This window comes from Rhinichthys klamathensis, unplaced genomic scaffold (assembly GCF_029890125.1).
Source record: "Rhinichthys klamathensis goyatoka isolate OS25496 unplaced genomic scaffold, OSU_Roscu_1.1 h1tg000476l_1, whole genome shotgun sequence".
NCBI classification, from domain to species: domain Eukaryota; kingdom Metazoa; phylum Chordata; class Actinopteri; order Cypriniformes; family Leuciscidae; genus Rhinichthys; species Rhinichthys klamathensis.
In genome coordinates, this window is record NW_026606964.1 from 1,092,088 (window position 1) to 1,164,176 (window position 72,089).

The window sequence follows — 72,089 nt, forward strand, 5'->3', positions numbered from 1 at the left end:
AGCTACAAACTCTATATGCTGCGCATCAGTTACAGGCTTTGTATTGTAACTATGTTTGACTGTATGGTCCCTGTTAAATAAATAACTAAATAAACTTGAACTTGACGCACAACGTAATGATGAACGCGGTTGCCCAGCCCTGTGTGTTTGAACCGCGAGAGGCGTCAAAGCTTACGATACTCCTGTTACTCTTTTGGCGTAAGTCAACTAGCGTACGGCCGTCTGCCGGAAGGTAGTTATTTAAGTCGATAAAGTTTTAAATATGAATATTTTTCTTAAACGAACGCATCGCCCCCAGAGCCGTTTCGAGCACTTTAATCAGGGATGGATGCACTTTGATGGACATCCAAAAAACAAAACCCATTCACTCCCATTATAAAGCTTGGAAGAGCCATTGTATTCGTCTGAAAGAAGAATGTCATATTCACCTAGTATGGCTTCAGGGCGAGTTAATCATGGGCTAATTTTCATTTTTGGGTGAACTATCTCTTTAAGGGCTATTTGCATGGTGTAGTTACAGCATCTACCAGAAGGGGTTAACTACTGAAGCCAACCAGCCAATCCTTGTTGTGGATGCTACAGTACCTGTGTCCGAATATGCCTAATCCCCTACTTTACAGTAAACATTACATGAGAAGCATGTAATTCACAGTAAAACATTTGGGTGCTACTTCCACAGGGATTCTGAAGTGCACATCCATTGGACACTTTACTATCCCGTGAGGTTGTGAATGGCAGTGAAGGAACACAACTGATGCCGTAGGTCACATAACAAATCCAACATGGCAAACGTGGTCCGTCTGGATTTACTGCACACATTCAGACTATATTTAATGGTTGTGAAGATCGTACCTCATTAAATGTAGTACCAACTCAGCATGACAGTATGCGATTTTGGATGTACTTCTTTCTAGACAAAAACAAAAGCTTAACAAGCCCAGTAAAATTCTGGACTGAAGAACACAACATTATGCATTAAATGGGCAACAACGTTGCCTGATCGTTTTTGGCGAGGTAAAAAAAAAAATCCTGCCACACCTTTTCATTAATATATCTTTATTGCTTGAATAGTTTTGATACAGAACAGCTTACATTTCTGATTCTGAAGCACTCATTCAAAGAACAAGAGTAGTGTACCAAAAATGTTCTGGTGATTCTGGTTCCATTCAAGTCCAGTAGAATTATTTTTGGGGATGTAGCAGCGACACGAAACTCCCTTTTACATCGGTCAACACGTCAAACAGCGACAGGTCTCCATTCTTCCAAAGAGACAGGGAGGATTAAAACAAGAAAAGAAAGAAAAACAGGGGAAAACGTGAACATATCTTGTAGAAAACCGAAGAGTGGAATGTGGATTTGATAACTCCACCCTGTTGATTTGAATTCACAGTCAAGTGCTAAAAAAGTAGTGATTGACAATTTAATATATTCAGAAATCATAGGTGAAGAACAATTTAGCAAGGAAAATGACGATTTGAGAAAGCCTTTTGTACGAACCCTGAGAGTGAGACAGGGTGGGGCGAAAAAAAAACATTTATAACTCAACAACATAAAAGGTTATCATGCAAACCTACCCTACAGATTCACCCATAGCAGAACAACAGTAAATTTCACAGTTTTACACTTAAAAGCATATATCAATGAAAACAACTTGTATCTCTCTGTCAAACTGAAATAATCATCATCATAATAATATAATAAAGATAACAGAAACAGACCACACATTCTAAAAAATAAAAATGCATACAAAGGTCTACATAAAGCTTTCAGATCAAAAGTGATTTTTATCATCAAGAACCCAGATCAAAGCTGGGATGCTAAGTATTGAATTTGAATCATTTTTTTATGCAGCATAATTGTGTTAATACATGGCTTCTCCACATTTACTTCTTCACCTGCACTGGGTCATAATAAATACATTAAAAACAGTCTGTGAGCATTCTTACCAGAAAACCAACCACTTCCACGCACAACCAACACAAAACACACTCTCATGAACCCAGGAAAAGGCATCGGGAGAAGCAGAAGTCCTGGAATACACAGATTGAGAAAGCGATTGCAATTGCATTCAAGTTCATCCAATACTACAAGTCTCCTGCCTGAGCAGAGATGTTAGATCTTCACCACTAGGGGGCGCACACAACCTGGTTTCCAATCAGGGGCAAATTCTCTCTCCATTGCCACAATTGGTTCATTTGCCTTCTTATATCATCCCGCAGGTCAACAGTCATTCGTTTGCTAGACGGTGGCTCCAGGAAATCAGAAGACCTATATTTGAAGATGCTCACCAGTCCATGCGATTTCAAACAGTCTTCATGCCCTTTGAGGTTTGCTTTGTTTGTGTCTGAGGTTTTTTTTTACAACATGAGTTCATAAAACTGAGAGGTCAAAGAGATCCAACACTACAAAAGAACGTGTGATTGACATGGGGTCCTCCTAGTTGAGGCACGTCCCGACAGGAGGCAGCAGGGCGACAGGGTTCAAGTACACCATGAATTTTAGTTCATGAGCCCGGCAGAAAGTGAGACACCTGCCTAGAGCTCAGAAGAAAGAGTAAGGCTTAAAAAGTGATGTTTTTGGAAGACGGGTCACCCTGGGAACAGGTACACATTTCATCATTTTTGTCAAGTACATCAGATTTATAACTCATGGGCTTCCTGTAATTCCTTATTGTTTTTTTGCTGTTGTTTTTGTGTGTTCTTAAGTAGCTGAGATAGGGCTTGAGGGACAGTAATTCATGAGCCCTCAAGTTAAAAACATGCCTTCCCTCATTAAAAACCACCTCTTTGTGCCAAAAAAACAAAACGCTAATGCTAAGGACATCTGACACAATCAGCACAGCTGGACATTCATCACCTATTTTTGGGCAAACATTGCCCATATACTTTACGTCATAGCTGTTAAACACCTTTCCAAGTATGACCCTCAGATCTTTGCTGGGCTGTTTCCCCCCAAAAAAAAATCTCTACGTGACATAGCACCCAGAACAACAGAGCTCATTATTGTAATAAAACAATTACTCTGGAAGCCATTGTCATTAAAGGATTTACACAAAATGGGAAACTACTGGCAAATAAAGGGAGGACAAACAGCCACGAAGAAGCCCTGTGGTGAACAAGTCGTCTGCGTATTCCAGTTATGCACTTGGGTGCGAGCCTCTCAGTAGAAATATCTTCTCTTGTTAGTCTCAGCCTTCGCTGAATAGGCTATAAACCTGCTTTTCATAAGACAGTTTTCACTGTCGCTGAACTGTACAAAACGATATGCAAATTTGTTCATATATTGCTTATTGTAGTTCTCTCAGGATTCCACAAAAAAAAAAAAAATCACAACGATCATTGTAAAATACTATAAAAATCAACTTTAGATCATGATAAATGCTGATAAAGATATAGCAAAAAAAGTAGAAAGGCACTTGGAAACAGTCATCGCTTTTTTCACTGCAATGTACTTTTGTTATATATGGCACTGCTTCTTGTTGCAGCACAATGTTTCACAACGTAAAGATAAACCAAGAAAGAGTCGCTCTTCACTTCACCCCAAGCCGTGGCGGTTCGGAGGTGGGCAAAATGTGCTCAGTAGTGGGATTGGTGTGGATCTCCAGTAAACCTTGGATGAATCCCTCCGACGGCTCTACGTCAGATGTGTTGGATGAATCTGATGCTTGTTCCTCTGCTGAAGGTTCTTTGGGTGTTTCTGGTCCCGTCTCGGAAGTTAGTTTAAACTCTTCAGTTTCCACAGCGGGTACACAGTCCTCTTTATCCATTGAGGTTGGTTCCCCCTTAACAGTGTCTGTTATTTCACTTTCATTCTCAGAGGGTGGATTGGTGCTGGTGGGTGTGCACTCGCCTTCGCTAGCCGAACGCCCACTGAAGCCCTCCTCGTCGGGTCCACCTGCGGCCCCACAAGTCGAACCATCACTATCCACTCCACGTAGTTTCTGGTGGATACGCTGATGTCGGACTAAACTGTGCTTGAGGGTGAAGGTGCGCTCACATGTCTGACACTTGTAAGGCCTCTCACCTGGTAGAAACGAGACATTGTAAAATAAAGTGTTACCAATGTTTCTTATTAAAAGGTCAATTTTTTAGTGCCCTTGTTACATATGTTCATGTACTTACCATTGTAATAACAGTCAATTATGCATAATTACATGCAACTAACTCTCAACCAAATCCTACCCTAACCCTATAGTAAGTACCCAGTAACACTAACAATGACACCTTAAAATAAAGTGTAACCGAAACATTTAGTTATCAAACAAGAGCTGTCAGTTCTTATGAATGATTTACCAATCTAAGCATGTTTTCAGTTTTGTCTTTACCTGTGTGAGAGCGCATGTGTCTGGTGAGATCCTGAAGGCTCCAGAAACGTTTGTTGCATATATTGCACACCTTTTTCCTCTTGTCTGGCTTGCTGCCAAGTTCTCTACTTTCTCGCTCGGCACTCTTTGGTTCAGTTGCAGCTTCCTCTTCATCACTCCTCTCCTCCTTATCTTCCTCCGATCCACTCTCCACCACACTGCCCGTTCCCTCGTTCTCAGATGTGCCCTTCTTTAAGCTCTCCACCTCTTCGTCTGTAACCTCTTTCTTATTTTCACAAGGCACAATTGGATCAGCCGATTTTGTAAGGTTTTGTGCAGGTCCATTAGTCGAGTCTGATGCTTCATCCTGCTGGTGAACTTTCTCATGTCTGGTCAGGGTGGCAGCGTAGCGGAAACTCTTCTTGCAACTTTTGCAGGTGAATTTGGACTCATCTTGAGGTGTTTTATCAGACATGTCACCATCTGCTGCAGGGGAGGACTGTGGCTGGTCTTTCTCAGTGATCTTGAAGTCCTTTGGCTTAGAGACAAACGTCAAGTCAAGGGTCTTATTGCTATGGGAATCACCATCCTCATTTTCTGAGTCACTGTGCTTCAATGACTCGAGAGCTGTTGGGTCCTCCTCCTCTTTGTGAGGAATAGGCTCTACAACAGCTGCTTCTGTCGGCTTAGCTGGTGAGGGTTTTTCAGCATCCATTGCTTCAGGCTTCTCAGGGTCTGATCTTGTGAGATCCATTGCCTCACTCACAGGAAGGTCTGTTTCAGATGTGCTCTCTAAAATATAAATTGACACTTTACACATCAGGTAATAAAGTGCAGTTTTAACCTCAATGGTTAATCAACAGTTAAAAATATATCACCGTTTATAAGCAATTTAAAGTTTGTATATTATTTTTGATACCTGCACTCTCTTGTGAACCTTCCTCTGCGTCTTTAGACTTGGGTATTCCACCATTGCGCCTAAGCACTCGGTTGGAAACGCCATGCTTGCGTAAAAGATGTCGCTCACAGTTGGACTTGGTCGAGAAGAAGGCATCACATTGGGGACAAGGATATGGCTTCTGACCTGTTTAAGAAATTCAAAATAAAAGCAAGAAAATAAATTACACATACTATGAGGGGTAACATAGAAGGTTTACATTAACTCTGTACACCCTTGTAGTGCTGTAGTCTGTAAAAATGTACATAAGAGTCACCTGTGTGTGTTAACATGTGGCGCTGAAGCGAACTGGCCCAAGGGAAAACTCTGGGGCAAAAAGGACAAGTCATCTTTTGCACAGAATTTGAGTATGCATTCTTCTTCCCTTTGGACTGATGGGGTTGAATAGTCTGCCGGACTGGCAAGTGTTTCTCATCTTTCACCTCTTTCTCGTCACTAGCACCTGGCTGCTGCCCGTCTTTTCTTGCCAACTCAATTGTGTTGGTCTGAAGATAGGCACTGAACTTGTTGGCATCAGTGTTCGCCAACATTCTCTCAACACTTGCAAACTCCCCACTAGACTCCAAATCAATACTTGGGTCTGTGGCATTTATAACAGTTTTCTCTTTCGCTATGCTTCTGGAAGCCCTTTTCCTGGACCTCTTCTTGGAGCTCTCTACAGAGAGCTCCTCTATCAAGGTATCTGTTGACTCTTGCTTGCCATGTGTATCAGAATCAGCCTGAAGGCTATTAGTGTTGTCCCGTTTTAGAAGGTCAGGGGCACCAGAAACAGAGGAAATGATCTGAGCAATGGATGCCAGTGGTGGAAGCTCCTTCTCAGCAGCAGAAGAAGGTTTAGGAAGCAGGGGCTTTAGACGCAAGGGTCTTCCTGCAGAATTAGTGCTACCAGTAAGAGAGGTCAAGGCTACGGGGACCTGGTAGCATCCAAGCGGTTGGGGCTTCTCATCAATGGACTTATCAGTCTGAAGAGCCTGAGCAAGGATGCTAATGGTTGAATGTTCTTTCTTAATCTCTCTTGGCAATACAGCCTCAATGTCTTGTTTAAGCTTTTTCAGAGGATTCTTAGGAATTGAGAGGTCAATGGGTTCCATGGAAGAGTCATAGGAGACAGGCTCAATTTTGATCCCGGGTGATCCACTCACACTTCCAACACTGCTTCCCCCACGACTTTTGTTAGAGAAGTCCAGAGGTTGATCCATATCCACGCCGTAGAAGTTGAGGTCTTCAACCTTGATAGGCTGCATCACAGTGCTAGGAGAAACCCCATTGAGAGGAGATGGGTTTGGGCTATTTTGGGTTGAGGCAGCTAGAAGAGTGATTATGTGCTCTTCAATATCCTGCTCTTGGACCTCTGGATGTTGTTTGAGAAGGTGATGGATACAGTTACGCTTGGCAAGGAAGGCTGCTCCACAACGCTTGCACTCAAATGGCTTTCGCTGGCAGCCGTTGTGTGTTCGCAAGTGAATCTGCAGGGCCCGGAAGGTCTTTAGGTCCTCCCCACAGAAGCGGCATGTGGTTTCACTAGTCCCAGCCTGCTCCAGCACATCTGCTGTGGACGTGGACGAGGTAACATACTTGATGTTTTTCTCAATCTCCCTGCGATTGTTTTTCATGTGCTTTTTGCGAAGATGGCGCTCACAGTTAGCCTTGACAGTAAATGGGTAATGACAGAGCCGGCAGACATAGGGCCGCTCACCACTGTGCGTTCTCAAATGACGGATCAATGTAGCCTTGTCTGGAGCAACATAGTCGCAGATATTGCATTGGTGGGGTAGGATGCCCAAATGATATCGCATGTGTGCCTGCAGCACACCAGAGAACGCAAAGACCTGGTCACAAAATCGGCAGGGGTATGAGCCTTTTTGAGTTCCTCCCTTCTTTACAGTGGTCTCATCTAACTTGCCATTCTCCTGCTTGATATGTCTTTCATCCATGTCCATTGGGGTATGGGCATCTCCCATGCAGTCTGCCTCCATTTGTATCCTCTCTGCAGAAGCCTGGTTGTTGGCAGAAGAGGGAGAGGAAGATGAGGAGAGATCCCTTGCTGTCTTGAGAGGATGGCTGGCAGGGGGTGGGAGGCTAGGGCTGATGCAGCCCAGTGAAGCTTGCTGGGTGTTTAATAGAGGTGGTGGAGTTGAAGCTACCATACTGGTTCTGGGAGCCACCAATGGCTTTGGCTTGAGAGGAGGCATCTGCTTGTAGCCCGACTGCACAGCACTACAGGGTGCCTTGGATAAGGGTGGGAGCGAGATTTGGTTAGGAGCAGCTGAAGCTACTTTGAGTATTTGCTGTATATCAGCGAGCTCCATGCCGGATTCACCACAAACAGGCTTCAACACCATACCACCATCTGGCTGCACCAGAAAACCTGTCTGGAAAGGCTGAAGGGACAGCAGTTTGAGAGCTTCTTGATGGGACAGTCCGTGAAGAGACGCTGGGTCTACAAGAGACAGGTTAACCCCACCAACAAGGCCAGCCTCTTGAGGTACGGTGGACTGATTCGGATCTACATGGATAACCCGGATGCTATCTAGCTTGGCCTGCTGGATATCCTCTTCTGAGGGGGCAGGCTTGATCTGAGAGATGTGCTGCAAGCCCAGGGAGTCCATGAAGCTATTTTTCTCAGGAGTGGGAAGCTCATCTTTCATAATTAAGGGTGAAGTGGTCTCTTGGGTGCCACTTGAAGTCTCATGTGAGGCTTTGTGCAAGTCCAGAGCTGAGCTAAGAGGGAATGCCTTATCACATGTGTCACATACAAAACGATGGAATTTGCCAGTACATCGGCGGAGGTTTGTTTCACACCAAATCTGTGGGTCAAAATAAAACTGAAACTTAACAAAACTCGCATATTACAGTCGAGACAAAGAACTTTTACAAGCTGTGCAGATTAACCACAGAAAAGTTGACAATGGGTTTTACCTGGGCAATACGAGGGAACTTCTGGCATGTAAAGTCAATGAAAGCCAGATCATTAAAGCCAAGAGGGATGGATGGGTTATTCTGTATAAAGGGTCGTCCATTGGGGTCTGTGGGTATCTGCTTATGGGTAGCTGCATTGTGGCGGAGCAAACTTCGGTGTGTCCGGAATGAAATGCAGCATGAATCACATCTAGGAATAAGAATGCTTATGTAAGGTGTTGATTTCAAAGATACACCACACACATTGTTTAAATCTATTTGTAGTTAACCAGCATGTTGTATATGCATAAATTCATGCTCAATAAAACACTGACATAATTATTATTTATCATTGCCCAAATTCTTCAAGAAATACAGTGCCCAATCTACAGTGTGCTGTGGAAATGCATCCTAGACATCCAAAATATATCTGGGATTTCCTAGGTGAGTTTGAAAGTCAATAGTAATCACACCCTAGCCTACAATTGCTCTCATTCAGTGTTTATTGGGTGCTGCAAAAGACAGCTGGTTAATGTCTGTGCACTGGTCTTGTCACATGTCCTGCCCCTGATCATGGTGATGACGTGTCCATAGGGACTATAAGCAGCTTTTATCTGAGCAGACATACACAATGCAATGCAAGGCAGAGCATAGCAGCGCATCCACCTGAGATGCATAATGAGCTAAAGTGCTAACCGGTTAAAGATTACTGCTTGTGAATGCTTTAATACATTTGGTCAGAGTTGCATGATAAAATAATGTAAATCAAAATGGAGAAGCAAAATCTAGCTGTTCAGCTGTTCTGTTACAAAGAGTTCAAGCACTGTTACATATAATTACACTAAACCATTCCCTGTCCAGGATGCTGTTGTTTCTATTGGCTATTTTGCAATGGCTTCAAACGTGGCTCATCCAATCAGATTTTAGAGTTGGTTCTATTCATTTTATTATTGCATGCATGTATGGGAGTGTCTGCCTTCCTTGGAAGGGCTGTTTGGGTGAGACAGATAACATGTCTGTATCTTGAAAAGCATTCTTGTGTCTGTTTGTACGTGTAAGTGTGGTTATTTAGCTGCTTTTAGAACTCTTCAGAGTGGAACCCAATTCACAGCAGTCTAGATCCTCTTAACTAGCACTCTTAGCTCTTGTGATTACACAGGATTAGTGCTAAATTTGCAGCACTTCCATACAACAATAACTCTGCTCTGAAACTCAGACAGGCCCTGCCAACTTCCTTTACCCAGAGCAATCCCATACAGCTATCCATTAACTAGAGGAGCTAGCCATCGGTTGGGTGATTTTAGAGGTATAGTCTACAGACTGATGTCTCCAAGGATACAGATACCACCTCACACACATGCATGCATGCACACACACACTACTACAGAGATGTCCTGTAGAATGCATCTTGCTGAAGTCTCCTCCTGTGTCTCATTAAATCCCCCCCCCCCCCCCGCCACATAACCTCTGTGGTCCCTCCCCCTCCATTTTCCCTTCTTTCCTCTACATGCCACTCCCTTGCCTCAAGCCTGGGGGCCAAATGCGGGGGGTGGGTTGGGGGGAGATTGGACCTCTTAGGCCTCTCAAGAGTGGGAGGGGGACACGTCGACAGGATTACACTCATGTAGGTATGATCATTCTCGGCCAATTACATTTCAATAAGCAAAACAAATATAGCTTAAAATCCAAACTCTGACACTCAGAAGGCCAAACCTGTAAAACAAGATTTCTATCTGAACCAAACTAATGTTTTTTACACATGTAGCACAATATAAAAGGCAAATCCCACTGAAAAAACAATCCCTTGCTTATATAATTAATAACCAAGAGGAGTTGCGCCCTCTGTATTCGGATGTGTTAAATTATGACTGTACCAGCACAAAGCATGCCACCATATCTCCCAGCAACTGCAGGGATCCAGCCTAAAGCCTCAGCTACTGGCGTCTCCCTGCAATACAACTCTCACCTCGAACAAAAGGGACAACATTCCTGTCTGAGCTTAATGGACAGCTATAATATACTGAACAGAAAACCGAGTGTAGGAAGGGCCAGAACTGTTCCATTGTCAAACTCTAAACATTCCTTTGTTATCAAGCCTGAAATAAACTCATGCCTCTTCACAACAATACATTTACTATACTGATGCATGTGTTTGTACCTCAGTGTAGTGTCGGGATGGGTCTCCATGTGGGTGTCAAAGTCGTTTCTGCATGTGAGGTTCTTGAAGCAGATAGGACAGGCCAAGACTTCCTCCTGTCCTTTGTTCAAACTCTGCTCATCTGCCCCACTATCCTCCAGGACCTGCAGCACACAGGTCACTGTCAGCTATTTGTAGCTTAATTTGGGAGCACCGTCCTGGGGTGCAGGTAGCACTGGGTAAGATGGTGGATCCACACTTACCTTTTTGCTGGATGGCTCCTCTGTCTTCTCTCGGTCTTCATCTGGGTTTAGTTTGCGTTTGGCTGCAGAGGGACGTCGCCGCTTAGGTGGAGACAGAGTCGGACTGTTGGGGATGGAGCTGGCAGAGTCCTTCTCGTGGATCTTCATGTGTCTGAAAACAGATGAAAGAGTCCTTTAAAACTGCATGTTGTGTGTTAACAAACCAGCTGTCAGATTTATCGATCATCACAAATGATTATGATCTCTGAAAAATGCTTGGGCATTTGTGGAACAAATGCTTGGGAAGTAGTTGCATCTTGAGGACATTTCCAGCTGCCTCCCACTAGTTTGATGGATGAGTAATTAATGAATAATAATCTAGAAATTTAGGGTAGAGGAACCCCTGTTCATCCCATTGGGAGCCAACAGAAATGACTGTAATGGGAGGATGCTAATGGGCTGGAAACTCCTGCAATTATCCCGCAGACTCTATATGTGCATATGTAGAGTCCAAGATGGCGGGTTGAGATCAGCGGAAGAGAGCGGTAATGTTGCATGGAGAGGGCAGGAGTTGATCCTCTATTTTCCAGAGAGATTCTGAGGAAACCAGTGAGGATACAAAGGAAGAGGAGGCCCAAAGAAATCAGGATGCCTGACTTAAGTAATAGCTTCAAGTCCACTGTTGGCTAAAATATCACAAATTCATTTAGTTTTTCACTGAACTCACACAGAGACAAAAAGATTTATACTTATAGTACAATCAAAGATTACATTTCAATGAAACATGTCTGCTGGATGTCTGCTCCACCCAAAGTTTATATCAGTGTACCTATAAAAGTTTATCTTATGAAAGTACTTTGGAAGTGTACATGCATGTGCAAGTGTAAAAAAGGTCAGACATCCCATGGTCTTGAGGTCTCAGTTTTCACTCTGCAGTCAGTGGTTTATTAATAGCAAGCAGCATGTTGGACACTCGTGTGAGGATCTGACAGGCTGTTATATCTCTCTGCTCTGGACTCTGACCTTGCCTTTGACCAATCACAGAAAACCAACACTGCCAAGTCAGCAAACTGTGATTGGATGGAAATCACCACCACTGTAACCTCATACACAGGATGACAACTTATCCACTGAAAAATACTAATTAGTTGAATATTGCTAGTTTATAGTAATATGACTGAATCTGAGTCATGCAGAACAGTTTCAATTAAATTGTAATGAGTAATGTGGCGGTAATGTTTTTTCAAATTGCACTAGACTAAAGTTTCCTGTCCTTGAATGAAGGATATCAATATGGACATTTCATGAGCAGGCTGGCTAATCTGTAAAGGATCATAAAACTTGTTGATGCATAAACAGGTTCATTCCATCCAATCCAATCCAATCATTCCATGGTGTTCCCGCAGAGCACAGACAGAGGGCACTGTGGTGTCAGAAAGTTACTTATTTTCCATGCAATGTCAAAGCAAGGGCACCCCTTTAAACCTATGGCTGTTCAGTGGAGTAGCTAAGACTGAAGGAGTTAAAGCAAATAAAAGCAGCCAATCAGAACGCACTTTGACTCTCTTCTGTGAAGTTGTGACCTTTCTCCATGGCAACAGTGACTCCCTCCTTCTCCTCCCAGCCCTCCCCCCTCCCCAACCATGTGATGCTTTGGCACAAGATGGCTGATTCCTTGCCAACTACATGGACAACTTCCTTGGTCATACATGAGACCTCATAACTATCAGTTAACTTATTTTAGCACTGAAAAAAACACTCACACACTGCTCAACAAATATTTTTAAAGGTGTTCATGAATACAATGAGGAGCAAAAAAAAAAATGTGGGGAAAACTACGAAAGAAGTGAATGTAGCCGAATATTCTAACATACATTATGTAATTCATAACAAATCACAATTAAACTTTGGCATGTACCTTGTCCAGCACTGTTTGTGCTAAAGACGTAAGTGATGGGAAGTTTTGCTTGTAAGATTACACAAAAAATATTACAATTAGTAAGTAACCACCCAGAACACCCTAGCAACTACCCAACTACACACTAGCAGTGTGTACATTTTCTTTATAGTCATCAAAATTAAAACAGATTACGAAGAACACAAGACGATGAGAAAGATGAGGAAATGTTATTAGGACAGTAACAGCTGATGTAGTAAATCCAGATTCCCTTCACATCCGTCACAACACATTCCTTGCATATCAAAGGTGGTGTAGTACATCCAATTCCACCCTACAATTTCACTTTACTTCTGCTTACTACCAGATAACAAGCCATCCTACCCTGCAGGCCTTGAACAACATACTAAGAGCTGTCCACACAAATACACACACAGATTCCCCATATGCTCTTCACCATCAACCTCCACAACCTTGGGAGGAAGTTCATGTTTACCTCCTCCATCAGCAAGGCCTGCTGGGAGAAGATACCATGACCAAAAGTGGGGAAGCGACGGGTGGGGGAGGTGTTTTAAAGTCACCCTTCGCTTCCTGCAACTCTCTCTCTCTCTCCTTAAACAAGAGCTACATAGCTGACAAACCCCAGTGGTAACACAAGTATATGACCACCAACATACACAAACAAACCAACGCCTTTTCATTTATCTTTGTGGCACACTCATCCTCTGGGCAACTCTTCAACGCAGGGCCAGGCAAAGGCAGGGTGAGGCCTAAAGGATGCAATCAACCAACAAGCTTTCACTTCTCTAAAAACAAAACAAAAAAAACCAGCATATATATACTTGAGAAATTCAACTTCTCAAATTATTAGGGCTGTCAAAAATAATTTAGATTAATATTTTCTATTTAACGTGTACAAACATTTAATGCAATTAACACAGCATGCCTAGCGTTACAGTATACGATCACATTAGAGCTGCACGATTCTAGATAAACTGAGAATCAAGATATTTTTGTTTCAAACACATCATGATCCTCCCACAATCCTGAACAGGCAACTTCAAAAAAAAAAAGAAGTAATTTACTAGAGGTTCTGACAAGTGTTAATTGCTGCAGTCTATTTAAAAATTTTAATGAGTTAAAATGAATTAATTATTTTTTTTAAATGGTTTGAAATAGAGCTGCACGATTAAACATGAAATCACGATTAAACCGATTTGGCTTATTGCGATAATGAAATCGCAAATGTTGCGATTATTTTTTATGCGCAGCTTGTTAGTGAAGCACGGCTCTGTAATCAGTAGCAAATGATTAATGCTCCGTCTGAAAGCACTGCGAATTTGAGTCACTTATAGCGTGCAATTGAAAAAGCAACACGCGTCAAATATCTTTCCAAACATGAGAAGCATTTATGAACCTCTTGTCCAACAAAAGACAACATTTAATAACATGTTTTTACTCCAAACTCACTTCATAACGACAGTTGAGCATCCTTCTGTGTGATGATGTGGCTTCTTACACAGAATAAGGCACACAACATATTATTTCATAGTATGCTATACAGTGATAAAGGCCATGTCGATTAGCATTGAAGTATAAATATACTTTATTATCATGAAAAAGGCTTAAAGCTGCAGTCGGCAAGTCTGGCAGATTGAGTGGACTTAGGCAAAATTTTGAATGTTTACAACTCTCATGGCCCTCCCCCACTATCAACGGAGACCCTCCCACTGAGTTCGTGCTCGTCAGTGTGTGTGCACCAGGTTATCTGTGAACGCGCCCGTCTCATCAGCATCCATCAACACCATGGAGTATTTGGAGGTACGCTAAGGCTAATCTACCGATAGATTGCAATTGCTAACGTCTTTTATACTCTAAATGAGCTTACTTGATTTGTTAGTGTTTTGAAAGCGAGATACATCCGCCATCACTCTTCGTTACTGCGCCAACTTCCGGCGTGTGCATGTGATTGTAACGTGCGCGAGAGGTGGCGTGTGCCCGATCTGTGATTGACAGTCAGATCTCACACCCCCCTGCGCTGATTGGACCCGATGATCCGGGAGCGGTGGATTTTTGCAAAACAAATAACACACTCCAGGTGGAGTTAGAAGCTCGGGTTTTTTTCTAAAACCACTTTATTTATGTTGTTCTGTCGGATTATAGTGTCGATTACACTGAATATAATAAAAAAAATTTTTGCCGACGGCAGCTTTTAAGAACTTAAAAACGTTTCAAACTTCTGTTTATTCAGCTACAGAGATAGTAGGGGTGTAACGGTACACAAAAATCACGGTTCGGTACGTACCTCGGTTTTAAAGTCACGGTTCGGTACGTTTTCGATACAGCAAAAAGTAAGAAATGCCAGAGAAATTTCCTATTTGTTAAAAGAAAATATTTTTTTTTAAATAAGTGTGAGTTTTCCTACATCTTGAAACTTTCAGGTTTATAAATGGGTGTCATCTTTGAAGGATGAACAATAATGTTTTGGTCATCACATTAAAAATAACATTTAAATATATGAAGAGTTCAGATGCAAAAGCCATTTGAAATTTTCTTCTAGAATGATCATTTTTATCAAGCTTGTATATTTAAGTTCAGTAATTTCACTTAAATGGCAATGTAGATTACCTATTAATTGTCATTTGAGTGAAATTACTGAACTTAAATGTACAAGCTTCATAAAAATGATCATTCTAGAAGAAAATTTCAAATGGCACTTAGAGGCTTTTGCATCTGAACTCTTCATATATTTATTATATAATATTTTAGTTTTGAAGTGCTGGAAAAAGATGTGTGAAGTACTTGAAAGCATTTCACTATTCCAGCCAAACTGGTTACAGTTAGTGTTATTGTATTAAATCCATGGTGAATGTTGCTGGTCTGTGGATGTAAAGCATTACTAGTTCATTCACGGCACAATGTTTCTCCTGGTTCCCACGTCAGCGCTGTTTGATCTAATAGAGAGCTACGGTTAATAACGGAGAAATGTGAATGCTTCTCACTAGATCTCGCAGCGATGTTATTACTTCAGTGGCGAACTCAAATGTTTTCTTCACTGGATCTCTTAGCGCTGTGTTGTAACAGTGTCGCTTGATCGAGATCGGCGCGCGCTGCACAGATGTTGCTGGTCCGAACTAACGATCCTTGAAGCACAATATAATGAGTAGCGCAGTTTCGTTCCGCTTTCATTACGCTTGCCATTTGATGTTGCGCAACGTTGTGGTGATCGCGCCATCCGAATTTTGTCGGCAGGAAAAATCGTCCAAGGAATCGTTCGGTTTGTATGCGTACCGAAGCGGAAGACTCGTACCGAAACGGTTCAATACGAATACATGTACCGTTACACCCCTAAGAGATAGTATGATGCACAGAGGGATTTCCTGGAATGACGTGATTTATCGTAATTCTGCAGGGCTTCTGCTCAAGAGCGCCTTCTGGCTTTCAGATGGAGCAGAATTTACTACTGATCACAGAGCTGTGCTTCACTGACAAGCTGTGCATTTAAAAAAAACAAAAAAAAACACCGCAGCCTTTGCCAAATCCAGTGCCGTTTCATTTAGATTAATGCATCCCTAGTTTAAATTAATGATTTAATGACTTGCTCATAAATACTGGACTTGTTTCATTACTGGATGAATCAGCATTTTTTGATAAATACATTTTGGTGGCGTAACGATGCAATCGATAAAATCGTTATTTGAAGCGCTATGCTGCTTTCAAAAGGTGATTTCGCTTCCGTAGACATCAGTGTTTATATCCGAACTATAAACTTTTATCCAAGTTCTTCTGTGATAACATGAATATTTGTAACATGGAAATAATGATACTGTGTGGTTGAAAAGACTGTTTATGAAGCTGTTTCGTACCTGATCGCCAACACAGATCTGAATGTTCTGTTCTGGAGCAACACCCTGGTAACAACCCAGAACACCCTATCTCATGGTGGTGTGTTTTGCACAACTCACATTTCTTCATGTAAATATGTAGTTACCACTTGGGTCTCCTTGTTTTAAATTTGGATCAGCATGAAAGCAATTAAGGAATAAAATAACTGCATATGACTTATTTTGCTTGCTCACAAACATATTAAATCCACTAAGACACAAAGTTAATGCTAAGCTTGGGATTACAGCTCATTGTTGAGTATTTAAGCAGAAGGTATGACGACACATTAGGGCGGATGGCACATCTCCCTTCTCTTAAATCACACACATATACAGTGACACATCTTACTCATAGCTATGTACAACTGCATTTAAGACACGCTGAAATTGAACAATCAACCATTCTCAAAGGTGTGTGACTGTGTGTATGAAATTATAAACTAAAACCTGTCAAAATAATAAATGGATAATTACACTATTAGCTGAAAGTCAGCATGAAATCAAAATTAACTTTCTAAATAAATGCACAATTCATCAGTATGAAAAAAAAGTTTAGTGTAAAAAATAAATAAAAATCAACTCTCAAAAGAATTTACTGACATAACCATAAGACGAAGAAAAACTAAATTAAGTATTAGAGCCATAAAATCTTCACACCCTATCGAAATCTAATTACATCCCAATGTAAAAATCCTATGTTATTTCCCCCTGAATCTTCAATATTCCTCAGAAATTCATTACATTATGGAGGTTAAATGTGTGCAGTGTCATGTCATCTTTGAGCAATGCAATCTCCTGTTAAAACAAGATCAATTCTGGCGTGCCATTTAAAATCTTCAACCTTAGGGACAGCCTTATCTTGGCTCCAGATAGCAAAATGCAAATAATTTAGTTTGAAAACCAAGACTCACCTGTGCATGTTGCCATTGGTAGTGAAAGTCTGATGGCACACACTACATTTGTAGGGTCTCTCTCCACTGTGCACTAGCATGTGACGATCCAGAGAGCTAGCCGAGCTCAGAGACTTCCCGCAGATACTGCAAGAGTGGTCCGCATTCCCACTATCGGTGTTGTGCTGGAAAAAGGAAATTTGGGTCAGCTAGCAAACACTAAAGGCCAAGTTCTTCAATATATTGTCTTGTCTAACTCTCCCAGATTGTCCGACGAAGCATATTCTGAAAATACTTGGGACAAATGGTACATGACTTTATTCCATCTTTGCTGACTTGCATACAGACTTTAAGAAATCAACAGGTATGCAACAGTATATTGAACAAATGAATCAGGTGTGCATGTTACCTGGCGGATGTGCATGGTGAGCTGGTGTTGGGTCTGAAAGCCTTTATCACACAGCGGACAGACAAGTACCCCGCTGTCATCTTTGGCTTCCTGAAACAAATGTATACAAGGCAAAATGTCTGAGTTATAGATCTCCATAGTATACATTGTGTTATATTATGTGACAAACGGTGTTTTAAGGCAATTTCACAGCAGAGATTTGGTGCGGACGCAAATCTGATGTCTGGTTGGCACGAAAGCTGTTTTCAGGACTCGGATGCACACCAGAGTCTGTTTAAAAACAAATATTTCAAGAGTATATCTGCTAAAGGTTTGTCAACGTTTTCGGAGTACACTATTACATACAGTAACACTAAAAAATGTGGGGATGGTGAGATTTTTTTGATGTTTTTGAAATAACTTATGCTCACCAAGGCTGTATTTATTTGATCAAAAACAGTAAAAAACGTAATATTGTGAAACATTACAATTTAAATCATATAAAATATTTTAAAACTTAATATATTCCTGTGATGGCATCATTACTCCAGTCTTCAGTGTCACATGATCCCTCAGAAATCTTTCTAATATGATGATTTGATGCTCAAGAAATATTACTGATTATTATCAATGTTGAAAACAGTTGTGCTGCTTCATATTTTTGTGGAAACCGATACATTTTGCAGTATTCGGTTCAAAAGAACAGGCTTTTTTATGTATTTACTGTCCCTTTTGATTACTTAAATGTGGCTTTGCTTAATAAAACAATATTAATTTCTTTATAAAAAAAACTTTTGAACTGTACACTCAGGGTGTTTTCACAGTGATGCCATTAAAAACCAACAAGTGTTCAGTTCTTAAAATAACAAAAAAAAAAAATCTTACTGAGAAGAACATTTTAATTTAATTTAAGAACTTTTTTCACTATATAGAAACTTTTGTGCAATGGAAAGATTCCACGGATGCTAAAGTTTCTTCATTGAACCGTCAAAGCCAATAAAAAAAACTTTATTTTAAGAGTTTAGAGTAGAAAGCCACAAAACATATATTAGCAAAATGAATAAATCTAATCCTTCAATGATAAACAATAAAAGCCCGTCTTTTCGTATAAACCCCAAATGCCATCGTTAAAAGAGCGTGGGTAAAAGCCCATATGCAGGAGGCAGGGAGTGAGGCCTTGTCTTCTGACCTTGAATGTCTTGTTAGAACATGTTGTATGTGTGAGATACTGAGCTAAATTCACTCTGTTAAATAAACACTTGCTCAGCCCCGGGAGCTGCATCAGTCACTGCTGCACAGACACCGTACTATCACAAATATACCACCAGAATATAGTCACACTTTTAAGTGCTCAAGCCTTTTGAATATGGACCACAACCGTGAATCAGAAGATCATCTGCATTTTTGATGTGGGAGTTTGTGTATTTCGTGAAAAGCATCTTGAAGGAGTGAGAACTGCTTCTTCTTTCACCTTGAGTGGAAATCTGTAAACTGACACCACATGCTCCCTTTCGACCGTACGACAGTTCATCAACTGATCATAACGGCACTGTCCCATTCAGGGAGACCAGTTCCTGTACTAACAGATCTGATGCCGTCACATGACAGAATGCCCTATATACTTATGATATGATGTCATAAGATATCTCATAATATATATAAAAACAGGGAAGGCGCACGAGTCACTAATCCAGCTCTAAATAGACGCCCACATGATCTACAAACACACAAAGCGGTTCAACTAGACTGGAATCTTCAAAAACATCTCTAGGAAGAAACGAGCACTTCCTTTTCCTCTGATGGCACGTTTGCGTAGCGCTTGCTTTCCTTCCATGACTCGCTTGGCTTCAGTTCAGGACCAGCGAGAGACGATTGCTAAAGCTGACCGTGTTTACCATTCAGCATGTTATGAGGAGAAGGAGTAATAGTTTCGTCTTACAAGGAAGTCTCATTCATGTAATCGCTACAATTCATGCATACTGTCCTGTTTAAAGTTCATAGGTCATAAAATGTGCTATTGCACTATTATTACACTTATTACACTGCGGAGAAAAAGTTAAGAATTTCAGCAAGGACATTAAATTGATCAACAAGTGACATATAGGTTATAAGATTTCTATTTCAAAATACTGTTCTTTTGAACTTCCTATTCAAAACATGCATTGCGTTTTTTTTTTTTTTTACAAAAATATAAAGCAGCACAACTGTTTTCAACATTGATAATCATGTTTCTTGAGCATCAAATCATCATATTAGAGTGATTTCTGAAGGATCATGTGACACTGAAGACTGGAGTAATGATGCTGAAAACTCAGCTTTGATCACAGGAATAAATTACACTTTACTATATATTAAAATTTATCTCACAATATTACAGTTTTTACTATGTTTTTGATCAAATTAACGCAGGCTTGGTAAGCAGAAGAGACGGTAGAGTTAAAAAAAATATGACTTCCAAAGATTATCACAGTTTGATTCAAAAAGTGGATGTAATTAATTTCCTTTGATTACAATTCATAAGGTGCACCTGAGCTAACACCTGTTGGCAACTTTGTTACCGGTTTTGTCTGAGCCTGTTTGTGCTGTACTTTGGCGCGTCTCTTTATGCTCCGTTAATCCAGTAAATTACACAACTCACTGTAAGCTTCTTTACTTTTCCTCAAAAGAAGTGAAAGAGGCCTGAGAACTAGGCTAAAGCCTCTCCAGGTGAAAGACTAAAAGATCCCACCCTCAAATTTATATTTCTGATCTCTAGATATAAGACTAACAGCCTTTATAGCAAATCTACGAGCTATTGCCCTAAAACTTGACTATGTAAATATGCCAGAAGAACAACACTCTGATTGGTGAGTTTTTCAAACGGGGAAGGAACTCTCTAAAGGGGGAAGGGTGGTTTGGACCCAGAACATCAGAGACTAAACTTCCCCCAGATTTCCACAGGGGTGTTAAGGGGTTAAAAGTGACACCTGTTGCCCCACACAGGAGTGTTAAGGGATGGATTGCATGCTGTAATGGGAGCCATGTGATGCAGCCGTGTGGACAAAAGGTGGATTGAGATGCCAGAAGACCATTTGTCACTTTTCATGTAAAAACAGGATGCTGCATCCATAAAGTTCTTCCCACCTGCACCACTTTACAACCACAAAAACACACATATATATACACAGTCAAACCAAATATTATTCAGACACCAGATATCATTTTTGATTTTTTTTTTTTACTAGTGGGTGCAGGACACTATAGTTAATTTATGTAAGTGAGGATAGCAAAATAAAGTAAACTGTGACATATTATATTTAAAGGTGCATTGCGCAACTTTTCATGTTAAAAATACCTGTTTTTCTATCCTATACATGCTTAAAGAACTGCCTGATGGGCTGAATGAGCCCTTCTCTGCGCACTGAGATTGCCTCTATAATCCTGTACAGTAAAATATATAAGAGGGATTCGGGCTGGAATTTGAGACTGGGCGTGACGTCATGCGCGTTCACGCTCACCAGGCTATGTCTCGCAGGTTTGTGTATTCGCCGGCGCCGCCATTCTCCGCATCAGCGAAGACAACTCGTGCGTCAAAGGTAGAAGATGGATTCAAAGAGACCGGCTTGTAGTCCATTCCAAACCCCAACGCAAACTCCACGTAAAGTAAAGAAAAGAAACATTTTGTCTAATGCCACCAAAAGGGCCAAATTGGAGTCAGACAGGCGTCGGAGTAAGACAAGAGTCAACCTCGGGAAGGCATTCAACAAATGGAGAGATCTCCGGTCTGCTCTTGGTCTCAAACGGGATCCTCAGTTGGCTTTTTTCTTGAAAAACGGTAAGATATAGCCCAGTCTCTAATGTTTGAAACGGCCAATCTATGTATGACAACAAATGACGATGCGTAAAATGTGTAATGCTTTAGCGTAAGCTAGATACATGTACAATCAGAATTGGTTTTACTACCATTGTTAGTGAACAGTTTCATAAACTAGGAATTGTTTTTGGAAGAATAGTACAACATGAAACATATAACATATCCAATAAAAGATGCGTGTGGTCCATGAGTGTGCACAACTCTGGTTGCAGTTTCGCTTGTCGCCAGAGGGGGCGTAGTTCTGCAAAAACTCAGAGACTTGCGTTTTGCACCTTTAAGAATTGTTCATACAGTAAAAAAAAAAAAAAAAAAATTTAGACCAAAAATGATTCAGACACTTTGACCTGACCATGTTTTGCTTGTGTTTTTTCTTGAACAAACTGACTGAACAAAATTAAGCATGTAATTGATTGAGCTAAATTGGTATTATCTAATTGTGTACTTAAATTTAACAGCTGACCGATATTCAACCTAATTCATTTGAAAGACAGTCTAACAGAAGGATGGACAAAACCAGAGAAATATCAACTGATCTGATAACTCTGAGTTTGTCTTATTTTATTACCATTTTCTAAACTATAGCGAATAAACTGTGATGATGTGAGAAATGTTGAAGGTGTCTGATTAAATCTTGGTGTGACTGTATATGCACCAGCTATTCATTATTTAGTGCTGTATTATTAGGATTAGTGTGTTCCATTATCCATTATAGTAACTTAAAAATAGTATGTCAAATGTGCAAGAATGACAGTGGAGTGTTTGAATGTAATATTAACCTAAAATTAACAATGAATTTTAAGGTAATGGATATAGCTAGATTTTAAAACTTGTATGCAAACACAAACAATGACGTGGTAGTAAGCCTCAGTGGCATACTGTCTCATTACAAACTCAAAACTACCAACTTTCTCATCAGCAGCAAAGTACAAACTTTTGTATAGTAGAAGTATGCTAATTGGAAGGCTCGTCTGATTGGCTCATTAGGGGACCGAGTCAGCATGAGTTTGTTTGTTTTTTTGAGATTATGAATCAGTGTTAGAAATTCAGGGTTGAGTTTGGATCATAAATATATCTTGTGTTTTAGAACCCCAAACAGTTCTTGTTTCCGACAATAAAAGGACATCAACACTGCATCTGTTGCACAAAATACTAAGAAACATTTATAAAAATATAGAAACGTAATTCATTGCTTTCCTTCTATTTTACTGTTATATATATAAATTGCATGTATGCATGTAAATCCACATATACATAACACTTCCTATTTTCTGATTCTATTTGATTTAGCACATATGTATGCGACCTTCGCCCTTAACTCTTCATAACCTCTTACCTGGATCTTTCTTCCACTGCGGTTGGTGCTGGGGCTTTTGACTGGCACCTTATTGGGCGTGGTGTGGGCGGAGTCTACTACGTCGTTAAGTTGAGCTGCTTTCATCACAGTGCTCATCATGGAGTTAATGGAAGACAAGTCCACTCCATCGGCTACATGCATCTCTCCATCTGCTCTATTCTGTCCATTCTCCCATTCATTTCCTTCCTCCTCTACACTGGCAGAACCCTCTGTGGATGTTTTAATTTCTTTGCATTAATGGCAGACATACAGAAGGATGGAACGATAGACAGCATGATAGACAGAACAATAGATAGGTAGGGAGGTAGAACGATAGATAGAAAGAACGATAGATAAACAGATTTGTACCTGTGTGTGTTTCTGTGGGGGCGGGGCTCTGGACATCATCGCTTTGCTCCACCTTTTCTGCAGTTTGGGTGCAAATAGCGGATTCTGTTCTCGTCTCCTCCTTTGAATTTTCCATAACTATGGAGAAAAAACGGATGCAGATAAGCCAAGGCTGCTCTGAGTGCACTGGAAGTCACACTTCTATTCAAACAGTCTTGCAATAAGTTTCATAAAATCATAAATGATCAAAAATATTCTAACTTTATGAGCAGAAAATAGCTAGTTAGAGAACAGCTTCCTTGTCTAAAGCATCTAAATCAAGAGAGAAACTAGTTTGAGAATGGAAACTGTTCAGCTGTACACTACACAGGGCACTTTCCCAGTCAGCAGAACATGATGTGTGTTCTCTAGATGAGGCACAGTACACACATTCTCCTGGTGCTTTATGGCTCCAGCACCTGCCTGGAGAGCGCAAGTGAAGGGCAGTGTGTCTGCCCGGCTCATGACCACACGAGCGTGGCGACGAACGCGAATTTAATTATTTGCGCGAGTAGATTACATACAAAGTCAATGCAAAGACGCGAATAGATGCATTATTCGCGCCGGGCGTTGCGAATGACGCGAATTGGGGGACGCGTTTGCCGCGGATGTCTTCCGCGCAAGTTGAAAAATTTGAACTCAAGTGAATGTTCAAGCGTCTAACTAGACGCGATAGACGCGTATTTGACGCTCTTTTCGCGTTCGGTGTGAACACACCATAAGAGTCGTCATACACAAAGTTTGATGTCATAAACTGCAGTTTGAAGTGTTTTTGCATTCCACTTTGGTACTTTTTCATTGTTTTTCTATGTGAACATGTACTCGTTGAACAACCATTGCTCTTGCATTTCACATCTTTAGCAGAGACTCTCACATGACAGCGTTCTAAAAACAGGTTACATTTTAACCTAATAGATTAGGTAAGAAATAAGAGATGCTTGGGCATCTCTAGATCTTGCATTTTTCTATTCCACGGCTCTCGCTTCACTTTTGTTTATTTCTGTGAATGGGCCCTTATTTACACTGAATTTCCCATCCTTGACATACAAAATCTTTGTGAAATATGCACAACTTATTACTCTCCTAGCCAAGTTTAAGAAAAAACAGAGATCTGATTGGGTTAAGCAACTTGCAACATCATAGGCAAACTGAATAGGGTGTGGCCTATGAAACTATGACTGGTTTCACACAATTTTCGGACAACTCCACACGACCACACAGGCACATCTCTGCTTTGGTGGGTGTTGGCCTGGCAGATGGCTGTAGATGCTAATCTGGATGAGCAGGGGGGGGGGGGGGGGGGGGGGGGGGTTGTGTCTAAGCGGTACTTTTAAGATGGGGAGGTCATGAGGGGTTCATTCCTGTGGGGATGATGAGAGATGCTAAAGGTACTTTGGCCTAAAACATGCTGGTTATGATTCAACAAGTGTGCTAATGACTAAAAAGGTTGCTAAAGTGGTAATATTTAAGGAGGGAGAGCTGTGGAAGAAGGAAGAATGGGAAAAACAGAGTTGGGAGGGGAAAATAGATGGAGAAAGAACAAGCAAGCGAAAGACTCTCTCTTTGCTAATTGCCGTTTCCCCATCCACAACCACACAGGAAGCTCCTCTGCAGTCTGGGCAACTTCCTCTTTTGGAGAGAGGATAAGGGAATGCGAGTGTGTGTGTGTGTGTGACGAAGCAGTTGGACAACAGGATCTGCTGTTGGCTGGACCAGAACAGCATGGTAGATATGATCAGGGATGGCCAACTCTGCACCAATAAGTGAAACTTCACATATGCCTTGTAGCCAAATGGAGGTAAACCAAATTCCTCCAAAAACAGCCTGCTAGTCTAAATGCGGAGAGAGTCCTTACTCCTCAAAATAACCAAAGTGGGGGTTGACAAGTGTGTTCATCAACCAAACATCACTGTAGTGACAACAAATAAAAAACAAAATAAGAAATTATGTCATAGAGAAGACTCTCATGAATGTCCTTGCAGTTTTTTTTTTTTTAAATTCATGAAGTTTGTTACTCATCCAATGTAGTACCTAAAAATTTCGGACGCACCATGTGTGTCAAATTTAGTAAGTCGGCCTTTTTTTATGACAAGGCAAGTTAGTTCAGATTGTAGAATTTCATGTGGCATGACTCCCCAAAAATGCAAATGTTAATAATGGATTAAAAATTCATGATATTTGTATAAAAAAATACTTTTAACTTGAAAGATGCTTTTGAAAAACGTTTTGAAAATAATGTGCAAGGAAAATGTTAATACTTTTTACTAGTTTAATCTAAAAGAAAGGGTCAGAAAAAAACTTTCACAAGAATAAAAAGCATCATCTGATAACTTGGAGTGCATTGAAGGGAAGTTGTATACAAGCCACCAATCACACTAAAGCATGTCTGTAAGTCTGTTTTCCCTCATTAGACAAGATGAGCCACTCCTCTGATAGAACGTTTGCATGATGGGCGGGACGTTTTTGCTGGAAAAGGAAAAGCGGTTGATATTTGGGGTGGGGGACATTAGTATTATGTACTGAAGAGAAAAACAGAAAGACACTGAAAACAAGAAGATCACAGTGGGAAAAGGGAAAGGAGGGAAAACCTGTATTCGTAGAGATGGGTGTGGAAAGTCAAGCGAGATACTGTTGGGTTCTGTTGATGATTAGAGGTAGAAAGACAAGAGATTACACAACAGCAGGGCAGGTTTCGAGTTGTGCAAGGATTTGAGGTGGGGGTTTGGGGCGAGAGTGAGTGAGACAGAGTTGTACTTGTCATAAGATTCTCGCTCCTTTGCCGGGAGATAGTGGGGGTGGAGGGAGTTGGGGGGCTGCTGTTACTACATCTGTTCCCACCCATCACTCTCACTACACACACACACACACACACACACACACACACACACACACACACACACACACACACACACACACACACACACACACACACACACACACACACACACACACACACACACACACACACACACACACACACACACACACACACACACACACGACAGAAAGAGGTTCTTGCACATCCTTGTTAAAACAAGTCAAACTCTGGGAAAGCAGAGATGATTCAGTGAGACTGAGCAGAGAATATGAGGATATCTGATGTGTTTGCGTGTGCTTGAGTTTATGTGAGCTTCTTGAGTGTTTTTGTGTTAGTCAGAAGCACACAAGGGTGGAAAAGTTCTCACACAATGCCAAACCGAGCAAGCAAGAATGCCTCTGCTGTTCCCTTTCTCTGTCTCTCTCCATCTTGTTTCGTCTTCCATCTGTCCTTCACTGCTTTTCCTCTTTCATCCTAGTTAAAAACACATTTTTTCCTCTAAAATATTCTAAAATGAGTTGAGGTTGACAAGATTGACAGCATTTCTTTACAACCCAATTTTTTTTCACAACAGGGAGTCAGTTGGAATTAGCCACTAGCTATAACCATAGTTTTCTTCTAGAAAATCTTAAATGAGGCATTAAAAAAGTAGCTGAAATATTTACTAAACTAACATGCCAAGCATTCAAATTCTTGCAATTCTGTAAGTGAGCGTTTGTGCAGGTCTTGCAACACATAAATGCTGGCAAAAATGTCATGGATCTCAACCCGGGGGTCAGCGCCAACTAGGAGGCCTCAACATGATTTAAAATGAGACAAAAGCTTAAAAATAAGCTAAAACTTTCATTCACCCCCAAAATTGTTATTCTACGAATGATTCTTCACATTTTAGAAAGTGTTGGGGGTTGTTTCTGGGAATCAAAAAGGTTGAGAACTGCTGTTCTTACATGTACGGCCAACACATTTGTGATGCTGCACAACTGGCGAAAAGTTGGTTTCAGTTTGACAATTGAAATTTAGTCAACAGCTTGTCCTACTTTACCACGGGACACACATATGACACTGCCAAATAGTACAAATAGCACCTGACTATTTATTGGAGAAGCATTCCTAATCTAAATTTACCTTAAAACTTGGGCCTGAAGCCAAAGCATCCCCCTTTAGCCACAAACTCAAATCACCAATGCATGATTTAGTCAAAAACCTTGGCATTACAAGAGCTTTCCTTCCTTATATGATGCCTCCAGCCTACATTCAGTAGGAGCTCTAATTAAAGTAATTGGCCTAGCTTCTGGGATGCAAATGATAGAGCCGAGGTGGGTTGGACTTTAAGGATGGCTGTCAGACAATAGCTCCAAGCCAAACTGACAAAAGTGACACATGCACTTTAAAAACAAACAGATATTGCATGAAACGACCGTTCGGTTCACTGTTCTTAGTCTTGAATGGCTTTTAGAAAGGGAAAGGATGAAGATATAAAAGTTCTTCCTGAGCGGGAGAAAGCTAAAATGGGTTTTGTTTGCTCAACAACAACAAAAACGCTTTGTGGTTAAATTGAGAAATAGTAGAGAGGGCTGCAATGAGGCGAGGGGGTTGAGGTTGCAAAAAAATCCAGTGACCATATGTTGGCTGTTTATTATAGCTTTCAGTGTCTTCCTTAACATCACAGCCCTCAAAAGGAAACAGGAGAAATGCTGACTCTGTTGTGTGAAATAAGTAGTAGCTAACACAGAGAGACGAGGCAGTAGAGGAAGGAAGCTACACTCCCGGAAACTAAACATCCCAAGACCGTGGTGTAAAAGAAGAGTTTCACAGTTGCCATTCTCTCCCACCTCGCATCTATCCTCCCTACCAATCATTATCATGATCACATGAGTGACTCAAACTAGGGCCTATTGAGCCAGAATCTTGCCCTGACTTGCCAGACCGAGCTTCACAAATCCTCTCACACAAACTGACTCCCGATGACAAAGGCGGCGCATTCGGTCACCAACATTTTGAGCACACCTCTCGTTTTAGTTTATGGAGTGGTGTGCAGCCTGCCAGCTTGAACTTTTCACGTTCAGTCTCTCTTACTGTCTAAGGGCAAAGATCAGGGTATCAGTAGAGCACTATGTTTACAGAGAGCAAGAGAAAGGGGGCTGGTTTGGGGCCAAACTAGGACAGAGTGGAAGGAATATTACTAGTACTCCCTCTCTTATTCCCATTAATCACACTCTTTCGCCCGCTGATTCGAATGTCATTCGCCCTAGAGTTGACTGTTTTACACAAGCTCTTTCCGGTCACATTCACACAGCAGCAGAGTACGGTTGTCAGTCCTGTACTGGAGTTTTTAATATGGTTACGTTCAGACACAATTCAGTTATTTACAACCGCTTCTAGAACCAAACTCACACCCGTAAAGTTTCAAGACTCACAACTTTTTTTCTGTTGTTCATCCCACGGCATAAATCCTCATCATTTGGTAGCGCTGCCCCCACTCTCTTCTATTCCCCAACACATCCGTGACCTTCCATCATTACATGATTTAAAAACCCACCTTACAACATATCTTTTTGCTTCTTGTTTCTCTGATCCCTGACTTTATGATCTGATTCTAGTCATGTTTATTATTTCAGTTTAATTGTTACCTATTCAGTTTATCCGTATTGTTTCTTCGTCTACTTTCTTGTTTATTTGTATCATATTGTATAGCGACCTTGAGTTTACAGATAGGCGTTTTATCAAATAAACGTACATCTTCATTCTTGGAAAACCTGTGCTGTGTGAAGGGAACTGGACAACCAGTTTTAGTGTGGTTTCGGTAACTTACAGTGATGGAGATATGAGCTGTGTGTCTGTGGCGAGCAGGACGAGGCTGAGGGCCGTGGGAGAACAACGCGAGGCCGGTGGCGTGATTAATAATGAACGACACCTGTCTCGTATCTCTCACGGAGGAGCGGAAGCATAAAGGGGGAGCGACGAAGGTGAAGGACGAGAGAGGAACAGGCCTGAATTTATTTTTTGTTAAATGTGACATCAGTCATCCGTGAGGGGCTGCTGTCTTTTACTTTCAATGGGTCTCATTCATGAAACACGAGCAGAACGAATTTGTGTAAATCGTGTGTAAAGTGGTTCTGGCGTAAATTTTCGGATTCATTAAAATGTTCGTATTTTCCAAATGTTAGTTGGTACACAAGAAATCTAAACCTGCTCCCACCCACGCGTAAATAGTGCGCTTAACACTCGAACGTTTTGCTCATTAATAAGACTGCATTTTAATTCACCTTAATCGGGTACATATTTGCACAGCATTTTGAAAAAATATTATACATAGTAATTACATACGGTTTTTCTTATTATGAGAGCCAGTAACAGCATCTGCGATGGTGGTCCTTCTCCAGTTTGAATACTATTTTTCCGAAGTGAACTAATTAGTTTTTTGCTCTCAAGCTTAATGTCGAACCATTTTCTTCTCACTTCTGGGAATGTTCGATTAACAGATGAAACTCCATTAACTGCATCTGTAATATGCTGCCAAGCTTCCTTTTTTTTTAGGACCCGATACGCCACTATGTACGCTTGAAAATAAAATGTGGCGTTTTGAATGAACTTCTGATAATAAAACTTCAATTTCTGCATCTGAGAAATTTTTTTTTTCATTCGCATTCATGTCATAATATGATGCCCATATATAGTTGTCAGTCGGATTTAATGGGCGGGATTTATGGTAATAGAGAATGAACGTGCACGCGCATCCCATTTACGACTGATTGGAATTCATTAACACACACACACACACACATTTCACTATCACATCTGACATTTACGAAGCATTTGTGAATCAGGAGAAGAGTTTTCGGGAAGGTCTCTTTATGCGCAAATCACTCGCATATTTACTCGTATATTTACGAATGTTTCATGAATGAGACCCATTGTGTATTTGTTTAATTTATTGTATTAAAGTCTGTTGAATGTTCGCCGGTTCATGCTCCTTCTTCCCATAACAACTGAACTGCGTTACAGTGTTCATCTCAGGTTTTAGATCCAGTCACTGTTTTCCACAGGAGCCACTTCTGTCAGTTTTGTGTTCTACGCACGACTCAAATGCTTGGCTCTTACAACACTAATATAAAAGCTGCTGTCAGTTAATGAAGATTTGACAGATGAACTTGCACGCTTTGGACCCTTCTCGTGTCAAAAAAGATAAGACTTTAGTTTTATGGATGCCACCATCTTTGATATTACTTTGGTCAGTGTGGTTCCTGGCAAGCGAATACAGGCTTGACTCCCGTTGAACGTTCATACAGACTGAATACAAAACGCTACTGTAAGATGCTGTTTGAACGGGAAATTGAGACTTGCACACCTGTAAGTAAAAGCAATTGTCAATCCCAAAAACTGACAGTATAAAGGTAGCCTCCCTCTCTGAGAGGGAATAAACGGGAATAAGCCTCTTATCTTAACGTAATGGCCTACTGAACTAGCTTTGCGCTCGAGGCAAAACACAATGGGACTTTATAAACTCTGTCCAAAGTAAAAAGAAATGTCCTGAAGCAAAAATTTCTCCTTATCAGGGTGTATTGTCTAGCCATCCACTATGAAAATTACAGCAATCAGGCAAATCCTGTAACCTGATCCACACGAATGGTGAGTTTCCAAGACAATTAAAAGCTGTAATTAAGCAACAAATTTGAGATGTGTCCTGTTAAATTCGGCATGGAGACTGCAACCGTCTTTTCTTCCCTATTGTGATGTATATCCGAGTGAAACAGCTTCACAAACAAGCAAAGAAATGTAGAGCTGGACCTAATGTTGTCCATCAGGAATTGATTGGATTGTAGAAAGTCTTGTCATTTTCTAAGTGCAGTTATCATTTAATGGTGACTTTAAGCTTTTTGTTGGGGTTGAAATATTGAGATCCAACATTGCAAGTCAGATACAATAAAACAGCAATGTTTACAATAGATGCACTTTTAAGGACAAGCACAACAAAAATGCAGAATGTAGGGGTCTCTAGATATGTTTTAGTACCCACAATTGTCACTAGGTTTCCAATTCAGATTATTAAAATTAAAAATCAGTAAACTACAGATAATGTATGGTTAATGCGACCTCAAGTCTTGTGGGCTTCATGCCAGTAGGTTGTGATAAGTCTCCATCTTGAAAGTGAGCAGTTTGGAAGATAATAAGAGAAGGATTTAGGGTGTTACAGAGAGTAAACTGAACTTGACTAACCAAAAAAAATGACCAGACAATATATTTAAACTAGTGCTGTCAAACGATTAAAATATTTAATCTCGATTAATGTCATAGTTAACTCGCGATTAGCGCAGAGCCGCGTCCTGTTGCAAAAGCATGTGAAAAAAACTACAAAAGTTGCTAGGCCAAAAAGACCGTTAATCGCGCGATAAAATTAACGCCGTTAAAATTGGTTTGCGTTAACAACGCGTTTAACTGACAGCCCTAATTTAAACCACCATGACTCCACAATTAATCACATGAGGCCAAAACAGTCTAAATCTAGTAGTGTGAGAAAAACAGACCTCTTATTAAATACTTCCTCAATAAAATCAGTTCAATGCCCCAAGAGCAGAACAGAAACAGATATGCTAAGCAAAAAAAAAAAAAGAAAAAAAAAAGGGTGGCCTAGCACAAACACACACTAACACACTGTAACGATCTTCCAACAAACAACAGCATCAAAATAGCTTATGCTCTCATCTGCCATTTTTTCAAATCTATCCGGTCTGGTAACTGGCTTTTTTTTTTTTAAACTCAAAATGATTCTCCATCACTGTCAATCTCAGTTGTTTTCATGAAATTTACCACAAGCTAAACTGTGACTGTTTATGGTGAGTTCTTGGTAATCACCTTTTTCTCTGAACCTGCAGCCACTCAAACAGGTTTGCCTCGCCTATCAAACACGCCTCAGGCACTACCACGTTTCACCGCCAGCTCAATATCCCACCAAAAACCCATGAAACAACCATATTACACACCATAATAGAAAAGTTCAATTGAGTAAAAAATTCGTATTTTTTGTTAATTTGATAGCATTCACTTTTATCTTGGCGACATCTAATGAATTTTGTTATCATTGTTACATGCCCTGTCGGTGTGTGATGGATGGTTCGGTCCTGTTCAGTGACTTTTAACAAATGCGCCACAAGTCTGAGCTTGGGGAACTGCAGGCGCTCGAAAGCATAGCTTGAGCAATAGGCCATGACTCAGAATCACTGGAGTCAGAGGTTAGTTTGAGCACATCACCTCTTTGGTTTAGTCTATTAATAATAATAATAATAAGCAACAATCTAACAGCCCTGAGAAGTTCATAGCACATTACATTAGTGAAACAAAGAGAATGATATAATTGTGAGAGCAGATGAACGACAGTCAAAGGCTGCTTACTGTATATAATTCAGTACTTTTGCGGCATTTTGTGTAAAAACATGTGTCTTTTGGGAGCATCATACTTTCACCTAGATAGCACAGCTGTTTTACAGAAGAGAATGTTGACCTTTGACCCTGCTACCTGAGAACACTGCAGGACGGGCAGAGGAACATGTAGCTAGCAACTCTCATTTAGGCTGAACTATAGACTGAAGAACTATTTACAGCAAAAAGCAAACAAATAAAATAAACATTTTCTCTTTAAGGCTCAATTTGTCGACATGAATGCAATAGTTAACATAAAATAACAACGATGAATGCTTTTACATCATTTATCAATCTTGGTTAAGGTGACTTTCTAGCTAATTAGATAAATGAATTAGGGCTGTCGCTTTGGTGAAAAAATCCTGTTCGATATTTGAGTCATAAGTGTTTATTGAATCGATTGTAAAATCGATTTTCCATCTAAAGACGTTTCCATTTTCAACACCAAATATAGGCAAATCCACGGACAACTAACAGGCATTAGGACGAGCGTAAAGAGGGCGCTTGAGACGCGCACAAGTCAGCAATATTCCTGATGATTTATTGGCGTGCCGTGAAGTTTTGTGCACAATGACAAACAGGAGCGCAACAAGGCCTAGAGGAGCTCAGAACGGGAATTGTCAGATCCCGAAATGTAATACTTCATTTGGACAATCAGCTTTTTCTGTACAAGGCACTAAAGCCTGGAATTGTTTACCCACTGAACTAAAAGGAGAGACAAACTGGGTCTTTTTTAAAAACAACCTTAAAGACTCTTTAATCAGAGGTCAGAAATGTGACCACTGACTGTCCGCTGCGTTTATATTGTGTTATATTGTATTAGTATGTTTATTTTAACTATGTATTGTGTCATTTTATGTAAAGGCTCACTAGGGACTAACATTGAGAATTAGCCTTGGCTAAAATGTTGTAGTATGGAACATGAGCTTATGTAACATACTTGTCCCTAATCAAATAAACTTAAAATAAAAAAATAAAATAACATTCAGGGATTGAAATTAACACCCTCAACTCGCCAAATGCGGGTAAAAATGAACTTTGGCGGGAAACGCTGTCAAATCATGAGCCAATCTGGCGTGTTTCTGTGTTTACTCACTTTTGCTGGGGAAGTTCGTGTAAGACAAATCTGCGTGGATTTAGCGCAAATACACAACTCGTGATCCTCATGATATATTAAATACAGCGTATCGCAGAATCTGTGCATTTCTGGCTTACTTGAACACACACACACACACACACACGTCACTACACAACAAATAACGGCGCACTTGTAATAGCGAATATTAAAAAGCATTTGGTTAACAGAAAAGACATTATTATTGTCCAGCATCCTACATGTTCTGTGTGCTGTATTGATCTGTCCACCTAAAACACATTTTTGGTAAAAAAAAAAAAAAAAAAAGGCCGTTAAAATCGATTCCCTATTTTCATTTTCGAAACTTGTGTTGGTTGGTCCGATCGATTGTGCAATCGATATTCGAACGTAAAGTGACAGTCCTAAAATGAATACGTTTAACTTTTTTTTTAAATAAACTAAACCAATTATCTGATCCCTGATCTGATATATTATATGGGGTATGTGATTTGGAAAACGACCGGCAGATTTTGAAAATATTCAATTTAAATGGTCCTACCTTCTTTCCTCCAACGCCGGCTCTGACTCCACCCATTCGAAGAACATGGACGCGCAATCATGAGAGATTGTAATGACGATTTACTACTAATCATGGAATCGGCTTTACTGACGAGATGCGCATGCGTCACAAACTTTGAGTATGCGCACGATGGGGGTCACGCGCACTGGGGGGAGGGGTGTGTGGTACAACCGTTTGATTGACGGACTTACAGTCCAATGATTCTGGTGGTCTTGGAAATGATTGGCTGGAGTTTTTCGAGTCCTGCCCGTTCCACAGATGATTAAATTGCTTAATTTTCATTTCAGTGCTTCTAACTCAGTGGCTGTATGTGGGTTAGGAATAGGATTTCAAGTTATTTTGAAAAAATGTACAAAAAAGAGAATCACATACCCCACCTTTAATGTATTATGGACAAATAAAATTTCAACAACATTATCAACAACAGTATACAATAAATTAGCAGTCTACATTCATAAATTTAGATTGTATTGTGTTGAAATTAACATTAAGTTAGAACAATAAAGGCTGTATAATTGTTAGTTCATGTTAGCTAATGCTAAAAAATGAGACCTTATTGTAAAGTAGTTAAAGTGGTAGTTTCTATCTTTATCTTTGACGTTGCACAGCTTTATCAATGCCTGACCTGAAGACAGCTTCCATTTATAGTTTAAAGATTGGCCTTTGTCTGGTATTTTGTCTTTACATCTTTTCAAAACCTTTTCCTTTAAAGCCACAAGCACACGTACATATTTCAGATTCCTTCCTGCATCTTGATGCAAAGTCATGTCTGTAACTTACCACCCAACCTGAACCAAAAACCATCTCATGTTTTCAGCACAAGAGTTTTAAAACAAGACAACGCAGCACTGATAGATCCCAGCTTCATGCAGAGGACGTTAGTGTGTGTATATGAAGTGCATGTGATGTCTCATGAGCTGAAAGCAGATTACAAGCTCAAGCTTAAGGGTTTCTGTGCTTTTATGAAGCAAAATAATAAACTGTAACTTGACAAACAGGAGATTCGCACATCTGTTTTGTTTACCTAACTCAATTCTAAATGGATCCAAAGCCCATTAAGCTGCATACGTGGCTAGCTTCACTGTTTGTGGACCGCATGCACACTGCAAAAGAGATTTGATGAATGATAGAGCAAAGGTATGCGAGCCAAGGATGTGTGGCAAACAATACAGTATGAGTGTAGCTGTGACTTTAAAACAGCGAGGATGAATAAACATGGATGAAAGGATGAAATAAAAGGAGTTTCAGGTGAAACTTGTGGGCAGGGCTTGATAAGCAGGCCAGTTTTCCATGCTGAATGTGCAAACAGTGAGGATGCTCACTCGGCTCGGACCGGACGGGACGGTGAGGTATATTTACCCGCCCTCAGACGAGGTTGTATTATTCAGCTGGCGTTCGGGTGTTGAAGAGGGACCGCAGTGCACCTCGTGTGTCAGCAACCACTGCTCACACTGCAGGGAGACCACAAAGAGGGGGTTTAATATGCATGCCTATGAACACACACACACACAAACACACTTTCTTTCGGGATGAGCCACAGACTTTTGACCTTGAAATCTGTTATTAAGTAATAAAATCATTGCAAAACTTGTTGTGTTGAATCATAGCGCTATGAATCTCTATATCAGTGGCTGGAGTTTGACCTGCAGTCACGGTACAGTTTAACTCAATCTCTCCCCAAAGAATCAAGAACCTGCTGTTCACTTGAATGTTTGGCATAGGAGGTCACCAGTTAAAACAATACACAGCAGACATTTGTCAATCGCTTAAAATGTTTCAGTAACATTTTTTCCATTCATTTCACAAACAATTGACTCTTATAAATGGATTCTTTTAGTGATTTGTTCAAATGACTCACGAACTCTGAAACTACCGGTTTGAATCATTCTGACTAATCCTTTACTGAATGAATCATTCAGAGCAGTTGCTGAACCAACATCTGACTCACTTATTACTATTACTTGCAGTGATTGTAAAAATTAAACACGTTTTGTGTACTTAAGGTTTGTGAAACTTAAATCAGAATCAGATTTGCGATGGGTTGACTTTGGAAATTGTTACAAGGAGCATTTAAGCCACTTTTCCATAAAAATTCATTAAGCGATATCGTTTAAAGTTTTGAGGGTCAGCATTTAAAAAAAAAAAAACAGTACTTTTATATAGCAATGATTCATAATTTTTATCAAAAAGGCAGTAAAATATTTATAATGTTACAAAAGATTTCCATTTCAGATAAATGCCGTTCAACTATTCACAACTGTTTTCGACACTGATAATATACAGACTTGTTTCTTGAGCAGAAAATCATCATATTAGAGTGATTTCTGAAGGATCATGTGACTCTGAAGACTGGAGTAATTATGCTGAAAATTCAGCTTTAATCACAGGAATTAATTACATCTTAAAATACACTGAACATTTAAAATGATTATTTTAAATTGGAATAATTGCAACTTTCAAAACAATTAAAAAATAATCTTACCTAACATTTGATCACTAGTGTATACTGTAATATTGCAGAAAATCTTAGTGTACACTAGAATATTTTTAACTTTTTTCAAAAAAAATAAAATAAAATAAAAAGTTATCCTAACCTGCTAAATTACTTTGTTGGAACTAGTATTGTATAAAAGTATTTTATTAATAGTATTTTATAGTCACCCAATGTTTAAATAAATTCTCACCAACAATCAGCACAAAAATAATGTGCAAATTCTGTCCGGGTCTGCTACTAATAAACACCGTAAGAAGTTGTTCAGCATCATTTGTTGCATCACTAATCAGTGATTGGCCCGTTTAACGTCCGTTAGCCGCCCGAAGGATGGAGGGATACGGAGAGACACAGATGAAGAGGAGGAGAGACTTACGTAGCTTTATCCTCTTTGTGCAGGAGCTTTTCAAAAGAGAGGAGACGTGACGAAGGGGTGATGGAGTGTGTCTTTAAATGAGAGAGAGAGAGAGAGAGAGAGAGAGAGAGAGAGAGAGAGAGAGAGAGAGAGAGAGAGAGAGAGAGAGAGAGAGAGAGAGAGAGAGAGAGAGAGAGAGAGAGAGAGAGAGAGACTTAACAGACTGAAGACAGATGACCATAAAAAGTTCACAGGAAACTTTGGCGTTGGTGGGGGATGGAGACAAGATGGAGAGACAAGCGGAGGAGTCGTCAGAGGAGAGATGAGAGAGAGATGGAGGAAGGGATGAGAGAGAGAGAGAGAGAGATGGAGGATGGGATGAGAGACACAGGACAGAGATTATCAGATTAGTGGCTGGTAAGACTGCCTAATTGAGAGGCAGAGAGGCAGGTATAATGGCCTGGGTGGAGGAGACATTTTAGATCGCTGTGGTCTTTAGCCACGCCAGTGTGTGTGTGTGTGTGTAGATGATTTTTTTTTGCTCTGCCCCTGTGAAACACACCCAGCCTCGGTGTCTTCTCCCATGTTACATTGCTCTGATGATGATGACAGGATACTGACTGTATTCAGCAACTGTTATTGGCTTTGGTGTGAATCACACAATAGGCAAAGAAAGTGAGGAAACAAAAGGAGAGGAAATGAGCAGGCCAGATCAGTTTTACTGTCATTTTTTTTTAATATATAAAAAAGTATATGAGAAACCATTAATACGGAACAAAAACAATAAGCTTTGTAGCAAGTCCTTCCATATTGTGGTTTAGAAGATGAGACTTTTAGGATAGATCTTGGATGGAAACGCTAAACATAAATAAAATAATAGAAAATGTGCATTAACGTGCATACACATTTACCCGACACATTACAGTTCAAAAGTTTGGTGGCTGTATGATTAAAAAAAAAACATTGCATTTATTAAAAGTGACAAGTAATTTTTATAAAAAAAAAAAAACATTTATATTTTAAATAAATGCTGTTTTGAACTTTCTATTCATCAAAAAATCCTGAAAAATAATGTTCCACAAAAATGAAGCAGCACAACTGTTTTTAACATTGAAAAATAATAAGAAGAAATGAATTTTTTTTTTATCGATAATTCTGAAATGTTTCTTGAGCATCAAATCCTCATATTAGAGTGATTTCTGAAGGATCATGTGACACTGAAGACTGGAGTAATGATGCTGAAAATTCAGCTTTGATCACAGGAATAAATTACATTTTAAAATATAGTACAATAGAAAAGTTATGTTAAATTGTAATAATATTTTACAACATTCCTGCTTTTTTATCAAATAAACGCAGCCTTGTTACCAAGCATGAGAAATTAAAAAAAAAAAAAAAAGAAAAACCCTGACTAACCCCAAATCTCTGAACAGTAGGGTAATTTCCTAGATATGCATCAAAGTAGTCATATGACTTTGCCTTAAGTAATGTGACTTAAATCGCTGTCACTCCCACTCATTTCTGTAGCAGACAGTGCTGAGGTTATTCCACAATCTAACGCATAAGCATCAGTAATAGTGAGGTTTTCTTTGCAAACACAACTAGATAAGTCAATATATTTGAACTTAGACTGTTGAGAAGTAAAAAAAAAAAAAAAAAAATCTAAGAAAGGTGCCACAATTAACTGCTACAGGTCGCATGTCATTTCTGCATGACAGGAACCCGTTTAATTAAGGCTAAACTTATGTTTAATGAGCGCAGGTATAGCCTACATCCATTTTTGGGTTAAACCTGTTTGTGTGTGCACACTATGTGATTACCTCTGCCTCCGCGTGTGAGCATGAGCACTTCAGTGCGTGTGTGTGTGTGTGTGTGAGAGAGAGAGAGAAAGAATGCTACTGCTCTGTTTCAAGGCTGGATGACAGGCACGGACAAGTGCATGAACCGACATGTTTGAGAGCATTTGGCGCGCTGAGATAGTGCTGTTTTCTGCCTAGCACATCACCCCTCAATATCAGTTTCAATAGAGAGAGGCGAAGATAAAAAAAAAAAAAACAGTGAAAGAAAGAGGAGATTGGACCTGTGCAAAGAGAGGAAGGTTCAAAAGAGTTTAAAGAAAGGTTTGAAAGAAAGAGGGGGAAAAAACTGCAGAGAAAGAGCGAGGTGAGAATCTGGATAAACGGGACGGGCCAGTTTGCAGCTTGAAAGACAGCACAGAGTTAACTGCTCACTCCCTGGCTTGTTTGCTTTGTTTCTATCAAACACCAGAGACATTGACAGGGGGGGGGGGGGGGGGCTGCACCACCCTGAGGTCTCATATCCTTATCAATGCAAACCCTACAAGACACAGCCTACAGAAGGGCTGATACTAATTACTTCAGTTAGACTATGCCAAATAAGACAATTGCCCACTGTATTAAAAACGTGTTACCAAGTCCTTTTTGAAGAAAGTGTAGTTTCCAAGCAATCCCATCAGAAGTAGGAAATGCAGTCACACTGAGATGTAAAGTTAGAGCCAACACAATACAATAACGCAGTCCCGTTATACATATTTAGCATGAATTCATACTCAATGACATAATTAACCCCGAGTACTCAAGGGGGCGGTCTGCGCCAATAAACTGTGTAATTATTCAGGAAGCTAGCTATAAATGTCAACAGTTTAACCGTCTTCAAACAGTTGGAATAATTGCATAACTCGAAAACTAAAAATGACCATAAGTTACACCACGTATCTGCTTCAAAGAATGCCATGGTTTTGCCATCATAATAAAAGTTCTCAATGGTATCATGTTTCCATGTCCAAATAAAAATGGCTATACCAAAAATATGATATAAGTGATTGAATGGTCAAAAAAAAAAGCATCCCTCAGGAAGTTTCTCAATTGTTCAGCAGAAGTGACAGCGATGCAATCGAAATCAAAGACGAAGCGAATTGAAATCATCTGACCAGCCATTGTGTGGCAACGTGGAAACTCCAGTGAGGTTTGAGTTCCTTGTACAGATGATGGTTTATATTAGAGCAGAACAGAGACGAGGACAAACCAAACCCGGTTATTTTCTCAACAACTAAATTCCTTAAAGCCTACATGATTATCTGCCTTTTTTTGCAGACAAATTTGCAAAGATCCTGGCTTCAACCAGTGGCACCAAATACAGCACATCCAGTTTTGTCAGCTGACAGATTTTTTTATGGTAACATGACTAACTATGACTGTGAAATGTGAATACATCAAATGAGTAACTTTCGCTTCAACTTCGAACAAAATGAAGAGTTCTGCAAATGAAGTTGTGGCATCAATCCATGACCGTCTCTGTGGTCGACTGTTTCACTCATTCAACACCTGAGTCGAGTATACATCATAAAAGGCAAAAAAGCTGAACTGCGCTGCGCAGGAAGTGGCTTTCATTTCCAAATCAACCCTGGCTGCGTTGCCTTGGGCGAGCTTGCTTCATGCAAACCAGCTCTGTATCTGTGCGCGCATCTCAGATTCAGTGAGAGAAAAAAGTTGCAAAGCTTCCAAATCAGTCTCTTTGAAAATACAGTGCTCATCTTGTAAAATGGCTTTCAGATAGGTCCATTCCAGTGAGCAATTTTGCGTTTAAAAGACGTCTAATAGCCGTCTAAAACAAGGCAAAATTTAGCGTTTATTTCATTTCGCTTCTTTATCATCTAATTGATAACTAGTCTATTCTTGGGATATAGTCAATTCAATTTTCACTGGCAGCCCAAATTTTGCCTTGTCCGGCTATTAGACGAGACGTCTTTTAAACTCAAAATTGCTTGCTGGTTACAGTAGAGTTGCACGGATGCACAGGAAGATCTGGTTCTTGGTACGCACATGTTCTTTGGGTGTTTTAAGGGGGATGGGGACTCAGCTGTGGAACAGGCTCGATAGTTTCTGGCTTTTCAGAGGTTAAGAGACAATGTAAACAAGCATGCAAATTGAGGGGTCCTTGGCAACGGACGACTCGGCTGTCAAACCTCACAGGTGCCTGCGACAGGGACAAGTCTTTTACCCTTCTTTGCAGACGGTGGGTCTTTATTTGAGCCTAAAGACACATATGGTGCATTGGATTTGCCAGACTTCACAGTAGGGTGGTTGACTGGTCACATGGGTGAGGTTTGAGGACAGCAAAGCCTCATCTCCATATCCATGCAAATATGCATGGGCGCAAAGAGAAAGAACTGCATTCTCGCACAAAAGAGGCTGGTTTTACCAAGATAGAGTTCTTGTAAGCGAAGACAGACGCCGGCTCTCGCCCGGTTTCTGTGGAGAGTCGTGGTGTGAGTTACAGAGGAGTGCAGATGCAGGGTCCATGCTGACAGATCAGTGTGCCATTGACAGCTGCCTGGAAAAAGCATACACTGTCCACCCCTCATTACAGATGGTGTGTGTGTGTGTGTACAAGCTCTCTCAAAGAATATCCCTGTCCCCACCAGTCCGTCCAAAACAGGGCAGCCATTTTAAAACTCTTCGTTGAGAGGAGAAACAAGAGCCATGAATGAAAAGAATCACAATGATGTGAGACTACATGGGGGACGTTCATCCCAGGCTCACTTTGGTTAAACAGTGCGTGAGGTGTAGAGGAATGAGTGAAAGGAGGATCTGAGCATCTAATCTCCTTCCCATCCTGTTGTTCTTGTTGTTATGATCCCTCCTTTATTTAACAGACGTGTTTCTGCAGGAAGACCAAGAGATCTTTCCCTGGGCCGTTGCTAAGGTGCCTTTCCCTCTCGACTTGCTTAGAGAACGACCCATGGATGTGAAGACTTCTGCGTTGTGCAATTGAAACTGCCACTGTTCACGGACATTGTTTTGAGTAATTAGAGGTCTTGTAAAGGTACCAGGTTTTTAAATTTTGTTTTGAATGCGTTTTATGTGCAAAAATGGAACTTTTGATTCATGCATGGGAAAATAAAACACTCTTGGGAAGCAGTCACCAGGGAATTCCTCCCATTTTTCCCCAATCCCTCCCTCTCGGTAGAGCTGGCCGATGTGGCAGCTTTTATGGCAGAAAGGACGCAGTGGGCCCATGCCGTTCTCCTTTGACAGTTGTCTATCTGTGCAACAAATGGGACATTCATCGAGGGTCAGCAGTGACAGATCGGCTCCATAAAGCCAGAGGCACAGAGGGATCTCCAAACCTCAGTGTATTAGGGGTGCACCGAAATGAAAATTGTGCCGAAACTGAAAATTCTGGATGCTTTTTAATAGCTATTTATTTATTATTTTAAATAACAGCTTTTTTGTATTAACATTATATTTTGTATTTAAATTCAATAATACTGAATTTTAGGGATGCACCGATATGAAAATTACCAATAACCGATAATTCTTTAGATTTGAAAGCCGATAACCGATATATTGACCGATAAATCGAAATCCAATGATTAAATCTAAATGATTACAAAAACAAAAGTCTCACCATTAAAAGCCATGTCTCAAGTACACAATTATAATGATGTTCTCATTATAATGTTATGTAGCCAATATGACAAGACTTGCGCTGCACATGTTGCACTGAACTGTATTTTCCTTTTTTAAGTGATTCCCATCATATTTCAAGCAATTCAAAAACATAATGTCGAACAATGCAAATCTGAAGTGTCTCAGCTGTAATCCATAATCATCAAAATTATAACAAATAAAGGCTTAAAATATCTCACTTTGCATGTAATGAGTCTATATAATATATTAGTTTCACCTTTTAAGTTGCATTACTGAAATAAAGGAACTTTTGCACAATATTCTAATTTTTCGAGTTTCACCTGTATTGAGGAAAGCATCACACTTTTTCTAGTGATAACGGCTAGAGCAAGAGTGAAACCTGACATTTTTCCCCTTTGGCCAAAAATCGATAATGCCATTTTCCAAAATGCCAAAATTGCGGTGCATCCCTAGTGTACGTGTCTCGCATCAGCTACTAGAACAACTGAATCATGTTTGGGTCCTGTAAACGTGCAACTCAAATCTACCATCTGAAAACTTCTGTTTGAACATCACTGGTGATAATGAGGGATGGAGAACCAGATGCATGAACAGTTAAGGCAAAAATTAATGCAGAGAATGCTCAAAGCTAACTTAGTTCAATGAAATCAGAGTATGGCCAAAAAAAGAAAAGGATTTTTTTTTTTCATGTGATGTAACTCAAGTAAAACCGAAAAAGTAAAAATGTTATTTAGCATACTGTACTGTACAACAGTGGGCATGAATGCAAGTAAAATAAAAAACGAATCTTAAAAGCCACATAATGACTGACTTATGTTTGCCCAACGTCGCAATAAAAGTATAGAGACACTTATGATAACCATCTCTCTTTTATGCACCGTTGAGGTATGGGTGTGGCTGGCTGCTGGTTTCATGAAATAGACTCTAAATTCACTGTACACCTGAGAACACAAGAGACAAGGAGTAGAGAGAGGAGGAGGTGTGGTGGGGGTACCTCCAGGCCTTTTCAGTCCTGTAAAAACGGCAAGCTCCTACAAGTCATACTGAAAAAGAGGCTGTGCACGCATCCTGAAATTGTGTGAACGTACCATTATTGCAAAGGGATTCCCTCATACAAATCAATGTTAAAAGAGAACAAAATATCAACAACAAACAAAGATGCCAATTATGAAACAAAGTGTGCAAACAAACCAGATTAACGCACTAACATTTTAGTCAGTTCAACCAAAGTCAAGTGAATAATATGCTAAAATGCGACTGACACACTTCTGAAAGTCTAGCTGGTCAAGTTGAGGCTGGAGAGCCACCACAGGGGGTTCTCCATCATTTATTTGAAAGACTAAAGAAAAGGAAAACCATTGGAGGGGTGTTTGACAGAGAACTAGGCAGATATGCCTCTTACAGCACTTATAATGGAGCTCTTTGTAAAGCAAAGAAGAATACGGCCTTCATCGAGCTGATGCTGAGAACATCTCTTTGCAGCTCAAATGCGCACACATAAACAGACATGCAGTGACCACGCATGATTTGTGGCTGTCAAGACCGCTTTTTCTCCTCTCCTGAAAAAGAACGCTTGTTTGGTGTGAGAAAAGATCCGTGAAAGAACTTATTGGACACCTCGAAGGCCCAGTTCTGACAGCGATGTTATCGTCAGTCAGTGTGCATTCCTTCACTGCCTCTTCTTTCACTCAATCACTCCTGCACCTCCCCTCCCCTCCGGCCCACTTTTGGCTTCTGTTCCAATGTTACATGGCCTAAACTGCAAAAGCAAGGATGCAGGCCAAAGTACAAGGCCAAAACATCAGCCAACTGGTGCTGTGACGGCCATCCACCACCCACTTTTAAGGCCACGCCCCCAAAAGCCAACCCATGTGACTCCCTTCGGCCAATCACGCCTCAGGCTGCCAGCTGTTTGCTATTGCCGTTCGCCTGAGTGACAACCAGGCCGGCGGTTGCAGAAGGGGTCATCCATCACACTCCAGTGTGTGCTGACGCGCAGGGCTTCTCATCTGTGCTGAAGCGACTCCCTAGCCTAGCCTAGCATCACATCACGTACAAATCCCCCCCCCCCCCCCCTCCCTCCTCCCTGCCTGTAATAAGAGTCACATTGTATTTTCCCTTTCGTACCGCTCAAGAGTTGCTGTGCAGGGCTCTCCCCTACATAGGCGTCTGCCTGAGGACACGCTCCTACAAGGGAGCGATTCATCTAGAATGGGGGGGGTGGGTGGAGGCACTGGAACTTCAGAGGAGAATTTGCAGGCTGAGAGCGTAAAAGTCCCATTTTTTTTTTTTTTTTAAATGTGGCAGGCTTGGTGGTTAGCATCAGGCTGACCATCCTACAAAAAGCTGTAGAGGCAGTCTGCAAACAAAGAACGAGCCAAAAGTGAGAACTTTTGAAATTTGACGCATTTAGTTGCAATTTCCAAATGTCATTTCACATGAGAAAAGGGGTCAACTAAGCTTTTACCCAAAGAACCAAAACATTTGGTTTTAAAGAGATCCTTTCTGTCTATTTTTCATCGTATTGAATCTCCATATACTATATCTGTGACATAATTCAAATAAAAGCTTAATCCTAAATTACACCTAACTTTTAGCTAGCCTGTGATCATTCAGCATAACATTACGAATCGATCTGCAGCATGAAAAACACTTATTTCGTATTGTTGCCAGCTCACACGCAACACTCAAATTACAACATTCAAATGAATATTGTCTAGTTTACACAACCTTTTGCGGTTTAGTAATCGTGCAAAGACATTTTGCAAATTCAGATTTAATTTCATTGGACATCATGTTTCAGGTCAAAGTAGCTTTCAGAACTGTAATGCCAATAGTGAAAATGAAATACATGTTATTTAGAGTTCCAACCCTTCTATGTAACGATTATGTTTATTAATTGTGCATATGGTGTCGCATAAAAAGAAAAGTATGCTAGGTGTCACCTTCTATACAAATAAGTTAAGTCTATATTTAAAACACAATAGACTAAATTTGGGAGCAAGGTGCACAAATGTACATTGTTATCCACTGGACGTCACAACATGTTATTCATGCTTGTATTGTTCTTTAAGTGTCAATTAGCTTGAAACCACCTTCAAGTGACGAATCTGAATGACATCACCCGGTACAGAAGTGAAAGAAAGCACATAACCCTGAGCGTAGCAGTCAAAGGATGGCTGGTCATTACAGACCAATCTCTTTTGTTATTCCATTACAGTCTGTAGAGGCGTTAGGGCACTAGCGTTTCGGCTGCAGGGCCGCAAAGGCCTCATTTCCATCTCTATGGGCCCCCTTAATGTTTGCCCACACATTGATAAAGAGGGTCCCATCAGATGTAAGGCGGCACCAGAGTGGGTACAGATTGGTGGGTGGGTGACAGCCCTCAACATTGTGAGGTCCTGAAAGGATACAAGGAGTTAAAACACGCAGGAAGGAACAATTACAAGTTTCAAACAAAGGCAAGCAGGCTTAGCTGAAACCGTCACATAGTTCAACAATGGAAAAAGTTCTGGTTTCCTCCACTGATTTTGGAGAACTTTAAACACTTATTTTTTCCCTTGGCGAGAGGTTCTTAGAGCACGACCTGATTAGGCATTTAATGTTTACCATCTAACAAAAAGAGTCAGATTAGCTGAACTTTTCCTGTCAGCTTTTCCCTGGCAATATGAAGGCTTTACGTTGAAACCTTTTATTTTACTAGTTCTGATGAACAATTCCCTTAATGTAGCACAATAGTTATCATAACAGTAACATCCAGTATCCACCATTTCCTGTTCAGCCGAGGTTTAACAAACTCGCACACAGCCTTGTGGGATAGGCCATTTCCTTAGCAATCCATGACACAGGCAGTTGAATCACAAACACAGACATGCAGCTCGAAAGTGACCAATCCTGACATCATAAGGCGAGGATTTAAATGAATTAACACCTGAAATCTGGGAACAAATCTATAGTGGTCTAAAAGCCAAAAAATAATGCAGAAGTGCAACAAATCTTTTGGCATTAAGGCGTTAAGTTTCATACAGGCCCTGAATTTCTTTATAACTTATCAACTGCCCACTGACCCTGTTCAAAGATTATGGCAGAATGAAATGACTGCAATCTAAGAGAAGACATCACAGAGACACTATCCACTTTATGACAAGTTATGCAACGTTGATGAAGACAAAACAGACACTTTGCACATCAAACACAAGGGCGCTTCCCCCAAATGAGGATATTGTATGTTTTTTCAACTTTATGTGCTGACAATTATGACCCTTCTCATGTCTGTAAATGTCTGCACGAGTATCAAAAGTTTAAAAAAATTCATAAACTAATCAATTTCAACTTGCACCACCAAAAAATTCAGGTTAGTAGTAGTACAGTAACCCACAAGGATGAGCTAAGCAGCCATTTTATCGGATCTCTGACATGCAACATGCATTTTGTAAAGTCTGTACTTTCAGACAGACCCTTGATCTGGTCTTCTCATGAGGCAATCAACAGCCTGGTTATCTTCTCTGCTCTTTGATTAAGTTTATTATTGCCTCTGCTCTACTTTTCCCAAGCACTTGGTAACAAAGTTCATGAGTGGAGTTCTAACTCGCTGGTTAATGATAACACTCCTTGGACAGACATGTTTTGTGGGATGCTGTGGATGGATAGAAACTAGATTAAGGAAGTAGAGGTATCCAAAGCATTTACTGATGACTAACTCTGATGGAGATGTCTTGAAATGTTACCGCTAGTATAAACTCATTGACAGGCACGGACAGGTTGGATGATACTCCATTTGAACAAGCAGTTGTTTTGAACCACACAGCTGTTGTACAGGAAAAAGTTAAATGCCATTAGTGTTTGTTTAAAACAAAGTGAGGCATGGGAGACCAGGTCTGCTTCAGGTTTGTTCACTTAGTGGGTGAAAGTGTCAAGAAATGACTGGGGCATATTTTATGTAATTGTAAAATATAATTGCAACAAGATTCATCCAAGTAGACTTTTACAGGTAGAGTCGTTATTTATTTGACCTCATGGTTTTCCAGATGTCATCTGGGGTGGGTCCCTCAGAAATATCCCAGCGTGTTGGCTTGCTGTGAAGAAGGTGTTGAAGGAGGGCAGCGTTTCTGTCTGCTCATTGTGTACATAGCCCCTGATGGGAAAGGCCAGGTTTCAGGAGAAGAAAGAACCCAGCTCGCTGTCTTTTGTGCCGTCTCCTCAGGGGCACGTCAGCAGAGCCTGCCCCATTGACTCCTTGTTTCCCATGGGAGCCAGACGGTGTACCATTAACCCCAGACCAGTGAGGCAGACACACCTCTACCTTTTCACCTGGCCATTTGAATTTGCAGCTCAAAATTAGGCTTGAGCTCCCACTTTAGAGCCCTAGACCTCTCTAACCCAACCCCCTCTCACATCACATCAGCCGGCTCCATCACAAAGACGCATTTATTTTGGAAACAGTAGCCGGCATATCAGCATTTGCTATCTTTTCTAATGCTGATGTCTCTAAACAGAATCAGCGTGGCCTGGTGTTATTTGGAAATGGCTGACCTGTCATCGAGGAGTGTTATACTCCTGGTGTGATGATTCTGTTAAGGTTTTTGAGGTGGATTGTGGGAGGTTGTATTTTTCTAAGTGGACCGGGAGTGGTTTTCAGGAAGAGTTCTTCGGCATTGATGCTTGCATGGTATAACAGTCACGCATCTTAGGCTACATCTACACTAATCCGGATATATTTGAAAATGCATGATTTCTGTACGTTTTGATCTTTAGTCCACAGTAATAACGTCACGTCCAGTCATTTGACGCATGTGCCAACTTTGTGCTACTTTCACAGTGTTACTAAAGATAATTGTTACTTTGTACAATCTTCATATTACATTACTTCAAAGATGACAGTAACTCACAATTGATGTCCAGCAACAAAACATGAGGAGGATTGCGTTTTAAAACATAAATGGAATAGCGATTGAGCGCGACCTGGAAGGATATTTTGCTAATAAAATTATTGTATCATGTCAGTGAGCTTTTATTATGTTTTACACATGCACAGTAATGCCTAGTTCACACTACATGATTTTAAAACGTCGGGCTGAACTGTGCGGTTCACACTACATGACTTGCTCTCTGTGAAATCAGGAGTGTTCAAGTTGTTGAGCTAGTTCACACCACACGACACAACGTGATTGATCCGCAACAGGAGGTAACGCACTACACGCGTTGACAACAACTCTGTCACCCAACGATTCTATCTTGTCTACAAACCACGTTTTGTCACGAAAAATCACGCGATAAAACGAACCGGAAATGACGCAAAACAGCACGCGCGCCAATACCCAGCGAAGAAGACGAAGAAGAACACAATTTGCACGCGATAACACCCTGACCTGTCGGCGAGCTCAACGATTTGCGAATCGGGCTTAAAATCATGTAGTGTGAACTAGGCTTAAGATCAATTTAAGCATTTTCCAACATTTCAGTTTGGACGAGAAACTTTAAAAAGAAAACTGTAAGCTCATACTACACGACTTTTGGTTGGATTTTGCTGTCGCACAGATTTCCAATATTTGATATTTATTATTATCGTAATTAATATAGTTTGATATTATTGCCACATAATCATGTAGTGTGTGCAATGCAACGACAAGGTGGAACTAATCCAGCCAATCACAGTGCAGATGGTATAAACTGAAAAATCTCGTAATCACTTGCGTGAATTTCTCACGTAAATTTAAGTGAAAACTTTTTTTTTTCTGCTGTTGGTTGGAACTGCCCCAACCAAATGTCTTGAACTTTGTGCACCTCATCAGCCTTGTGTTGTGTAATATGTGCGCTACTGTGACATACCGACGACACATGACAAAAAACCTTGTTGTGTAGTGTGAGCACCACAGCATTTAAGCTAGTCCACAGTCCTGTAGTGTGAGCTTGTCCTTAAATCACACTGCCCTGACCGGAAGAATCTGGTGATTCTGGATGTGCGTGAAATAGGTTTCAAGAAATCACAAAGACGCGAAAAGTCAAACGTGACCAATTGTTTTGTCTAAACTTGCAAGATGATTTTTACAAAAGAAAGTGGGAGACAAGAATGCTGGTGGAGTTTTAAAGCCTTGAGTTCCTTCCTCCCCTCCGAGTCTTCATTTACTCCCAGTGTCTCCGCCTTCGTCCCAAGGCCAGTCCAGTAATCTCGTCCTCCCTTCCCCCCTACACATTAGCAGCTGTGCAAAGGGATGCTCTCAGGTGGAGGCCTGTGTGTTTGCACAAGAGGTTGCAAGAAGGTGTGTGGTTGACTTCTTTACGAGCCTGAGGTGCAGTAGGACTAGGGGCATGAGCTCCGGTCTCTGTGGATACGAGGTGTGTCCTGTGTTTGCAGAACAAACAACAGTACCTTTTCAGCTCATGAGAGGAGATGGCAGGACATTGTGTGTGTGTGTGTGTGTGTGTGTGTGTGTGGGTGTGGATGTGGATGGGTATGTGTATGGTTCGGTTTTGAAAAAGGGGGTGAGTGGGAAGGTTGTTATGCACTTGAACTGTCTGTTTCTTATCCATCACTGCATAAAAAGCTACTGGAAAGGTTGATTATTGTATTCAACATGGAGCGACTTCAAATAAGAACCAGGGGTGGACTGAAAACAAAGCACAACTTTCAACACACAACATTTCCATGGCACTGCACTTTAGTAAATATGCTAAAAGAAACTAAAAGGAAATGCGAGTGGGGCACACGCAAAACTCACCGTCACGGTGCCAGGATTATTTAATTTGGTAAACAAAATGTCTTAAAGATAATCGCACCCAATATTAAGCTTGGACAGTATGAGCAACACAAAAATGACAACACAGACCATAAACGTCACCAACAGATCTGTGGTCAACATCATGTTTGCCGAGCTGCATCTCAGGATTACATCTTTTCCCAGCATGCACTGTGGCTGCCAGGTAAGATGTCATTAGGGCAGCTCATCCTTGAAGGCTATATTTGTTGTCTGTCGAGTGGCAAGGTGGCAGACGGGAGCAAACAGCCACCTCTTGGCTTTCGATTAGCGCCAGACCAGATTTGCGCTGTTTACACAAAGGCCTGTCTGCATGTCCTCAAACGTGTCAGATGCAGAATATGCGTAACTTGCGCCACACATTGTTAAGCTGCAACAAAATACCCTTTTTGGGTCACAAGGAGTCCCAACTCAAGACGACACATTAATGCAGTGCACCATTTGCATTAGGGGTGTAACGATACCCTCATGTCACAATTCGATACATACAGTATCACGATACTGAACTCACGATACAATATTTTGATACTCCAAGAGTGATGATAAAAGATTAACAAAAGATGTACTGTTGATTAAAATGGTATTAAATTGTGGGTGTAAATGAATAGGCTTGGACTTGGTGCTGGAAACCCAATGCACAGGACAATAGTGACACCAGAATAAAAATATACATGGTTATGAAGCTAAAAATACAGAATTATTTTAGACGAATATGCTTGCACTGTGTCACTGACTAGATTTATTTAAAATAATGTAGGCCACTTTTTACTGGCAACAATACATTTGGCATTATCAGGACCCACAAATATTCCCCCATTGCATTATTCTACATTATATTCAACATTATAGTTTAATGTAGTACTGACACTAAAACTACAGTTCTCACAAAGTGATTTTTATTTTTGGGTGAACTATGCACGATACATATTGTTGCATTTTTGTATTGCGATAAGTTGTGACACGATATATTGTTCCAGCCCTGATTTGCGTTCTACACGTAGTCGGGACAGAAACTGGTTGTGCGATGCTGCTAGCCTCTCTTTTTCCTTTCTGCAACCACCCTCGTCTTGTCTGTTCCACCCTTTCTGCCCTCCCTTCTTTTCTTTCTCTCTCGGCCAGCTCCACTAAGCAACAAGTGCTGCCTGTGAGTACCACCCTCCCCCTCGTCCCAGCCTCCAGAAGCTATCGCAAATCCTGCGAGCAACTGCCAGCTGACAAAACTGTTTAGTCAGCAAGAGGGAGGGAGAGAGCGAGCTTCAGGCTTGAGAGAGTAAACGAGAGCTGAGATAGAAAAAGAGGCTGTGCATCAGTCGGCCCACTCTACGACAGCACTTAAATTCGGCATGAAACAGAAGTTGATATAGTTATTTCTTTCCCTACTGTGAGACGTATAACCAAGTGAAACAGTGAACCCCAAAAATTGTAGGGCGGGACTTGATTTTTTCCATTGAGAATTGATTGGATGGTTGTGGTTTGCTATTGGTGGATCTAATGTGAGTGACAGGTTGCCCCGCCCTCGCGCCAGTAAACACATCATCAGAGATTAGTAGAGATGTTGCGGCAAAAGGGAGGGAAAGTTCAATTATGAATAAAAAATAATGGTAAAACTTTACAATAACATGACCTAACAATGAGCAATACAGTATTCATTAATCTTTGTTAATGTTAGTTAATAAAAATACAGCTTTTCATGTTAGTTGACCGTGCATTAATTAATACTAACAAATACAACCTTTGATTTTAAAGGTGCAAAACGCAAGTCTCTGAGTTTTTGCAGAACTACGCCCCCTCTGGTGACAAGCGAAACTGCAACCAGAGTTGTGCACGCTCATGGACCACACGCATCTTTTATTGGATATGTTTTATGTTTCATGTTGTACTATTCTTCCAAACACAATTCCTAGTTTATGAAACTGTTAACACTAACAATGGTAGTAAAATCAATTCTGATTGTACATGTATCTAGCTTACGCTAAAGCATTACACATTTTACGCATCGTCATTTGTTGTCATACATAGATTGGCCGTATCAAACATTAGAGACTGGGCTATATCTTACCGTTTTATCAAGAAAAAAGCCAACTGAGGATCCCGTTTGAGACCAAGAGCAGACCGGAGATCTCTCCATTTGTTGAATGCCTTCCCGAGGTTGACTCTTGTCTTACTCCGACGCCTGTCTGACTCCAATTTGGACCTTTTGGTGGCACTAGACAAAATTTTTATTTTCTTTACGTGGAGTTTGCGTTGGGGTTTGGAATGGACTACAAGCCGGTCTCTTTGAATCCATCTTCTACCTTTGATGCACGAGTTGTCTTCGCTGATGCGGAGAATGGCGGCGCCGGCGAATACACAAACCTGCGAGACATAGCCTGGTGAGCGTGAACGCGCATGACGTCACGCCCAGTCTCAAATTCGAGCCCGAATCCCTCTTATATATTTTACTGTACAGGATTATAGAGGCAATCTCAGTGCGCAGAGAAGGCCTCATTCAGCCCATCAGGCAGTTCTTTAAGCATGTATAGGATAGAAAAACAGGTATTTTTAACATGAAAAGTTGCGCAATGCACCTTTAATAATGTATTAGTAAATGTTTAAATTAATATTAACTAAGATTAATAAATGCTGTAGAAGTGTTGTTCACTCTTATGGTAACTAGGTAGTTAGCTAATGAACCTTATTGTAAAGTGTTACCAAAATAATTGTGCACGAATAAATAATTTATAGTAAATACTGCAATGTTCAATTAAAAACAAGAATTGTCCATTATGACTTCAGTTTAAACACTACAGGAAACAAGACAGGAGAGTTGGGGGAAAAGTTAGGTGGAGGATAAAATGCCAGTAAATACAGGGACGGTGGTGTTAGAATCACTGGGTCTGTCTGAATCTCAGAGAGGGAAAACAGTCGTGCTGCTAAACTCGCTATTGTTCGAACACTTCCTTCATCTCTTTCCCCTCCACCTCAGAGAAGAGGCAAGTTTCACTTCCCGTCTTTCCTCTCATCTCCTCCGTTCAGCTTTGCTGGACCTCCATTTTCCCTGCATCCCTTTCTCCCTCCTGTCCTCCATTGTGGCATTCTTTCACATCGGTGATAGCCGTTGGGTTAGACTTTGAACTCTTAGCAAATACTAACTTTATTTGCTGGTTGGAACGGCTCGGGGGAGAAGCCGGGAAAGGTGATAAGACTGGCTGCAATAACAGGGTGATTGTGATGCATCGTCAAAAGCCAAAACGATGCATTCAGCCTTATGGCCCATTAGCCTGATGACTGCTAAACACGGCAAATGATTGGGTCAGTGCTCTGATGAAAGATTCTCCACAATCCTATAGCTACAGACTATAAAGCAGTTGAATTAAACTTTTCAGTAAAACCAACAGCCAATTAAAACAATAATACTAGATTAAAAAAAACATTGTTATGCAGGTGTTCTGTCTTTTTATTCTAATGGGTTCTGATTGCTATGTGGTTGATACTGTATTGAGTGTTTTTTAACAAGTTCCTTTGTGGTTGCTAAAGATGTTGTGAGTGGATTTTAGATCGTTGCTATGCAGTTGCTAGGGTGATCTGGCGGTGCATATCCGTGGCCCCCAATGGTAGGATGTTGTGGGTGGTTGCCATGGCATTGCTACACGGTTGCTAAAGTGTTCGAAGTGTTTTTTATTTCGCAGTTGCTAGAGTTTCGATTGGTTTCTTTCTGGCTCAAGTTTCTAGACAATTCCAGTCTGGGATTTTTCAGTCAGAGAACAATCATCTGTAAAGGTGTAACAGAACACCTCTCCTCTAGCCACATGTTTTGACACTTATGGTTGGGGTTTTAAAGTCATCATGGAATCAAAATGGGCAATTCTTGTTCTTTCACGGAATTTTGCAGTATTTATAATAAATGATTTATCCGTGGCGTTCACATCTGTTTTTTTAATTCTTGTGCCTCGTAATCTTTTAGCAAAATAATTCTCCCTCCCTCCTTCAGCATCTCTTCTCTGATGACGAGGGCGGGGCAACCTGTCACTCACATGAGATCAGCCAATAGCAAACCACAACCATCCAACCAATACCCCACGGACAAAATCAAGTTCCCTGTACGTCACAATAGGGAAGAAAAGAATAATAGACATGCTTGTCTTCACAAAAGTAGTCCAAGTCATTTTGAATTTTTTTTTTACAATTTAAATGGAATAGTTGCTCAAATTTAATCAATCTGAATTGTTGTTTTGAACTATAGGCTATCTATTGCAGCTGCTAGTTTTTTAGCAGCTTCACGGTTACTGAACCAAACATGTTTTTCATGTTTTCACAGCCAAAGATAAGTGCTGCCTGTGTGGGCCATGACAGCTATCTCCTGCAATCACAGAGAAGACTGGTTGCATTTGAGGTTAAGCTTTCAATCCCATATTTGACACATCTGAGGATAATGAGCCACGTTGAGGAGGCAGAGCAGCATTCATGAAATATATGCATTTTATGACTCAATCAGGGCTGCATTACCCAAAAGCATCGTAAACCGAAGTCGATCGTAGAGACCACTGGTGGCAATTGTTCAACGATCAACTTAGGCTTACGATGCTTTTGGAAAATGCAGTCCTGGACAACCACAAATATAGCCAGGGCTAAAATGTCAGCACCCAACACTATTCTAGGGGCGTCCCGACAGAAGCATGCCGGTGTCGCTCTAAAATAAGCCACTCGTTTTAATATAATGTGATCTAATACCATCAACAAACCCTTGAAACAATCAGATACACAACTCTGCAACTCCCGCCATTCTAGATTGTGTTTTTCTAATTGAATATCTGTGATGTTAAGCGTGTATACTTATACAACAGCATCCTAATATTTATGGATAAACACCCAATTTGTGGGGGGGAAACTACAAATACACCTTAGGGCTCAATTCCTCCATCTCTCACTCCAGCCAAGTGGTTCTCCTGCTGTGTCCCTCCGCTACACAGAGGGATGGAACATAATCTGATCTAAAAAAGGCAAGAATAAATATAGCCTGGGAGCCAAAGGGGCAACCAATTCTGCCCTAAGGCCAAAAGCAGGTCCCTCTCCATCAGGATAACAGGACCACCAATACACAGGTCCCTTAACGCACATGTGTAAGGTCTCATTTAGACTTCAATAGTATTAGCAACCGATAAAACCACTAAGATGCACATCAAAACATCTTGAACGAATGGATGTGTAAGAATTATGCCTAACATTACTAGCTAGGTATAACAAGATGTGATGTTTAAAACGCTAATTGCATCTGAGATCAATTATTTTACAAAGCATTCCAGGTACAATGGTCTGACTATCTGAGATTGAATCAAATAAAATGAAATGTAAATCTGAGAAAGTCATTGATGCAAAGCACTGCTGTAAAGTGTTTATCGTTTGGCAGCCACAACCGAGGCCTGCTGTGTAGGTATCTTGGGAATTACTGTAATGAATTTAGATAATGTCAATACCCAGGACACTCACTGAGACCCGAGGGAGGGTGATATACTTTTAATTATCCCTAGAGAAATCCCAAGAGGGACTGGACGCCAGATTTTCAGGTGTTTGAGAACGCATAAACAATGAAACAATTAAGTAAAGGATGAAAGGAAAAAGTCACACTGGGATGTTATGCATGGGACTCTATTCACTGGGAACTAAAATGGAATCTGAAAACTTCCCATATAGTTCTCCGTTTCCTCTGGGATCTCATTCACTAGATCTTGCATGTGAAAACAGTAAGAAAACACTTCACAAACTCCATTAGCATTGCCCAGAGAACAAAAAAAAAAGAGAAACTGCATACTTCAGAAATCTCAAAAATAAAAACAGAACAAATATGAGTGCAAACTTTCCTATTAGCCTTAGCCAAAGAGGAAACAAACAAAACTACATGGAAACATCCTCCTCCTTTAGCCACAACATCATCGAGCTGATCCTTTAATACTGGCTGCAAGGCCTCCGTATGGCCCTGCTCACGACATGCCTGTTCTCTGACAAACTTTGACATCATTAACTTGAGGAAAAAGCACAGAAAATGTGCTTTCTGTCATCTTTATGGTCCAGCTAAATACATCAGATGGGGCTTTTATTTTAAAGGGTTGCATAAGATCTTATATTTAGAGATGGAGAGAAGACATGATGTCTGTGAAGTGATAGTGCATTGCTGCAGCTCTCGACGCTCTGCTCGTCTACAGTGTTGAATTTCGTAATGGAATGTGAACCTCTCATCCGGATCTGTCCTCTCCTCCCTTCCTTTAAAAGAAGGCCAGAGTGGCAAAGGGAAACATCTTTCTTTGCCACGACCCCCAAAACTAGTTGTGATTGGTTGAGCAGTAATTGGACTTTTGATCATTTGTAGTACCAATCCACCCCAGACCAGGGAATATAAGTGGCGTGAGTATAAGTGGAAGCGGAGCAGGGAACGGGTGTTTTGAAAGTCGGAGCAGCTTCTCCTGTGTGCGGGGAGTGCAGAATGGAAAACCTGGAGTGGAGCTGGAGCCAAGTGATTAGAGAAATCTCTGTTGCTCCGTGTCACTCGCTTACGCCTGTTCCAGATCGTCTTTTCTGTTTTTGTGTTACTTGATGACATTCAAAAGTCGTGTGTTTGTTACACTGTAAAAAAATTATATGAAGTTATGAAATGTTTTTACATTGCTTTAACTCATCAAAATAAGTTTAAGCAATTTTAAGCGATTCAATATTTTTTTAAGTTAGTTTAATGTAATTTAAGTTGAAATGACTTAAACATCTAAGTTGATTGAACTTAAAAATGCAAGGCAGCAACTTTTTTTTTACAGTGTACGGTTTATTGGTCATTATTCAATTATATAAGTTCAAAATAATGGAAAATATTATTTTATATTTCTTGTTTATTTATGGTATCTAAGTGCAACTAAATGTGAAGCAAACTAAGAAAGTTGAGTGACAGACATTTTTTGCTACAGCTCACTGATAGTAACTAAATTACAAATCATATTTTATATATATATATATATATGTGTGTGTGTGTGTGTGTGGTGTGTGTATCGAATCGATCAGCCCCTTTCAACCTCACAAATCAGCAGTTTCCCACTTGTAAATATGACTTCGCTAGATCATTCATGTGCTCAGAACTCCACATGTTCATTGATGTACAACAAATAACTAGCCAATTTTACCCATCACTTCATATTGATGAGCAAAATAGAACTCACAAATGTTGCTGATGTAGTGTATTTTATCATAACTATGGTTACCAGAGGCCTCGTGCCCATTGCTTAAAGGGATAGTACACCCCAAAATGAAAATTCTGTCATCCTTTATTTTCCATACTATGGAAGTCAAACATTCTTCAAAATATCTTCCTTTAAGTTTAGCAGAACAATGAAATGCATACAGGTTTGGAACAACTTGAGGGTGAGCAAATGATGACAATTTTTATTTCTGGGTGAACTATCCACTTTAAATACTAATAACTAGGTTACTTTTTTAATGCATAACTCTGCAAAAAGCATGCAAAAAAATAAGCATATAAGGAGAAGGATGCACAAAAAGTGGCGAGTGAATTTGCCACGTTTACCTCCGGCTCTCCTGAAGTTTCTGCCTCACCGAGGAGGGGCAGGAAAGAGACGGAACACAAATGCCTAGCAACCATTATCTAACCAGCGCGAGCTCTGCTGCCCGTCTCCCGAGAGACCGAGCGGGCTCATCCATTCCTTCAGTTCACCACAAACTTTCAATAAAACTTGCAGAAACACTTTAAAACAACATTTAAACACCTAACGTGGTTACTTTGATGATGCACATCTTAACCAAACCTAATAATGTGACAAACGACACGCTTTCGACGGTAAAACGAACCGACTTTTTTTTTTTTTTTTTTACGTTGCTCAAACTGCAACTACCTGAACGGTTTCGTGATCAAATACAGGCCATCCTTGAACAGATGAACAAACTTGGTGACGCAACAGGTTGTTGTCGAAGTAGAACAAACAAACAAACAAACAAACACAAGTGATATGCGTTAAAAATGACATTTTCGATGGTCGACAACTATCATGGCAGAAGCAGCTCGAGCCGAAGCGATCAAAGTGCACGCGAGATGTGATGCTCCGCGCGACAGCAGCGCGTTAGCTTAACGCTAGCTAACAGCAACAGACTTTCAACCCCATCACCGCATGCAACAACTTCCATACAGCGTTCAAAAGTTGTTAAAGACCAACAGAAAGTTGCGTGCACCGAAACACGCCGATGTCTTAGAGAAACGGAGTTGTTTGGGGCAGGTTTGGGCTGTGCGCGTGAGCATCAGGTCTCGCGCAACGAGGAAGCTGAAGTTGGGGAAAAAAGTGTCCTCTAACTCCACATTAACTTTAATCCTGTCTCTGACTCCAAGCTAAAACACACCAAATGAACACACAACAGCAATACAGCAGAGTTTTGAGGAGAGCCGAGTAACTTACGTTTGACTTTGTTGGGGTTGGGTTGCTTTCGCCGAGACATGATGATGATGATGATGATGATGGTGGTGATGAGCTGAGGAGAGAGAGAAGAAGAAAAAAAAGAAGCTGCAAAAGTTGTTCCGGAGAGGAATCAAAATGGCGTTCGTAAAAGATGTGCAAAGTTCGTCAACTTTGCGTTTGAGTTCCCCACTCACTCTCCCAAATCCCCCCCACGCCGAGATGCTTTAGGGAGGAGAGAGGAAAACGCTTATTACTGCGCCTCTCTCTCTCTCTCTCTCTCTCTCTCTCTCTCTCTCTCTCTCTCTCTCTCTCTCTCTCTCTCTCTCTCTTTCTCTCTCTCTCTCCTCTAAAGCTGATCAGTAAGGCGGAGTGTCACGTGTTGCTCCTGCTCTAGTCTCCAAGGGGACGCGCGTTACTGAAGCTGCCGACACACACAAGCATCACACACACACACACACACACACACTAAAGTCACCCTGTTCTTTTCACAACTACTTTCAAAACTATCATAAAAGCACACTTTAAACTAAATGTGGGTGTTGGAAGACACATGAAAGTTTATTTCCAAAAAATAAAATTGCAATAGAAAGGTGCAAAATTATGTTAGACATAAAGATAAAATAAAATAATATATATTATATTAAATTATGATATTAGTAGCTAGCATAGCAATAGCAACTTTATTTATATGGCACAATTAAAACAACACAAGTTGACCAATGTGCTTTACAATGTCACACAGAACACAAAAAGAGAAAAGAGCATCACATAGGCCACACATAGTGACTGATTAAAAGCTATCGAAAACAGAAGTGTTTTGAGTTGTCCATTAAAATCCTGTACAGTAGTGCATCTCTAATATATTTAGGCAAAGTAGTTGTAAATCTTTGCAAAGTATCTCTATTAACATGATTACAAAAATAATAAATTGAATAACCATCAAAAATTAAAAGATTGCAAATAAATTAAATATAAACAATACAAATTATAAGTGCATTGTATCTGTATCAACATTTATATCATGTCAGAACACTGCAATGGTAAAGATTTACAATATTTCAGTCTTTTTACTTAAAATTGCTAATTTTATTAATTGTGTGACTTGCCATTTCTTTGTAATTATTTGTCAAATTTAGCAGTTTCTGAGTTAAAGTTGTTTCAAAGTACAATCAACTTAGATGTTTAAGTCATTTTAACTTATACATGAAACTGACTTAAAAGATGAGTTGGATCTTGTAGCCTATAACTTATAAATTATTTTTTAAAATTTAATAAAACATTTTTTAATTGCTTAACTTATTTTGATGAGTTAAAGCAATGTAAAACATATGTTGTCATAACAGACTCATTTGCAAATAAAGGTAAAACAAACATTTAAAAAATAAAGTAGTATAGTATTATCTGTATTTACATTTTCCCATGAACTCACAAAAATATTAATGACATCAATATATATATATATATATATATATATAGCCTATGTATACTGTGTGTGTAAATCTGGTTTGGAAGACTCATTAATTCAACATCAATAATAAAACAAATACTTGTAAATTAATCAAATATAAAGAATACACATTATTATTATTATTAGTTGCACTATAGTCTATATTGATATTTTATAGTGTTTTATTGGCACCACAAATAACATAATGGAAAACAACGTAAACAAAAAATACACATATTAAATGACAAAGAAGGAATCACTTTAAAGAATAAGTTAGTAATAAGTTAGCCATAATTTAGTCTGGCATGTAACAGTCTGTAATGAGAAATAAAACTTAAAATGGCTCAAGAAATGCCCTATACAGTACATGATGGTTTTATCAATCATAAGGTTTTGTCTGTTAAAGTGGTTAAAGCTGCAGATTCCTCCTGACGCTGATAGCAGGATATTAAAGATATACAGTATCAACTCCATCCAGCTGAAAAAAAACACACGCTTAAACCAGTCTAGGCTGGTCTTAGCTGGGCCAAGCTGGTGTTGAACTGGTTTTAACTGGTCTTTTTAGCTTGTCTCCCTGCTGGTCAGCTAAAAGAAGTGTCCGAAACCGCTTTAAAGGCTGATTCGACTGGCCAAACCTGCCCCGGTTACACCCAGGCATCTCTTTCCCCTCTCATACTGGATATTATAATCAACCGACTATCATTCTGTAATTCTGATCGATTAGTACGCGACGACATTTTGTGTCAGCTTAACTGCACATATTAAACAAGAATATATTTAGCATTTGCCCTCCAGCAGAACAGTTCTGAATGTGTCCAGAGTTTTGCTGCTCGGTTCATGGGTCAATGAATAACTCGTCTGAGAAGTTTATCATTGGTTGTGTCACTGTTCATGCAATGCATCATTGCGGAACGCCTCCAAAAAGAACAATACTTCAGTTTCACTGCTCAAATATGTTAATAAGCGATTAAAGCTATGGTCCATTTCTTTCATTATCATGTAAACTACACCTACACTGGACGACAGGTTGTACTGAAAGGCCTACAAATCTACACAGCACACAAAGTAAGACAAGATGCAGCGAGACCTCCATCTCCAAACTAGCCGAAACTTGAGAATGATGTTATTTATTGACCGTTACCTAGGCTTCCAAATGCAACCCTGTTGCTAGGGAACAACCTTTCACAGCAACAAAAGGTTTCCTTTATCCTCGGTGAACGAGCCTGAAAGAATACCTCAGCAGTGCAGTCTGAGGACAGCAACTCAGAGCCATCCCGGCACAGAACGGGCTCGGTTTAAAGATGAACCCCTCATAATCAGGCCTGTGCTGGACGAGGGACGGCCACTGCTTTATGATGCTCTTTATGGACGCGAAACAGCAGTAAACAACATTGAGCTCTCATGCTTTTTGCACTGTTGCACTCCGATTTGGAGCAATTTGCAGCATATCTATAAAACGGCCATTTGCATGTCAAGTTTAAAGCCGTTCTTCAATAAGCACATGCTAGTACATCTGCAGGTTCAGCGTCTTCAGAGACACGGCTGGTTGGAGGAGAAGTGAAAGAACAGGTTTCCTGGAGGATGATTCTCGGCTAACAGTCGTTTGTTGTGTTGCTCCCTTCATGTTGCTGGATTCGGTGACTGTGGGCGCAAACATTAGTCCAGTAATCTGTTTATTAATAAACACCATTATTGATGCAAAAAATTATTGTAATATTTCAGTGAATAATTAACCTTTTTTCAGGTTCCATGGATGTTAAATGTTCTTTACCACGAATGTCATTAACCTTTATTTGAGTGTAGCCTACTGACTTAATATATTGACATTTATGTATTTATCAGCCATTGAGACGTTTGTGATTCATTCTCATTGTAATATAGTCAACATTTGAAGTGGATCAAAACCTTTCATCAATGTTATGAATTTTGAACAATACCCGGTCTTGTCTTTATAGGACAACTTTGATTAACTTTTTTGATCCACTTCAAATGTTGACTACTGTAGATAATCCCATGTGGGAAATCCTGGTAAAATAAAGGTAAATAAATAAAATAGATAAATAACTGCTTTACAAAGTTAAACTGTTGTTGATTTTTCAACCTGTTAATCAAGGAAACTATTGTAATGCATTGCTAAAAAAATGAAATGAACATACCTTAAATAAAGTTAAAGTATTGTTTAAGTAGACTTTACGTAGTAAGTATAATAATATCAGTGTACTAGAAGTGTAAATGTACTGTTTCAATATGACTTGGGACTGAATTGGCCCACTTTTTATACTTTTATAACCTACTTTAAACGTTGAGTACACAACTACTTTACAACTAAGTTTTTTGTTTGTACAGCAAAGCGTTTGTATAGCCTATAGTTTACTAGTCAAATACTTGTAACACATTTTTTAGTTTATGTATACTCAGTAAACTAGTTTAGTAGTTTTATACTGCAAGTATACTTGTAAGTTTTATTTAAGTGAACATAGCGTCACACTTGATAATAGCTACTTTATGTATTATTTTTGCACTTTAAGTATATAGCGACTATTTTCCTATTTAGGTGTTTAATGTTTGATGATTTACAATTTTACATTTGCGTAAGCATTGTTCTATCACTTGTTTCTTGTGAAAACGTATTTAAAATGCTACACTCTAAAAAATGCTGGGTTGTTTCAACCCAAATTTGGGTCAAAAATGGACAAACCCAAATGTTGGGTTAAAAATGCAATTAAAAAAATGTACAGTTGAAAGTGAAAGTTGAAGTTGGGTTAAAATTTTAAATTACATTTTTAACCCAACATTTGGGTTTGTCCATATTTGACCCAAATTTGGGTTAAAACAACCCAGCGTCGTTTAGAGTGTACCCAATCAAAAGAGTAAACACAACTACGAGCCATGTATACTTAATTATACTTCTAAGTAGCCTATATCTCGATCAAAAGATTACAGGACAAATATACAAGACTTTTCTCAGTATAAGTCAAGTTTACTTGGTCTCTTGGCTCAAAACTTTTAAGGTTGAGTCTTCTAAATCTGTCAGCTAATGCTAGTTTGACCACATGCAATAATGGCCTCACTTGTTTTACGAATTAAAACCGTGTTTTCAAGCCCTGACTGAAGTAAATGAAATTTTCTAAGCTGGCCTTACATTTTCTCATTTCAAAAAGTGAAGTTTAAGCTACTTTGTAAATGCATGTGATGCGTCGCTCAGAATGATCATGCAGTAGCCTATTTCTTTCATGATGGAAGTTCTGGTGTGTGTGACGAGAAAATAAGCCAGTAAATGTGTGTGAAAGGAGGAAGGAGGATCTACAGGAGAAGAGGGACACTTCACACTTCTCACACACAACCAGATCTGCCTGTTTAATATTGCATGCATACATTGGGTCTGTATGTCTCGAGATTATCAGGTCACATCACTCCTCATGAATAGTCGGCATGTGATGAATTTGTGTGTTATCATTATGAAAGAGCAGAAACTTTGCGGTTTGTGTTGTTTAAATTTGGTTTATTTTGAAAAAACGTTCCACTTTTCACTTTAGTTGACTGCATCAACTTTGTTTCCATGCGTTTACACGGACAAAATGTTACAACACAACACATAACAGTGTGTTTGTTTTTACAGGAACTGCAGATGACAGATTAATCCTCAGCAGTGATGTGAGGAGATGTGCCTGAAGCAGCGATGAGATGTTGCTCAGATCAGAAGAGTGAATGTCTCCATCTCTTGGTGACAGTCAGAATTGCGTGTGAAACTTCTGTGTGAAATATATTTAGTGTGTGATGCACTGACAAAAAAACTAAACAAAAAAAAACCTTAAAGCGCTCATGTATTTCCGATTTTTGGTAGGCCTATATGTTTTAAGGTTATTTTTAGTATAAGCTAGTGTGCTCCAAAACAATGACAAAATTCACATTTAGAAGATATAAGCATTCAAAACGTATGATGATATATGGCGTATAGCGTACACAGGAGGAGAAGGTCAAGAAACATTTCCAATGCAGTGTCATTTCCACCCCATCTCAAACTACATGTGCATTGTGTTTCATTTTTTTAATTCTGGGGTGGGGCGCTATAAAGGTGTCCCAGAAGAAGATAGATTATGTGTTTTGTGTGATTTAATGGTTGTTGAGGATGAATGGCATTTTTTTTGTCCTTTATCATGAATTAAGAATGGGTATGTTTGAGAGAATTCAATAGGCTATAAAAAGCCTGATTTGTTTTGGATGACGGATGGGGATTTGTTGAATTGGCTCTTTGAAAATGAAATCTATAGTTTGGCTATAGATATGTGGAAAAGGCGTGGAAACTTAGGCAAAGGAATTTATATCCTGACCTAAATTGACGGTGTCTTGTCTTGTTTTGTTTGTATATTTTGAAAATGATGGTAATGTAGCATTTATGATGGTCATCTTCCTATGTGATTTGTATGATGGTCATCTTTTTGTATCATGTTTGTTTTATGTCATTAGTGTCTTTTAAGCCTATTTGGGCTGGGCATGTAAGTGCAAGACACTTTAAAATAATAATAATAAAATCTATGATGGAAATCCTATTTGCAATAAAATGGCAGATTTTTTTATGTCTAGCTGGATAACTTCATATCCAAAAACTAAATAATAATAATAATAAAATAACTTCATAGCTAGCATTTTAACCACTCTAAAAAGACAGAATTCAAAATGTTACCGTAATGTGAAGAAATTAAAGCTTTATTGAAAATAAAACATAAGAATTATATTAATTAATAAGCTTTATTCTGGGCAAAACTGTATGGAAGTCAAATAATGACAAATGTTTTTTAAATAAAAAAAGCTTGTTTTCATTTGTTTTTAATCCGTTTTTATGAATGAATGACTCTCTCACCCGTTGCTCTAGTAATAACAGGTTCTTCATCAACAGCCGCTTGCGCCCCCTGCTGGTGAGACCCGCGACTAACAGCCATGGAGATTATCAATCGGCAATCTACTGATATTCCTGCCATTCAAATGTTTTTTTTTTCTTTTTTTTTTCTGCCATTCAAATGTACCACTGATGTAACCACTGAATTTGTAAAGCGGAAATAAAATGGAACGAAAATTGTCCGTCGAATATTATAGGTTGTATTTTTAAATAGAATGAATATTTTGGAAGTGAAATCTAAAAGGTGAATATGGATTGTTGAATTTTTAAAAATGAAAATGTGTTTGAAATGTTTTGAATTGGAATATTCACAGTTTAAATAGTTAAAACCATCTTTAATTTCAGCCCATAAAAATGCAAGCCGTAAAAACGCAATGCATTAAAATGAAAGCAGGGTTATTAATGCAAAGCATATTTTTTCAAGTGGTGCAATTCGACAAGCTTTTTTTTATTTCAAAAACATTTGTTATTTATTTACTTCCATAAAACTGGCACAGGCACAGTTAATGACAAATATGTTCAAAAAATAAATATTCAAATGGTTTGGGTTTTTTCACTCTTTGTTCAGATCATAGCTTTCAACATGTAATATAGGCTAAATATTTTTTCTTTTTTGGCTTGAAACAAAAAACATGATAGTATTTTCTTGCCTACTCTTACTAGCATCTGAGTGAAACACTTCTGGAACAAGAAAATTATGAAATCATGTGAAAGCAGCAAAGATCCTGAATGCATGATGACATTCACTCAATTCCCATTTGAAGAAACAACAATAATGTCCCAAAGAGGAACAATACAATTAACTTTGATTAAACACCTTTGCTGAAATGCAGTATAACGTCTGAGCTCAACATAATGTGAGAAAACACTCTACAGACACTCTGAAGAACAGGTCCTCTAGTTTTGCTGGATGTAAATAGTTGCATTAACGCAGGCAATCTGGAAGCCGTCTTGGTTTATTGCATGTAGGTTAAGATGAAAATCACCCTGTGGAATATACATAATGCAATAAAGACCTCAGTTCCATGCTCACATAAATAAAAGCATAGATGTTTAAATGGAATGTAAAAGCCAAACCTTTAGAGGAAGGTCTACTTTTGACTTAAACGATGGTTCTATGGTGACGAGCTCTAAAAAAAACAAATTCATACTGCATTCAACATACATATCATAAAAAATGACAAATACAACCAAAGCCTTCCTGTGCTCACCTCCTCTCCTGCTTCCACAAAAAGTGAACCGTGGGAAATGAGGAAGACAGAGGGGTTCGTCCCGACTCAATACATGGGTGTCTTTTAGCAGCAGCTCAACTGATGAATAAAGCTCATCGATGGACTGCCCTGTAAGAGAACACACAGTTACTGCAGCAAGGCTTGCTTTCATTCCTCTGACATGATAATATTAATAAAGATGAAAATCTTACTCAGAATAAGGGCCAATCTGATTTTTATAGGATCGGTCAATCTGTTAGGGCAAGGCAGGAAAGTGAAACCTACATCCTGTAAAGGGTCTGAGACGTGAAATCAGGAAAAAAGGCAATTTGAAATACATTAAGATAAACTGAGGGGTTTGAATTGAATATAAGAAATCATTAGTTGATGTAAATGATTGACATCTCTCAATAAAACAACACATTCAGAAATGTGCATAAATATATATACACCAATTCAAAAGTTTGGGGTGGGTGAGATTAATTATGACCAAGGCTGCATTTCATTGATCAAAAATACATTAAATACAGTAAAAATTTGAAATATTATTACAACTTAAAATAGCTGTTTTCTATGTGATTATACCGTAAAATTTTATTTCTTCCTGTGATCAAAGCTGAATTTTCAGCATCATTACTCCAGTCTTCAGTGTCACATGATCCTTTAGAAATTTCTAATATGATGATTTGCTGCTCAAGAAACATTTCTGATTATTATCAATGTCGAAAACAGTTCATATTTCTGTGAAAACCGTGATACCTTTTTTCAGAGTTATTTTGACCAATATAGTTCAAAAGCACGGCATTTATTTGAAATAGAAATCATTTGTAACATTACTTTAGTGTAACTTTTGATCGATTTAATGCATCCATGCTGAATAAAATATCTCACTGACAGTAGTGTGTGTAACACTGATCTCACCGCAGCTTCTGTAGGTCACCGTGAGTCTGTCTGAGTTGCACACTGTGTGAAGAGGCCATTGGTGATCCTGAGAGGAAACCCAATTCATCTGAACAATACTCAGAATCAGAACCAACAACATATTATCACACAGACGTAACTTCATAGCCTTTCAGTTGCTTTAGACCCAGAATCTGACTAGCTTCTCAGTAATTTTAGGTGAAATACGCGGAACGAGGCAACTTTACTTCTCATTTGTGTCAAATGATAATGTCAGCGTGTCACAAGTTTCACTTCCCCGTATTCACTAACAAGGTTTTATTGACATGATCTCATAGACACTTCCTGAAATCCAACTGTATATAATATTTTTTTTTTTTGTAATTTTTTAAGAATTATTTGTATATTTTGACACGACTGGAGTGTAGCCAAGAACAGAGGATCTGTTTTGAGATCAAATGTGTATTTTCCAACATGATAATGATTCAAAACGGTCTTCAACTCCTCAGTCCCCTGACCTTAAAGCCATTGAAAACATGTGATAAGTCATGCAGGTCTTCCAATGAAGCCCAACTTTGGGAAGAACTCGAGGAGGATTGGAAAGAAGTAGCAAAGCTGAAAAGCATGCACAATGCCCAGCAGGAGAATGGCTGCTGTAATCAAAAACACGGGAGAACCAACAAAATATTAAAAACTGATTACATTGTAGTCAATGTATGATTTTTTCCCTTGAGATTTTTGTTTTCTATGCCTTTTTTTGCAGGTTGCCTTTCTTATCAAATTATTTTGTCATTTTAACCTTAACTCATTAAAACATAATCTTCATATTTTGATTGTTTAATATAACATTAAGTGTCATTAAAAGCAAATATTGTGCAAATATCCTCTCCGGACATCACTTTTGGCCATTACTGTACAACCCCCCCCCCCCCCCCCCCCCCCCATTCATTAAATTCACAATAAAGTAAAGTCACACATCCCAGCATGTAGCTGTTCCTTTCTTAAAAACACTTTCTTAAAGTCCCCCTGTGGTGAAAATCAAGCTTTTAATGTTGTTTATATGTTCATGTGGTGTTTTTAATATGCTTTAAGTCAACAGGATTGCCGGGTATTTTCTCCTTAAAACTGCAGTGAACCAAAGACAGTCTCAAAAACACGGTTGAAATCGCTGGTGTTTCTGACGTCACAAACGTCCTTGTAACCAATCAGATCAACATGTGTTTGTCAACGAGTGGATCTCTGAGCTGAGTGAGTGGGTGGAGGCGGGGCTCATTTGCATATTCATAGAACGGAGTATACTAAATAAGGCAAGGGTGTCGAGTTACATTCAAGATATTTTAAGGCATGAATCATTTTTTTTCAAGGAAAAAAAGGACCATTTTTTTAAAGGGGTGGTATAATGCCCCTTTTTACAAGATGTAAAATAAGTCTCTGATGTCCCCAAAGTGTGTATGTAAAGTTTCAGCTCAAAATACCCCACAGATAATTTTTTATAGCATGTTAAAATTGTCCCTTTTCGAGGGTAAGTAAAAACGCGTTGTTTTGTGTGTGTCCCTTTAAATGCAAAAGAGCTGATGCTCCCGGCACAGGGGGCGGAGCTTCAACAGCTGGTGTCCTTAGGAGCTTGCAGACACACACTAAAATGTCAGAAACTGTTCTGCATTTTATGTTAAAACCGAAGTCGGAAAATGATGGAGAGACTCAAGAAGAAGTGACAAGAAGCAACAGGATGTTTCTGATTGGCTAGTTGATGAATTTATGTATGATGTGGAGTTAACTATCTTCAAGTAATTAACCTAGAAGTGAAGTGAACTGGGAACACTTCCAATAAATCCTGATGTACTCGTTACATCATAAGAAGAATGGCGTCAACGCTCATATTAGTCTCTCTGTTCATCCCAAGGTTTACCTCTGTTACAATTAAGTCCACTGGAAGCAAGTTGAGGTGAGAACCCAAACGCAATTTATTACAAAACAAGATGACAACTAAAACAGGAACACAAACCAAGACTAGAGAGCAAGATACTGGAGCCAGGGCACAGAACAAACAATACTCGACCAAGACACAGGGCAAACATGAGAGTTTAAATACATACAGTACTAACGACGAGACAAGGGACACCTGAGAACATTTAAACAATCAACCAATGACAACATGACACAACAGACAAGGGAACGCAAGGCAAGATCACATGACTAGAACATGGGATCACATGACAGACAAGAGCCAGGAACAAGAAACAAAACCCAAACCATGACAACCGCAGTTCGCCGGATCCAGGCCGTATACAGACCTGATGAAGGACCTGCGCCTGGACACGACGACAACGCATAAATAATAGCGATAAATAATTCAGATAATTTTAAGTTAATTTTAATTTTAAGGCCAGACAAGTAATCTGTTGAGGTCAATTTGTAAAGAAAGACTACACTCCTGCGCACACCTACACTCAAACGCGTATACCTATAGACTAAACACGTAATAACGCCATCAGCGTTTTCACAGGCTTGCGTTTTTGAAGTTTGTGCAGAGAAAACTTTTTTTTTGCAAAATTTTTCAAGGCTTGCATCTTGAAACCTATTTCAAGGTTTGCGTTGTCGAGCCGCCAGGCACTGTTGTGCGAGTGAGCGGCCGGAGCGCGTTAAGGGTTTTCTGTTAGAACGGTGTTGTGTTAGCAGCCCCTAAGTTAAAGCAGAACTCCGGCGCAAAATGAACCTTTGGTCTAATAAAACATTGGTAGGCCTACCTAGTCAACTGTTTTCTGAGATTTGTTTTCATGATAATCGAATGTAAAGAGTTTTATTTCTAAAAACTGTTTAGCGTATAACGCTAGTAATGGGGGCATATAATAAGTAAAAAGAAATCGCTAGTTTATACCACTAACAAGGCTCAAAATAGCCCCACATGAACACAGTAACATAATGAGGGTCCCTACATGCAAAACGAAGCATTGAGAACTTTGTAAGTGTACAGACCGTTTAATAAGAAGATAGAAGATGACTAATCAAACCACGAACGAGGTGCTAAGTGAGCTGAACTGTATGAAGTTCAGTGAACTTCTGAACTGTATGAATGGCGTTCGTGGTTTGATTAGTCGAGACTGTTTTCCAAAGATGGCTCCTGTCTGTATACACGAAGTGGACTGTCTTTATCTTTATCTTCTTATTAAACAGTCTGTACACTTACAAAGTTCTCAATGCTTCGTTTTGCATGTAGGGACCCTCATTATGTTACTGTGTTCGTGTGGGGCTATTTTGAGCCTTGTTAGTGGTATTAACTAGCGATTTCTTTTTACTTATTATATGCCCCCATTACTAGCGTTATACGCTAAACAGTTTTTAGAGATAAAACTCTTTACATGCGATTATCATGAAAACAAATCTCAGAGAACGGTTGACTAGGTACCAATGTTTTATTAGACCAAAGGTTCATTTTGCGCCTACAGAGTGACATGCTAATAACACATTTGTGTTACGTACTGTATTGCAATAAATGTGAAAAGACTGATGCGACAGCTTGAGCCGACTCACAAATGTGCTCGACTACAACTCATCTTCTCATGGATTCACCCCCTTTGTTGTGTTCCCAGGGGCGGGTTTATGTAAATTTTAGGGTTTGTGATGTCACTAACCCGAGAGGGAGCTTGTGGAGTCCCTCTCAGTCGTTTGTTGTATTCCTTAAAAAGCCATTTCTGTAAAGGAAAATAACTCCCTTTGCTTTGAACTTTGAAGATGTTGTTTTTCAGACAGCAACATTACACACTAAAGTTAGAAAAGTGAAATCATAATCAACCACCCCTTTACATGTGTAATTGAACATGATACAATTGTGATCTAAACCTTATTTAGACTGGTGTGATAAAGCTTGTTGGCTGATGAAGGAATTGCTGTATATGTGAAGCACTGTTTGGTTTAAAAATACAAAGGTCATAAGTATTAATTTGTATTTACACTCTTAATGATTTCAATCTCAATGCTTTTTTTTTTGCTTTAAAATGTCCCTATCATTTGTTTAATTGAGAGATGTCAATGATTTCTGTGAACTGTTGATGATTGATTTCTGCCAATCACATTATATTATTTTACTTTATTCTCAATTCAAACACCTCATTTCAACATATTGTGCGTATATCTTATCATTAACGCTTTAGAGAAATCTTCAAAAGACCTTAAATATGTTTACGGCTCACTTCTTAACTTTACTTCTCATAATTAAATATTGTAGGAATTGCTATAATACATTAGTATTATAATCTCATCTACATGTTATTGACAGTCTGGAATATGCTGCTGTCATCAAGAATCAGAAGCAAGGTCACAGAGTTGTAGGTCGGACTGACCTGATCTTGGGATCATCTTAACTTCGGACGCTCTGGTTCCATGGATGTGTTTTTCTCCAGTGGAAGAGGAAGTCCTGAGCCTTTATTAATCAGCATGAAGCTCTTCATGAGCACATCAGCCTGGAGCCTCCTCACCTCAGCAGAACATCTACTCTTCTACACACACCGTGAGTTCAACGCTTTTAATGACTAAACTCTTTAGCATTAATACAAAAGTTTGGTTGTGTTTTAGTTGTGCTTTCCTCTTGCCATGCCTCATCTGAAATATCTAATATGTTTACCAAATGGGCAGTCTATAATGTTGTCAGTAGATTTCTAACATTAAAATGATCTGTCCTCCAGACAAACATCAAGCCATCTTGTGTACACCATGTTATTACAACCCAACCCCAACTCGGTAAGCGGCCGTATTCCCTTTGCCAAATCAAATTTAGAAGAGTATAATCCACCTGAGTTTGTGGCATTTGATGTTTTGAGGCCAAGGGGACCCCTGGATGAAGGTAAAGTCTTACACGTGTTTGCATTTAAACATGCCCTAACCAAAATAACAGACCACAGTCTTTCAGCAAGTCTTTTTTTCTTCTTCTAGAAACACAAGCTGCAAGTGTCTCAGTATTGAGCGTTGACATGCGTGTGACAGAGAACAAAAAAGACCACAACACTCACAAGTACGTGAGCTCCAACCTCATCGTGCGCAGGAATAAAGAGTTCACCATCATCATCCAATTTAACCGGGACTTAAATGAACAGCAGGACAA

General features: G+C 39.7%; 3 protein-coding genes across 4 annotated transcripts in view; 1 reads left to right on the forward strand and 2 right to left on the reverse strand.

Annotated features, from left to right (window-relative positions):
* Window positions 1-3,351: 3,351 nt before the first annotated feature.
* On the reverse strand, window positions 3,352-58,809 carry rreb1a (ras responsive element binding protein 1a). 2 transcript variants are annotated; one of them, XM_056237038.1, is made up of 13 exons: window positions 58,537-58,809; window positions 35,420-35,511; window positions 23,153-23,269; window positions 22,784-23,013; window positions 17,619-17,708; window positions 17,231-17,394; window positions 10,560-10,710; window positions 10,318-10,460; window positions 8,181-8,370; window positions 5,518-8,068; window positions 5,223-5,387; window positions 4,325-5,095; window positions 3,352-4,023 (listed from the first exon to the last, which is right to left on the reverse strand). In XM_056237038.1, the coding sequence occupies exons 3-13, from the start codon at window positions 23,265-23,267 to the stop codon at window positions 3,530-3,532; spliced, it is 5,064 nt and encodes a 1,687-aa protein (XP_056093013.1). In that variant the 5' UTR covers window positions 23,268-23,269; window positions 35,420-35,511; window positions 58,537-58,809; the 3' UTR covers window positions 3,352-3,529. The 2 variants fall into 2 exon arrangements, with proteins under 2 accessions (XP_056093013.1, XP_056093012.1); XM_056237037.1 differs by lacking the exon at window positions 35,420-35,511.
* A 6,968-nt stretch (window positions 58,810-65,777) lies between these two features.
* Window positions 65,778-67,239, reverse strand: ly86 (lymphocyte antigen 86). The gene is made up of 5 exons (XM_056237043.1): window positions 67,013-67,239; window positions 66,304-66,390; window positions 66,092-66,220; window positions 65,958-66,010; window positions 65,778-65,867 (listed from the first exon to the last, which is right to left on the reverse strand). The coding sequence occupies exons 1-5, from the start codon at window positions 67,155-67,157 to the stop codon at window positions 65,778-65,780; spliced, it is 504 nt and encodes a 167-aa protein (XP_056093018.1). The 5' UTR covers window positions 67,158-67,239.
* A 4,462-nt stretch (window positions 67,240-71,701) lies between these two features.
* Window positions 71,702-72,089, forward strand: part of LOC130072100 (coagulation factor XIII A chain-like) — a 10,510-nt gene continuing 10,122 nt past the window's right edge. The window contains exons 1-2 of the mRNA XM_056237044.1: window positions 71,702-71,831; window positions 71,921-72,089. The exon at window positions 71,921-72,089 is cut by the window's right edge and continues 23 nt beyond it. Coding sequence (XP_056093019.1) covers window positions 71,702-71,831; window positions 71,921-72,089 — 299 coding nt within the window. The remainder of the gene's footprint in view (window positions 71,832-71,920) is intronic.

What these genes read in the sequence shown, in the direction of transcription:
- rreb1a (XM_056237037.1), bottom strand. Translation starts at nt 58,576, where the DNA reads ATGTCTCGGCGAAAGCAACCCAACCCCAACAAAGTCAAAC. An exon ending in CCACATGTTAACACACACAG is followed by an intron (nt 5,388 to 5,517) that starts GTGACTCTTATG and finishes TTTCTTAAACAG; the next exon opens with GTCAGAAGCCATATCCTTGT. An exon ending in AGGTTCACAAGAGAGTGCAG is followed by an intron (nt 5,096 to 5,222) that starts GTATCAAAAATA and finishes TTTATATTTTAG; the next exon opens with AGAGCACATCTGAAACAGAC.
- ly86 (XM_056237043.1), bottom strand. Translation starts at nt 67,157, where the DNA reads ATGAAGTTACGTCTGTGTGATAATATGTTGTTGGTTCTGATTCTGAGT. An exon ending in GGTGACCTACAGAAGCTGCG is followed by an intron (nt 66,391 to 67,012) that starts GTGAGATCAGTG and finishes TTCACGTCTCAG; the next exon opens with ACCCTTTACAGGATGTAGGT. An exon ending in CAGATTGGCCCTTATTCTGA is followed by an intron (nt 66,221 to 66,303) that starts GTAAGATTTTCA and finishes GTTCTCTTACAG; the next exon opens with GGCAGTCCATCGATGAGCTT.